Below are 72089 nucleotides of genomic sequence, written 5' to 3'. Positions count from 1 at the left end.
GATCTCCAGTTTTGTCTCTTATCCCATAAAACCGGATCATTTGTAAAATAAGGGGAGGCAGGGTTGGATTTTACGGGGGCTTGTCTGCAGAGACTAAATGACAAGAGTAGGCAGCGTCTCTCTTCCATCCCCTACCTGGTGTGCAACATTTGAAGGACAGTAGATGCCGCTTTTGCAGTGACCTTTAGTGCCTGCGTGTTGCCTGGAGCCCTGTCATCCTTCAGGGTTTGATATATTTTCATGTAACGCAGCATGACTTGAATTTCAAGTCGAGATCGACAGGAGCTTTCCAGAGAATTTTGTCCTCCCCCCCACCTCCCCACTCCCTTCCCTCTCCCTGCCATTCTCTTCCGCTGCAGAGGTTTATGACCCAGTCTCAAGAAGCACCCCCCCCCTCAACCCTCCCTCCCCTGCATAAACATCATGAAAAACAAAATCCCACCAAGTCACTCCCTTCATTGCCGATTTATATAATCAATAGCTGGGATCGGTGCATTTTCAGTAAGTTTATGCGAAACCATCCCCCCCCCACACCCTCCCGCCTGTCTGCCACGCCAAAGGAATTAAATCTCTCCCCAAGTGGCATTTACTCGGAAGCATCTGCTTTCTTTCTCCAGATCAAAATCTCTTTCGACTTGGCTAGACCGGGGAGAAACCATGATCTCCGGTTACTTAGCAACCGGGATGCTCGGTATCCAGTGTGGGTGCAGGGGATGGTGATGATGATGGGCTCGCAAAGGTCAATTGACTGCGCCTGCCTCCTCCTCTTGGTGATTTGTTACTATTGGCGCCCACTGCCAGTGTTATACTGATACACAATGATTAGCTTTTATTTGTGTTTATGTATTGAGGTTTGTTTGAGGGGCTTTTCTTAAAAAAAAAGAAAACACAAGCAAGACTTGAGGGGAAGTCTGAATGAAAAGCAGCCATGGACAAAAAAGCTGAAATCATTGAAATCGTCTGACTACTGACTGTCCTGCTGTGTTGCCTCAGGCGGTTACATATTTCCATTGAGTTATTTTATGATCAGGCCAGTATGTTATTGAAATATTATCCCTTTAGCCGAGCTCATTCTGGTAGAAGATGACAGATTCGCAGCGCAGTGATTTAGTCCACACACCAAACATAAGGGTTTTTTTTTTGTTGCCCAAACATAGTTTGAAAGAGTCAGGTCACTGTGGCAATCCAGCACACTAGAACGGAGACGTCCCACCTGGGGGGTGGCAGGGTGGCACAGCGGTTAGCTCTGCTGCCCTCACAGAGCCAGGGTCCCAGGTTCGATTCCAGCTCGGGTCACTATCTGTCTGGGGTTTGCACATTCTCCCCTGTGTCTGCATGGGTTTCTTCCGGGTGCTCTGGTTTCCTCCCACAGTCCAAAGACACGTGGATTTGGTTGATTGGCCGTGTTAAGTTGACCCTAGTGTCGGGGGATTAGCAGAGTAAATGTGTGGGGTTACGGGAAAAGGGTCTGAGTGGTGTTCTGTTCAGTGCAGACTCGATGGGCCGAATGGCCTCTTCTGCACTGTAGGGATTCTATGATCTCACCATCGTTCTGTCGGGGCTGTAGATGCTGTTAGCTTGCAAAATTACAACAAATAGCAAGTGAACATGGGCAAGTTGATCAAAACTAAAGAAGTTAATTTCACTAATCTGCAATTCAGGATATGATCTCTTACAATGAAGCTGATTAAATCATGAGACTATCAAGCAGTTTAAGGGTCCCAATTGAGATATAATAGAAGAAATAATAAAGCTTATCTGAGAGGCAAAGATTGCATATGAATAAGGTTGTCTCAAAAGGGTCCAGTTGACCTCCTGGCCTTCAAGATCAGGGCTCAAGAATTCTATGGTCATTAGCTAAACAATGAGGTAAGATGAAGTCTCAAAGCCACAGCTAAGAGTCTCAATTATTTGTGGTAATGAGGACAATGAAGATCATTTACTTTTCACATCCTTTAACCAAACTCTGCACTCATCAGCATCCACTCGTAATGGTGCCTGGGCTGGGAGAATTACTTATGTGATACACCATTGATAAGTTGTGAGTGAATGAAAATATTGGTCACTAGAAATTGTACCAGGATATATTATGCTTCACTGACCTTTATGAGAATATGAAAAGTTAGGAATCAAATACAGACAAATCTTAAACCCAGCTCAGAGAACAAAAATGGAACAATCATGTTTATTCTTAATATCTTCTGAGCTCACAAATAGCTATGAATGTCTTTGTCTGTCTACCTATCTATATGTATTTATCTATCCACCTACCTAGCTATCTGTATCTATCTATCTATCTGTCTAATTATATAGGATTCTGCTTGATCATATCGGTAGATCAATCAGCCCCTCAAGCCCGTTCCACCAGTTACTCAGATCATGGTGCTCTGGATCATTGTCCCATTTACCCACCCTGATTCCATAATCCTTCAGCATACCGGGTGCACAAATGTCTGTGGCTGGAATTTTGCCAGCCCGCCTGCCACAGGAATCGAAGTGGGCAATGGAAAGACCTGTTGACCTCGGGCAGGATTTTATGATTTTGTGGTGTAAAATTCTGCCCTGTCAGTCTCAGTTCTGAAGCTTTTGATTGAACCCTCCCTCCCCCACCACACCCCCCCAGCCTCAGCAGCACTTTGGGAGGGAGGGTTCCAGATTTCATTATTGATTGGGTGAAAGGCTAGCCATCTGTGAGAAATGGAAATGACACAGTAAGATCATAAACGAGATACAGGATTTCTGAAAGAAATGTGAAGACATCATTTTAAAAGTGTGTTAAAGGTGATGCAAGCATATAACAACAGCTGACTACCTCGAGGGCATCATTCAGAATCACCCACATTCACAGTAATGTGTGGCATAAAGAATTAAGCAGAGCTACAGTTTTGGTTTGATTTATTATTTGTCATATTTATTGGGATACAGTGAAAATAATTTTCTTGAGTGTTATGTAGACAAAACATACCATTCATAGAGTACATAGGGGAGAAGACAAGAAGAGGATGCAGAATGCAATGTTACAGTCACAGCTACGCTGCAGAGAAAGATCAGCTTAATATGTGGTAGGTCTGATGGCAGCAGGAAAGAAGCTGTTCTCAAGTCAGTTGGTATGTCACCTCAGACCTTTGTATCTTTTTCCCAACGGAAGAAGGTGGAACAGAGAATGTCCGGGGTGCGTGGAGTCCTTGATTATGCCGCCTGCTTTTCTGTGGCAGCGGGACGTGTGGACAGTGTCAATGGATGGGAGGCTGGTTCGCGTGATGGACTGGGCTACGTTGTAGTATTTTGTGATCTTGGTCAGAGCAGGAGGCATACCAAGCTGCAATACACCCAGAAAGGATGGTCCGGTTGCAGGATGCAGTCAAAGATGACTGAACTCTGCACTTCTGATTGCTTTAGGTTCCCACTTGTGTTTTGAATATTCTGGAGGGTATATGTAATAAAATTAGCAATGCCACTTGTCCTGCATTGCACAGCGATGTGGAAATTCAGACCCCAGATGAGGAAGAAAAACAATTTTGCGCAAACATTTGTTATCCTCCAGGTATCATCGATCCAACCAGTGATGGAAAACATCTATTACTTTAGGTTTCCGTTCTTAAAGTTGATATTGCTGTCTGGGAACTTCATTGTATTGTTATGTTGAAAATCCGCTTAATATGTGCTCATTATTCCAATTAACTACTTGAAAGTAAATGGCATTAAAGCTAATTAATATGCTGAAAGTGGTCCAGCATGTTGTGTAGTCAAGTATTTGACTCCGCCATGTAAATGGAAGGATCCACACTTGATTACACTCTAGCGTTAAGAGCCTGTCATTTTGTTTTATTTCAGCCTCTCACTGGGATGGCGGAAGCCATTCAGCCCATCAAAGGGAGGTCTTGGATCTCAGAAGGAGGGAGTGGAGGAGGAGGTAGCTTCGGTAGAGGCATGGCCACCTGTGTGTCTAAACATGAACCTCCCCTCCGACCAGCCATCTGAACTGAAACAAAGGGATATACTGATAACAGTACAGAACAAAATTATTGCCTACACTTGACTATAATTTAACAATCTCGCCTACATGGTTGTCAGAAAGATTCTCTATTTAATGCAAATAGTCAGATTCTATTATTAATGTGAATTTTGAAGTATTGTTACTCCGTTATCTTGCAACACCTCTTCAAATAACCCCTAAGTACTAATGAACTGGATCAGTTCAATTATGGCAGTGGAGTACAGTTTTATCAGATGGCTTTCAATTCTGCTGTAAACCAAAATGCATTTTTAATCATTTCCATTTCACTTTCCCGGTGAAATTTCACAGGCTCAGTCTTCACTGATGTTCTGTTTTTCGCTGAGCTGCTGCAGCCAGACAGATTGATTCGAAACAGTGATTGCTTCAAGTTTTGCTTCAGTTAATTTTTAAAGCATTGTCATGTCCCCGTTAGCTGCACAGTAGTCACTGTGACATGATGAATTTAATTCATTAAAGTTAGATTGTAGGCAGCAGCGTTGGCTGGGCCGATACGTAACGGCCAAACTACAATGGAAACCAATAAGTGCAGTGTTTGGATCAGGTACAGACGCTGAACTTTGCAAGGTCAGGAAGGGTGGGAGGGAGGGAGGCAGGAAGTAAGGGAGGGAAAGGAGGAGGGGAGGCAGGAAGGAGAGAAGGCAGGAAGGAAGGGAGAGAGGGAGGGAAGGAGGACAGGGAGGAAGGAAGACACTGCCAGAGATACCATCTTACCATTGAATAGAATCATAGTAATTCCTACAGTGCAGAAAGAGGCCATTCTGCCCATTGAGTCCGCACTGACTCTCTGAAAGAGCATCTTACCCAGGCCCACCACATCCCCGCAACACCACACATTTACCATGGATAATACGCCACCTACAAATATTTGGACAATAAGGGGCAGTTTAACATGACCACTCCACCTAGCCTGCACACCTTTGGACTATGGGAGGAAACTGGAGGAAACCCACGTAGCATGGGCAGAAGATGTAAACTTCACATAGACCGTAATTGATCCCGGGTTTCTGGTGCTGTGAGGCAGCAGTGCTAGTCACTGTGCCACCATGCCAGGTGAGATGTCAAGCCTAGTCCCTGCCTGTTTTTCAAGTGAGTGTAAAAGGTGACCATAATATGATTGAATTCTTTATCAGGGTGAATAGTGAGCTCATTGGCTCTAATGCTAGGATCCTGAATCTCAATAAAGGTAACTATGATGGTATGCGGCATGAATTGGCCATGATGGGCTGGGAAACATTACTGAAAGGGAGGGCATAGGAACACAGAAACCAAAAGCAGGAGTAGGCCATTCGAGCCTGCTCTGCCATTCATTTTGATCATGGCTGATCATCGAATTCAATATCCTGATTCCCCCTTCCTCCGATATCCCTTTAGCCTCAAAGCTACACCTAATTTCTTCTTGAAATTAAACAATGTTTTGAACTCAACTACATTTGGTGGCAATGAATTCCACACATTCACCACCCTCTGGGTGAATAAATTTCTCATCACCTCAGTTCCAAAAGGTTTGCTCCTTATCCTCAAACAATAGTGCCTAGATTTGGACTCCCCCACCACTGGAAACACTCTTTCTGAATCTACCCTGTCTAACTCTGTTGGAATTTTATAAATACCTATAAGATCCCTTCTCACTCTTCGAAACTCCAATGAATATAATCCTAATTGACTTAGTCCCTCCTCATATGACAGCAGCCAGGTACTGGCAGGCATTCAAGTAATGAATAGTGAACTCTAAACATTATTTATTTCTATTTGGGTGCAAGAGTGGAAAGGGAACTGTGGCCAAACCATGGCTTCATGAAATTAGAGATAGCATCAGATTCAGAGAAGAAACATACAAATTGGCAAAAAAAAGCAATAGAGGATTGGGAGCAGTTTAAAATTCAGCCTAGGAGGACTAAGGGAGTGTTTAAGGAGGGAAAAATAGAGTATGAAAATAAGATAGCAGGGAACATGAAAACTGACTGTAAAAGTTTCTATTGGTATGTAAAGAGAAAAAATTGACAAAAATGAATGTAAAGCCCTTATAGTCAGAAATGGGAGAATTCATAACAGGGAATGAAGAAATGGCCAAGGAGCTAAATTTGTACTTGCTTCTGCCTTCAGAAAGAAAGACATGAATAATGTAGCAGAGGCTCTGGGAGAAACAAGTTTAATTATTGGGATTGAAGGCTGATAAATCCCCAGTGCCCAAAAATCGTCATCCCAGAGTACTCAAGGAACTGGCGTTGAAAATAGATCCATTGATAGTCCCTTTCCAAAAGTCTTTGGACTGTGCAATGGTTCCTGCAGATTGGAAGGTAGCTAATATAAGCCCATAATTCAAAAAGGGAGGTAGAGAGAAAACAAGGAACTATAGACTAGTGAGCCTAACGTCAGTACTGGGGAAGTTGCCAGGATTGATTATCAAGGATTTTATAACTCAGCATTTGGGAAGCACATCTATCAGACTAAAAAGTCTGTCATTTTCCCACCCACCCACAAGCCAACTGCCCCTTTTCACATGGTCACAACCTTACTTGTTTCAGAATGAGCCTTCTGCCATCTGGGGAGGAGCCCCCCCGTCACCCCCTCCCCCCCCCACCACTCCCCCACCACCACTGTCCCCTCCCCCAGAGAGTTGCTGACCAATCCAATCAGCTAGCAGCTCTGTAACCCCAGCACAGCCATGTTTGGATGGTGGCTGTCGCTGGGACCACAGGCAACCCCTGAGGAGAAAGATTGATGGGACCTGCATTCATAGGGTAAGTTTGGGGTTTTGGATGGGCCTGGCTGGCAGACCCAGTGAGGAGAAGGGGTATGAGAGGCTGTAGGTGAGGTTTTAAAGGGTTTAATAGGGGTGATGATTGGTGGGAGGGGGAGTGCAACTGATGGGAAGGTAGGCCGTTCATCCACTCCCATCACAAAGATGGAACACCCCTTCCTGCTCAATGCCAGCGTCATGCAGTGAAAGCTTCCAGGCTACCTGCCTCACCTCCACCTCCCTGCCAAACCTAAAATAGCGGCAGAGGTGGAATGAACATAAGAACATAAGAAATAGGAGCAGGAGTAGGCCATCTAGCCCTTCGAGCCTGCCCCGCCATTCAATAAGATCATGGCTGATCTGTCGCTGCTCAGTTCCACCTTCCCGCCCTCTCCCCATAACCCTTAATCCCCTCTCTTATCAAAAACCCATCAACCCGCGTCTTAAAAATATTTAGCGAGGCAGCCTCCACCACTTCAACGGGCAGAGAATTCCAGAGATTCACCACCCTTTGAGTGAAGAAGTTCCTCCTCAACTCCGTTCTAAACCGCCCCCCCCTTTATCTTGAGGCTGTGCCCCCTAGTCCTACTGTCCTTTCTGAGTGGGAAGAGTCTCTCCACCTCTATCCTATCCATCCCATTCATCATCTTATACGTCTCAGTGAGATCTCCCCTCATTCTTCTAAACTCTAACGAGTACAAGCCTAGTTTCTTCAGCCTCTCCTCATAGCTCAACCCCCTCAACTCCGGCATCAGCCTAGTAAACCTCCTCTGCACTCCCTCCAAGGCCAAAATATCCTTGCGTAAGTACGGCGCCCAAAACTGCACACAGTACTCCAGCTGCGGCCTCACCAATGCCCTATACAGCCGCAGCAAGACCTCCCTACTTTTATATTCAATCCCCCTCGCTATGAAGGCCAGCATCCCATTAGCCTTCCTGACCACCTGCTGCACCTGCAAGCTGGGTTTTTGCGACTCATGCACAAGGACCCTGAGGTCCCTTTGCACCGTCGCCTGCTGCAGTTTTTCGCCACGTAAGTGATAATCCTTCCTACCATTATTCCTACCAAAGTGGACCACCTCGCACTTGCCAACATTAAATTCCATTTGCCATTTCCTAGCCCATTCGCCCAGCCTATCTAGATCCTTCTGTAGACTCTCCACACCCTCCGCACAATTTGCCTTTCCTCCAATCTTGGTGTCATCAGCAAATTTCGACACCCTACACTCAGTTCCCTCCTCCAGATCATCTATATAAATGGTAAATAGCTGAGGCCCCAGCACCGACCCCTGAGGCACTCCACTAGTCACCATCCGCCAATCCGAATAGCACCCATTGACCCCCACTCTCTGCCTCCTATTTGACAACCAATCCTCTATCCACGCTAACACCCTACCCCCAACTCCCTGTCCCCTGACCTTCTGCAATAACCTCCTGTGAGGTACCTTTTCAAACGCCTTCTGAAAATCCAGAAAGACCACATCCACCGGCTCTCCTCTATCCACAGCCCTAGACACATCCTCATAGAACTCCAGTAAATTTGTCAGACACGACTTCCCTTTAACGAAACCGAATGAAGTCTTTAAGTGGTTGTGAATTGGGCCTCAGTTGGCCTAAGAGTAGCTGAGCAGCCTGACACCTCCCCCTCCCACTATAAAGTGGGTGAAACATCGGGCCAGGTGCAGAGATTGCCCGTTTAATTTATGAGCCCCCACATTCATACATGCCAGTGGGGACCGTAAAGTTCGACCCTATGACACTAAGGCTTGGCCACTGATGAGTTATACCACTGTGTCTCTCATGCACATCCAGCCACATTACACTGTTCTCTGTAAATATGCACACCAACACCATGACTGCCTCCATAGCATCGTCAGAATTCACCCATCTCAGTTCATCTCGTGCTGAAACCTTCATTCACGTCTTTGTTAGCTCTAGACATGGTTATTCCAGTGAGCTCCTGGTTTGGCTCCCACATTTTTTTTTATCCTCTTCAAACTCAAAGTCATCCAAAACCCTGCTGCCCTTGTCTTAACTCGTAGCAAGTTTCAATCTATCACCCCAGTGTTTACTAACCGACAGTGGCTTCCAGTCGAGCAATGTCTTGATTTTATAATGTTCATTCTTTACTTTAAGAAATCCCGCCGTACTTTTGCTCCTCCCTATCTTTGTAATCTCTTCCAGCCACCTTGGGAAGTTTTATAGCATTAAAGGCATTATGGAAATATATGTTGCCTTTGAAGACAAATCTTTTGTTTCAAAGGAAAATGGTCCTGAAATACCTCTTTAAGTGGATTCTGGCTAAATGTGCCTTTCTATTGTTTACTAATGAAAGTTGAATGCTATGAGCTTACCATTGTACACTTCCACTACATTGTGAGTAGAAAAATACAGATAAAACAAGTGAAGAAGACATTTGGTAAAACGCATAGCTCTGCCATGCTACATTAACTCATCATTATTACTATTACACAGCTCTTCCTTAAAGCTTTTCCCTGGCTGTTATTCTGTAATTGCAAAGCTGAAAACAACTGTTCCTATTAAGAGCTTCCATCTCCCTAAGGAAGCTTCAAATCAATCCAGATCCAACAACCTGCTCTGAAAACTCTGCTCACAGCTTGTGACAGCTGGGATGAATTGCACCACTTATCTGCTGAGGCAATCCACTAATTGTAAGACAATTATCAGCATTCCCAATAAAATAACCCATATCAATTTGTCTTCCAATGTTAACAGATTTTTTTTAAATTCCTGAATCTTGGATATGCACCTTCATCAAAGATTAATCAGTTCCTCCTCGGGCTATACGCTATCTGTGTATCAAATTTTGTTGAAACCCATCCATTAATTTTTGAATTATATTGTTTGCAGTCAAACAGAATAAGAAACTGTCACACCAATAGGGACCCAAGTTCAATACCGGCCTTGGGTCACTGTCTGTGTGGAACTTGCACATTCTCCCCATATCTGCATGGGTTTCCTCTGCATGCTCTGATTTCCTCACCCACTCTAAAGATATGACATGATTAGCCATGCTAAACTGCCCCTTAGTGTCAGGGGGATGAGCAGGGTAAATACCTGGGGTTTTGGGGATAGGGCCCGGGTGGGATTGTTGTCATTACAGGCTCGATGGGCCGAATATGTTAGGTTGATCAGCCTCACTAAATTGCCCGTTACTGTCCCAAGATGTGTAGGTTAGGGGGAGTTCATAGAATCATAGAATCCCTACAATGCAGAAACAGGCCATTCAGCACATCAAGTATGTACCAACTGCAATCCTACACAGGCCCTACCTTTATATCCCTACATATTTTACCCACTAGTCCCTCTAGCCTATGCATCCCTGGACACTAAGGGACAATTTTAGCATGGCCAATCAACCTAACCCACAAATCTTTGGACTGTGGGAGGAAACCAGAGTACCCAGAGGAAACCCACACAGACACAAGGAGAATGTGCAAACTCCACACAGACAGTGACCTGAGCCAGGATCGAACCCAGTTCCCTGGAACTGTGAAGCAGCAGTGCTAACCACTGTGCTACTAGGGCGCCCAGTATTTACACTGCTAATCTCCCTGGCACTAAGGGACAATTTATCATGGTCAATCAACCTAACCCATACATCTTTGGACTATCAGAGGAAACTGGAGCACCCGGAGAAAACCCACACAGACATGGGGGTGAATGTGCAAACTCTACACGTAGTCAGCCAAGGTTGGAATTGAACCCGGGTCCCTGGTGCTGTGAGGCAGCGGCGCTAACCACTGTGCCACCATGGGGATTAGCGAGGTAAATACTTATGGGAAACAGGTCAAGCGTTACAAGGATAGGGCCTGGGTGGGGTTGTTGTTGGTGCAGATTTGATGGGCTGAATGGCCTCCTTCTGCACTGTCAGGATTCTATGATTAATGAGAGCATTACCTCCATCTATTTTCAGTGGAAAAGAAATAGGTGTACAACAGGGGGAAAGAAATATGGTAAGAATTCTCACAACACCAGGTTAAAGTCCAACAGGTTTATTTGGTAGTAAATGCCGCTAGGTTTCGGAAGACTGTTCCTTTGTCAAGTGAGTGGAGAGTGGAGGACAAAGGAGCAGCACTCCGAAAGCTAGTGGCGTTTACTACCAAATAAACCTGTTGGACTTTAACCTGGTGTTGTGAGAATTCTTAATGTGTTTACCCCAGTCCAACGCCAGCATCTCCACAATAGGAAAGAAATATGCCACTGTAGAAAATCCTATTGATTCTAATTAAAATAAAACAAAAAGAATTGATCTGATTGGGGGAAGAAATCTAGCACAATACACACTATGTGACATTTAATCAGCATAACTGGGCATTATTGGCATTGGTTGGGTCAGCAGGCCTTGCATTTGATTGCAGTTATTTTTCTAGTAGGATTCACCATTTACGTCCTATTATTCTTAATCTTCCGCTGTTTGTGGATGGTTCTGTTAGCCGGAGCTGATGGAATCTTCAGTTGCTAGCGCTACGTGCAATCAGCAGGATTCAGGAGAGCGCATCTGACAAATCTGATGTATTGATGCGTGACCATGTGAAGGGGAAATGGAAAATAATGTACAGAGAAGATACAATGCAAAAGGAGCCAAGGGTTCCAAAGCGATTATCTGAATAATCCAGCTTTTTTTATCTTTTGGGGCCTGTGCATCAGCGCCTGAAATAAGTAAACCCCTCATTTTTTTTTTACAGAAATGGATCTAATTATTTTCTGGACTTTCTCAAGTGGGTTAAAAAATATTATTTATGTCAAACATCCCAGCTTGGTAAAGAGTTTGCAATTAAAATTAAATGCTCATTTTGTAGACGATTTACACTTTCTAATTTGACAGGGATATATGTGAATATTCCTAATCATCTGCCTGAATTATTCTCTGTTGCTTTTCAAGTAAACCTTTCCCTTAATGGGTTGCATCAATATAAAGGTAACCTCCTTATGCTAACCTCTTGTTTAACTTTGATCTCTGGCCCGTTGGCTTATGTTATATTACTTACATTTTTGCCGCAGACACGCTGGTGGGTCACCTTTTCAAACTGCAAAAAAATGTTTGCTATCTCTTTCTCGGCCTCAGGGGGTGAACTCGACCAAGCTTTCTGTCATAGTGACAGCACTCCTATCACTAAGATCACCAATTACACTGGTATGTAGGCACTGACTATCTGCGCAGTGAACCACAAAACGTCCACATGGGATGAGAAACTGTTTGATCAGGGTCGAGCACCTCCAGCAACTCACCGTACAGTGGTTAGCACTGCTGCCTCACAGCGCCAGGGACCTGAGTTCAATTCCCGGCTTGAGTGACTGTCTGGGTGGAGTCTGCATGTTCTCCCCGTGTCTGTGTGGGTTTCCTCTGCATGCTCCGGTTTCCTCCCACAGTCCAAAAGACGTGTTGGTTAGGTGCATTGGCCATGCCAAATTCTCCCTCAGTGTACCTGAACAGACGCCAGAGTGTGGCAACTAGGGCATTTTCAGATTAACTTAATTGCAGTGTTAATGTAAGCCTACTTGTAACACGAATAAATAAACCTTAAAACTTTATACCGGAAGGACACCTCATGATCCCGCAGTGACATTGCCACATCAGGCATCTGCCCGTTCACAGTCTTTGCAACAACTGCATATTCGAGTCTTGCCTGAGGTTTTCTTGCCAGAGTTTGCAACAACAGCACACCCCTGAATCACAATTCAATGCAATGGGTGAAATTTTACCATCCTGCCTGCCACAGGAACACAGACCATGAAGCGATCCGTTGACCTTGGACGGGGATTTTCTGACCTTGGGGTGAGCATGGCCAGAAAATCCCGCCTAGCACTTTTTTTTAAACCATTAATTCACTTTCGACCGCTTGTCTTAATAAAAGCAAAATACATCCTCAGTACCAGTTGGGGCAGTATGGTGGCACAGTGGTTAGCACTGCTGCCTCACGACGCCAGAGAACTGAGTTTGATTCCCGGGCTTGGGTCACTGTCTGTGTGGAGTCTGCACATTCTCCCCGTGTCTGCGTAAATTTCCCCTGGGTGCTCCAGTTTCCTCCCACAGTCCAAAGATGTGTAAATTAAGTGAATTGGCCATGATTGATGCAGGATAGGGCAGGGAAGTCACCACAGGTAGAGTGCTCTTTCAGGGGGTCAGTGCAGGCTTGATGGGCTGAATAGTCTTCTTCTGCACTGTAGGGATTCTCTGGCACATAGACGTGATGCCAGCTCAATTTTGGTTGGGCACCTGAGATGGCTAGATTTCTGTTAGCTGCCTCTATCAAGGGATGTTTTTGCTTTGATTTATTATTGTCACGTGTATTGGTATACAATGAAAAATATTGTATCTTGTGTACGATAGAGACAAAGCACAACATTCATTGAGAAGGAAAGGAGAGAGTGCAGAATGTAGTGTTACAGCTATAGCTAGGGTGTCGAGAAATATCAGTTTAATGCGAGGTAGGTCCATTCAGAAGTCTGATGGCAGCAGGGAAGAATCTGCTCTTGAGTCAGTTGGTACATGTCCTCAAATTTTTTAATCTTTTTCCCGATGGAAAAAGGTGGAAGAAAGTATGTCTGGTGTGTGTGCAGTCCTTAATTATACTGGCTGCTTTTCTGAGGCAATGGGAAGTGTCATTGGGTGTGGGCCTGCTTTGAGTGATGGACTGAGCATCGTTCACTTTGTAGTTTCTTGCGGTCTTGGGCAGAGCAGGAGTCATCCAAGCTGTGATACAGCCAGAAAGAATGCTCTACAGTGCATCTGTAAAAATTGGAGAGAGTCATAGCGGACATGCCAAATACCAACTGGAGCAAACTGAATTGTCATGCAGATTAGCCATAACTGGAATGTGTCCAATCACAGGCTCAAGGAGCTAGGTGGTTGATTCTTTTTCCTCAAGTTTCTACAAATCAGAGAAACTCCTCTGCTAGCAAGTCAGCATCAAATCCAATACGTTCATTGAAAAAAATGGGTTCAATGAGAAAACTCATTCTTATATGGAGTACATTAGCAAAAATATATATCAGTATCTGGAGAAAAAGGAATCTCTTAGGGTAATACAACACGAAGCAGCTACAAGGCTTAATCTGATTGGGGAATTCCTTTGACATCAGAAGCAATTAACATGACATGATGGGCCAAATGGCCTCCCGTGCTGTCATTTTCTATGATTTTATGATTCTTTTTTTCAAAGCACTCTCCAGCAGTTAATTCTGCTGCTTCACCGTGCCAGGGAACCAGGTTCAATTCCGGCCTCGAGCCATTGTGTGGAGTTTGCATATTCTCCCTATGTCTGTGTGAGTTTCCCCCAGGTGCTCCGGTTTCCTCCCACTGTCCAAAGACGTGCTGGTTAGGTGCATTGGCCATGCTAAATTCTCCCTCAGCATACCCGAACAGGCACCGGAGTGTGGCGACTAGGGGATCTTCACAGTAACTTCATTGCACTATTAATGTAAGTCTACTTGTGGTAATAATAAATGAGCTTTAAACTTTAAACAGGGCACATTATGACTGCAGAGAGGGGGTTGTATGGAGCAAGTTGGTACCGTGCCAACTCTGTTTCCAAAGGCGGGAAGGATGACGAACCATCTATAGCCCTCTCCCCTTCCCCAGCCCTGTAATCTTCTGACCTTCGGGTCAAAGGGCACAAGCTCATTATATTTTCAGGGCCTGCGTTACACAGCATTTTAAAGCCATGATGGAACTTACAAACTCTCATGTTTTTAAATTTCAGCCCAATGAATAAACCAAGATGGATTTGCGCAAAATCATTGCACTATAGAAATGGTGGGTGTCATTTATAAATTGAATGCACCATTCAAAGGAATAAGCATTCATGTCTGTTATTTTGTTCTGCCATAATTCTGTTCACTTTGGATTCTGGTATATGTGTGTAAAATATTGTGCGTTCAGAATGAGTAAAAATCCCCCTCCCCACACAGCTTAGCTCCCCTGTGCATACCCAAACTTGTTAAACAAAGTGTCCAGGGAATTAGAAAGGTTATAAACTGTCAAAAAAGTCACACCTTCCTGGGCAGGCAGATCAAAATGAGTTTAGCAAACAGCTGAAAGCTGTTCAGCAAAGACCCCTCTGTAACCTTGCTGATACTGTACAGGTCAGCAGGACTGCAGACAGGATTACCATCTACTGATGCACACATTACCCCATCAGACTCATGCACGCCTCTGAACTTCAGGATTAGTCATGTAAGCAGCGAGGTGGATGGGCAAACATGATTACAAGCTGTCAGCCTTTATTATACCAACCTCAGCCTATCTTTCTGAAGTGAAATCTCCAGGTGCAGAAGGTTAGGACATGTTCCTAAAAGTAATAACCTGTTTATTTTTTTCACTGGGGAACATGGCAGCAGAGAGCAAGGTCACCAACACAACTGGGCTGGCAGCAGGGGAGGACCAGATCAGTTACTAGGCTCCGGGCTTTCATAGCAGCAGGCAATTCGGCCCATCATCTCATACCACCGCTTTGAATCAGCTTTGAACCAATTAGTCCACCACCCTCTACTGTTTCCCAATTGCCCTGCAATCTTACCCCTTTCAAGTACTAATTCAAATGAACCATTTGAAACACTTTCGGGAAGTGCAGTTTTTAGATTCATTCATGGGACATTGGTGTCGCTGGCTGGCCACTATTTATTGCCCATCCTTAGCTACCCGAGGGTAGTTGAGCGTTAATCACATTGCTGTGGCTCTGGAGTCACATGTAAGCCAGACCAGGTAAGGACAGCAGATTTCCCTCCCTAAAGGATAATAGTGAACCTGATGGGCTTTTCCAACAATCAACAATAGTTTCATGGTCATCAGTAGATTCTTAATTCTAGGTATTTTTTATTGAATTCAAATTCCACCATCTGCTTTGGTGGGATTTGGACCCAAGTTCCCACAACATTAGCTGAGTTTCTGGATTAATAGTCTAGTAATAATACTACTAGGGCACCACCTCCCCTAATCCAATCATAATAACTCACCGCATAAAAATCCTCCCCATCCCATTCACAAAAGGACTTAAATATTAAATTTATTTACTTCTGTTGCAGGTGAAAAGTTGTTTTTTCATTCATTTGTGGGACACAGGCATCACTTGTTGGCCAGGCATTTATTGCCCATCCCTAGTTGCCCTTAAGAAGATGGTGGTGAGCTGCCTTCTTGAATCGCTGCAGTTCCATGTGCTGTGGGTTGATCCATAATGCCATTTGAATTCCAGGATTTTGACCCAGTGACTGTGAAGGAATGGTGATACATTTCCAAGTCAAGATGGTGAATGGCTTGGAGGGGAACTTGCAGGTGGTGGTGTTACCATGTATCTGCTGCCCTTGTCCTTCTAGATTTTATTTATTATTCATCACAAGTAAGTTTTACATTAACACTACAATGAAGTTACTGCGAAATTCCCTTCGTCACCACACTCTGGCGCCTGTTCGGGTCAATGCACCTAACCAGCATGTCTTTCAGACTGTGGGAGAAACCAGAGCACCCGGAGGAAACCCAGCAGACACAGGGAGAATGTGCAAGCTCCACATAGACTGTGACCCGAGCCAGGAATTGAACCCAGGTCCCTGGCGCTGTGAGGCAGCAGTGCTAACCACTGTGCCACCGTGCCACCCTTATTGATGTACAACGTCTCTACTTTTGCAATCAATTCCTTCCCCAGTAACTGATAAGATTCTATTAGCTTTCCGAATTACTCACTGTACCTGCATACGAGCCTTTTGCGATTCATGCACGATGACACCCAGAATCCTGTACACCTTGGAGCTCAGCAACCTCTCACCGTTCAGATAATAAGCTTAATTTTTGTCCTTCGTGCCAAACTAAGATTTTTTTAAAATTTGAATAGAGACATGGGGTCACGGGCAGGACAATGGCACAAAGCCATCATGATAACTTGATGAGACAGTGCAGACGCAATGGGCTGAAAGGCCTCCTTCTGCAGTGTAACATTTCTGTGATTTAGATGAATGACATTTCATCGTTATTTTATTGATAATAAAAAGCACACCTTGTAACACCTTCCCAAATGCTAAATGGTCATTTGAAATACCAACAGATCAGTATTTCCCTATCCTGCCCACTACTGGAATGCAAAGTTCCACTGACCTCAAGCAGGATTTTCCGGTTTTGGGGTGTGTGCACCCAGAAAATCCTGCCGGTGTCCTGTTTGCTTGTATCCTTTAATAGAAAATCCGTGTTTTTGTTTAGTATTTTATTGATACGGTAAGCAAATATTCTCAATGACTATTTTGCACTCAGGTCTCTTTCAGTTAATTAGTAACTAACTAGAATGGGAATTGCCGTGACCACAAAAATCAAAAGGTGATGATAAATGTCCAAGAATCTACCTGGAGATTAGTTCCTAATGAGGGCACATAACGGGTCTAGAAACTGCATTTAATGATTGTAAGAAATGCAAAGTGTATAAGGTGAATGTTTGTAACCTCGGAGCAATGGAAATGTCAGAGAATGAGGCACTAAATGCTGCACCTTCGATAATGACCATCTCTGCTGAACAGGAGGAGGGAGGATTAGGCTAAATGTTTGTTCTTGGCACCAAAGTTGCAGGCTGCTCAGCAAGTCTCCATCACTTGTTAAAATGAAACTTTGGAGCAAAGTACAATTTGAGAGGCTGAGCTGATTGCCAGTTTCACATTCAGCAGCTTTTACTTCACTCGCAGGATGTGAGTCTTGTTGACAAGGGTAATACTCATTGCCCATTTCCCAGTACAGTTACCCCGAGAGGCTGGGGGCAGACATGTCTCTTGGACCCCGAATTGCTATTGGTTTAGCGATGCCTCACAGAGTCATACAGCATAGAACTTACAAATTATGGGCAGCACAGTGGTTAGCACTGTTGCCTCCCTGCACCAGGGACCTGGGTTCAATTCCAGCTTCGGGTCACAGTGTGTGGAATTTGCATGTTCTCCCCCGTGTCTGTGTGGGTTTCCTTTTGATGCTTCTGTTTCCTCCCACAGGCCAAAGGTGTGCAAGTTAGGTGGATTGGCCATGCTAAATTGACCCTTCATGTCAAGGGGATCAAATAGGGTGAATATGTGGCGTTATGGGGATAGGACCTAGGTGAGTATGCTGTCAGTGCAGGCTTGATGGGCTGAATGGTCTCCTTCTGCATTCTACTATAGCCTTGATCTCACTCAATTTTCTTGTTCTTGAAGATTTCTAGCCTATAATTTTTTCACGCTGTCATTAGGGGAACCCTGTGCACCATGGAGAGAGGGACAGGAAGAATAAAGGAGATTGTGATGGACATGTGGAATGGACAGCACAGTTACAAGAGCAATGAAATCACCGAATCATAACAGCACAGAGGGATGGCATTCAGCCCATCAAATTCAGTCTGGCTCTCTGTCATCTAAATCCATTTCTCCCACTCTATCCATGGAGCCAGTTTATTTCTCTCATATTTCTAACCAATTTCCTTTACCATTCATTGATTGTCTCTGTTTCCAGCTCCCTCATAAATTCATTACCACTCACTGTGTAAAAAACATCTTCCTCAAGACCCCTCAGCTTCATATCATAACACAAACATTCATCTTCATTATTCCCAGCTAGTGTTTTGTTTTGTCAGTAAATTTGCTCTCTGTTCTATAATAGTCTGGATTTTATCTTTCAGTGAGCTTTGTAAAAAGTTAAGTGTGAAAAACCGCCATGTAATGGCCCAGACCTTTTGAGGAGTGGCAGTAAGTGGTTAAGTGTATGGAGTGGTAACCTGGCAGATTGGTGAGGTAGTGGGTGGGTGAGGTGGTTGGTGGGTGAGATGGTAGGTGGGTGAGGTGGTGGGTGGGCTTTGTAGTAGGTGGGTGAGATGGTAGGTGGGTGGGGTGATAGGTGGGTGGGGTGATAGGTGGGTGAGATGGTTGGTGGGTGAGGTGGTTGGTGGGTGAGGTGGTGGGTGGGCTTTGTAGTAGGTGGATGAGATGGTAGGTGGGTGAGGTGGTGGGTGAGATGGTTGGTGGGTGAGATGGTTGGTGGGTGAGGTGGTGGGTGAGATGGTTGGTGGGTGAGATGGTTGGTGGGTGAGGTGGTGGGTGGGCTTTGTAGTAGGTGGATGAGATGGTAGGTGGATGAGATGGTAGGTGGATGAGATGGTAGGTGGGTGAGATGGTAGGTGGGTGAGATGGTAGGTGGGTGAGATGGTAGGTGGGTTGGCTTTGTGGTAGGTGAGTGGGCATTGTGGTGGGTGGGTGAGGTGGTGGGTGGGCGAGGTGGTGGGTGGGCGAGGTGGTGGGTGGGCAAGGTGGTGGGTGGGCAAGGTGGTGGGTGGGCAAGGTGGTAGGTGGGTGAGATGGTAGGTGGATGAGATGGTAGGTGGGTGAGATGGTAGGTGGGTTGGCTTTGTGGTAGGTGAGTGGGCATTGTGGTGGGTGGGTGAGGTGGTGGGTGGATGAGGTGGTGGGTGGGCGAGGTGGTGGGTGGGCGAGGTGGTAGGTGGGTGAGATGGTAGGTGGGTGAGTGAGATGGCAGGTAGATTGGGGTGGTTGGGTCATGAGAGTTAATCAGTTCAAATCCGGGGGTAGGGGTATAGCCGAGGGTCAGAGGATAATCAAGGGTCAGGAGCAGTTGAGTTGGATCAAGGGATAATTGGTTGGTCGATGGGGATAGTTAGGGGTGAAGGGGGTTTTGATGGGGGAAGACAAGAGGCAGAGTATCGCAGTCTCCACATTGCTGTTTGGTCTGTGTCCAGTAAGATTAAAGTAAAAGTGAAACGTGGGATATTTGAGACACATTAGTCCAGGGAAACAAATGTCCCGGGACTACTGCTTCGCAACTTGTGTTCATTTTTAAGATCCAGGAAGAAGCCATGGCTGTAATTCACCACTAGGTGGCACAGCTTGAGGCGAGTTTTGAGTTATTGCAATTATCCAGTGCCTTAGATTCTGTGGGAAATGCTGAGAGTTTTAGTTACTTATTTGTTTCATAAGTAGGCTTACATTAACACCGCAATGAAGTTACTGTGAAAATTTCCTAATCGCCATACTCCAGCGCCTGTTCGGGTACACTGAGGGAGAATTTAGCATGGTCAATCCACCTAACAAGGACATCTTTCAGGCTATGTGAGGAAACCGGAGCACCCGGAGGAAACTCATGCAGACATAGAGAGAACATGACAGTGGCTCAAGCTGGGAATTGAACCCGGATCCCTGGCGCTGTGGGGCAATAGTACTAACCGCTGTGCCACCGTGAGAAAGGCAGCTACAGCTCCAGCTACATTTGCAGTCCGCGTCTCTTCCCATCCCTCTGCTCCTTTGTCCAGCCACCCCACATGCCGGACAGTGCAGTGATACAGTGGTTAGCACTACTGCCTCAATTCCGGCCTCGGGTCACTGTCTGTGTGGAGTTTGCACATTTTCCCCATGTCTGAGTAAGTTTCCCCCGGGTGCTCCAGTTTGCTCCCACAGTCCAAAGATGTGTAGGTTACGGCGATTAATGGGGTAAGTGTGAGGAGTAATGGGTATTGGATGGGGGGGTGGGTTGTGGGTAAGATGCTCTTTCAGAGAATCAGTGCAGATTCGATGGGCTGTATGGTCACCTTCTTGCATTGTAGTGACTCTATGATTGTATGACCAGTGTCAATGCTGGGAAAAAGCAAATGTTTTATTCATTCATAGGACATGGGCATCGCTGGCTGGCCAGCATTTATTGCCCATTCCTAGTTGCCTGAGGGCAGTTGAGAGTCCACCACGTTGTTGTGGCTCTGAAGTCATATGTAGGCCACACCAGTTAAGGGCATTAGATTTCCTTCCCTAAAGGGCATTAGTGAACCAGATAGGTTTTCCGACAATGGTTTTATGATCATCAGCAGATCCTTAATTCCAGATATTTGGATTCAAATTCTACCATCTGCCGTGGTGGGATTCGAAGCCGGGTCCCCAGAACATTGGCTGAGTTTCTGGATTAAGGATCTAGCGATTATACCACTAGGCCATCATCTTCCCAATTGCCTCCTATAGAAAAAGATTGTGGAAGTTCTTTGCTTCCTTGTTAAATTCCCCTCCTGACTTGTGCTGGGTTGTTCCAGACTCTGAACAGACAGACCTAAACATTGTAAAATGCACCTCCTCATCCTTTAAGCTCTTCTGATGGGGATTGTGTTCGGTAGCTTGGTGGATTGCAAAACAAAAAAAACAGAAAGTTGTTCAGGAAGGAACTGAGAGCATAATTTTGAGTGAGGCAAAACACTTGACTGGTGAATCTTTCCTGCCTCCTCAAGAAAGGCGATCGGAGGTCAGCTAACAACACCGGTCATGCTTAAAAGAAAATCTCCCCGTTTGCTGGATCTCAGCAGTTGCAGGGTTGTGAGGCCGACATTCCCCCGCTCAGGCCAGAATCTGTTATTGAAACCTCACTGTCCTTCTGTTTCGAACAGTCTTGCACACAAGTATCTTGTTCAGCTTAGTTCTGTCCTCTCAGGAGCACGGTGGAATGTGAAAGGGCTCGCATTCATAATCTGCCATTCTTTCCCCACCCCTCTCCCAGTCTCAGGTGGGATAATCCAGTACAAATTGTACTTTGCATCATAGCATCCCTGCAGTTTCCTTCATTAAATGAGAATTAGTGAGAATTATTCTAGTTTCAGGGCAAGGACCTGTTGACATAATGGCCGGTAGACTGATCTGTCTCACTACACATTGCCCACCTCAAGTCTGACTGACTTAAAATTTAAAAATCCTGAATGTTTATTTATTAAGGCCACAAGTAGGCTTACATTAAGACTACAATGAAGCTACTGTGAAAATCCCCTAGTCGCCACACCCTGGTGCCTGCTCGGATACACTGAGGGAGAATTTAGCACGGTCAATGCACCTAACCAGCACTGCTTTCAGACTGTGGGTGGAAACCGGAGGAAACCCATGCAGACACAGGGAGAATGGCTGCAGAAAATTGCACAATCCACCTAACCTGCACATCTTTGGATTGTGGGTGGAAACCGGAGGAAACCCACACAGACATGGGGAGAATGTGCAAACTTACACAGACAGTGACCCAAGCCAGGAATCAAACACAGATCTCTGGCACAGTGAGGCAGCAGTGCTAACCACTATGCTGCCCTGCCGTTCAAATGGCATATTCAGACATAACAAACTGTGATGGTAAGGCTTTCGAGTAAGTCCTTAGTCAATTGGCGACAAGTGTTGTAAATTGTAACAAAATATAGTTAGATTTCTGCTTATGTTTAAGGTGATTATGGCAGGAATTCTCTGGCCTCATATGCCCAGCAAGAATGGAGAATTTGACACTCAGCCTGATCCCCATTCAACAGGGCAGGAGAATCCCAGCCGGGGGGCGAGGTAGGAGAATTCCGGCTAATGTGTTTATGAATATAGTGGGTTGGATGAGGTTGGTCTTTCTAGTTTTTGCAAAACAGAGAGTGGGATTTTCACTCTCTGGAAAGATTGGCAGAGGAAGACAAGGGGAGGCAATTGAATATCACCCAGTAACAACCCAAAGTGAATGACTCCTAACAGAAGTCCACTGAAATGACAAACAGGGGGAAGTTTTTCACATTCCCAAATGAACAACATAAACCTGATAATCGACATCCTGAGCTAAATTGTGGGACAACCCCCAAATCTGAGGTTGTGAGTGGAGACACTGCAAATACCAGTGCAGCCCTCGTCAGTCCTGGGACCCCATGTTTCTTGAGAAAGAACTCTTCAAAATGCAGCTAATGAAAATACAACAAAACTTACCCCAATTATAAATCAAAGAAAGGGTTTAATAAAGAAACATCATTACTCCAAACTTGGGACCTTGCCCTGGGCCACTCCAAGCTCCCCACAATTCTACAAAGTTCCTTATTTATAATAAATCAGCTGGTTAGCTGACGATTACATCATTCGATAATTGGTTTTATAGTTTACTGGGTCAGCTGACACTTACATCTTGTTCCCATTGGTCACATTGCAGCCAATCAAAGTTGTCACCGGTTACATTCTAACATCCCATTCTTGTACTGCCCTTGCCAGTATCAGGTTGACAAGGCGGAGTTGTACAGCGAGACAATACCCTGTAATTTTGACAATTCTTACAAAGGGCCAGCTCCGGAATACTGGGCTGAATGGCCACCTGCCATGCTGTACGATTTCCTGCAAATACATTATTTGTAAACTGAGTTTGCAGTAAATCATGAGAAAGTTACCGCAACAGATAAGCAGGCTGATCTTATAACACTGGCTGAAATCCTCCAGTCTCGCACGTCCCCGCCACCAGCAAGAATGGAGAATGTGGCACTCAGCTAAATCTCCACTCACAGCAGCAGGACTGGAAAATCCCAGCCACAGGAGAGGTTGGAGAATTCCAGCCGTTATCATGTCACCCGGAAAGTAATTTCACGCCAACCCAGGCAATGGCATTGGTGGATACTTCACTGGGATATTGGCGCCACTTTATTGACTGCTCAGAGGGATACTTTCAGCTATGCCTCCATTGGTAGCATTCTCCCAATCAGATGGCTGCGAGTTTCCCCTTCCCACTAGAAATCCAGTGCCCTGCTGTGGGAGTGCAGCAGTGCCTGAGGTTCCACCTTTCAAATGAGACGTTAAACAAAGTGTGCCCTCTTGAGTGGGCAGCAAAGATCTCATGGCACTATCTTTGAATAGGAGCGGCAAAGGCCTAGTGGGGGGGATGGGGGTTAGCGGGCTTGAGGTGTTGGGGAGGAATGGGGGGATTGTGGAAGTTGGGAGGCAGCAAGGTGGCATGGTGGTTAGCACTGCTGCCTCACAGCGCCAGGAACCAGGATTCAGTTCCTGGTTTAGGTTACTGTTTGTGCAGAGTTCTCCCAGTGTCTGTGTGGGTTTCCTCTGGGTACTCCAGTTTCCTCCCACAGTCCAAAAGACGTGCTAGTTAGGTGGATTGGCCATGCTAAATTGCCCCTTAGTGTCAGGGGCACTAGCTAGGCTAAATACATGGAGTTATGGATATAGATATGGGTGGGAATGTGGTCAGGTCAGATGTAATGGGCCAAGTGGCCTCTTCTGCACTGTAAGGATTCTATGATCCTCTGAATTCACCTGGGTGTGAGATTTACTGCAGCTCGGAACATGGCATATCCTGCCTCTTCTTCAACCAAAAAACAACGATTCATTAATATGAAATTCAGGCAGAAGTTTTAACGCTGTGCCCTGGATAATTAATCCTCTGGGTGTTGAATGTCCTTGGAAGCTTGTGCAAGTTCATGGGCAACCTTATACCTGAAGCGCCCAGGAATAAAAACTGCACGCTAGGCTCGGTGCACTGAAAAAAAACACCAGGCAAGTCTCAAGTCACAGCCGTTGTTGACTGAACGCTGTGTTTGTCCCTTTCCCGAGATAAGGGGACAGAGAGAAAGAGCAGGCGTCTGACTCTACAGGCTGCTGACGAGGAAAGAAACCGAAGCAGTGTTCATTATGTGAATAACCTTAACCACCAGCTGAAGAAAGGAGGGGGGTGGGGGGGCACAGCGGAGAACTGGCAGAATAATAATAAAACAAAAATGAAAATCGAATTGCAGCTCTGACTGCTGTTCCCGTGTGCAGTGATGTATGATCGGTAAGACATGCTGAGGGGGTTAGCGCACTCTCAGAGGTCACAAAGTTGCTGATTGCCAGGTAGCTTTTTCATGTCCCCGTGTTGTCAGGCAATCTGTGCCTTCATAAAATTACCCATAAAACATTCATAGAGGTAGATTAGGTTTTAAAATCTACCTAATGTAGCATGAAATTCTGACTCCATGCTCCGACGAACAGACTCGCGAGTGGGTGACCTATTTTTTTTGTTTCTTTCACTCCGCAATCACGATATTCCATCTTTACCCTTTTCAACTGTTTCTTTCGGAAGATTAAGAGCGGGAGAGATTATAATTTCCTCAGCCTTTCATTACGCAGCGTGGTCAGACTAGGCTGTTCCATTACTCATGTAATTTAGTTTGTTCACTAGTGCCTTGACATTTGACAAAATTGAAATTTCAATAAATATTCAACTGTGCAGACATTTATTGAATTAAAAAAAACAGCTGCTTTTCGGTCATGAAAAATGCAATTAAAATAAATTTCAGGATGCAACCCTTACAGATATTTTGCTCCCCTGCTTTATATATTTAAATATACATATACATGTGTGTGCACGCGCGTAAAGGTTAAGGGGGTGATAAATGCAAATTATACTGCGGATGCTGGAATCTGAAACGAAAACAGAAAAATGCTGGAAAATCTCAGCAGGTCTGACAGCATCTGTGGAGAGAGAATAGCGCCAACATTTCGAGTCTGGATGACCTGTTGTCAGAGCTGGCAAAGGGTCGCCCAGACTCGAAATGTTGGCTCTCAGGTTAAGGGACCATTTGATCGACATTTTCAAGTTATTAAGAGAAACTGACAGGGTACATTGGGGGGGGAGGGGGGGTGCGGAAATAGTATTTCTGCTGGTTGGGGAATCTAGAACCTGTGGAGGGGAGGGGCACAGTCTAAAAAGTAGAGCTTTCAAGAGCAAAATTACTCCAAGTGTGATAGAATTTTGGACCTTAATCCGACAAAAAGCAATTAAAACTAGATTTATTGTTCATTTTAAAATTGAAGTTGATCACTTTTTTGTTCACTAAATGTTTTACAGAGTCCTAGATGTGTTCAGCACGGAAAAGGCCTTTTGGCCCATCATGCCTGTGCTGGATTACCTAACTATTCGAATCCCATCTTCCAGCACATTTTGGCCCATAGCTTTGTACATCTTGACATCATAAGCACATACCTAAACACTTCTTAAATATTATGAGGATTTCTGTCTCCACCACTTCTTCAGGCAGTGAGTTCCAGACTCCCAACACCCTCTGGATGAAAAAGATTTTCCTCACATCCTCTCTAAATCCCCAGCCCCCTTCCCTTAAGTCTATGCCCCTTGGTGATTGAACCCTCCACTAAGGGGAAAGTTTTCTTCCTGTTAACTTCTGTCTTTTGGCCTCATAACATTCTACATCTCAATCACGATCCCTCCTCAGTCTCCTCTGCTCCAAGGAAAACAAGCCCAGTCGATCCAATCACTCTTCAAAACTAAAACTCTCCAGCCCAGGCAACATCCTGGTAAATCTGCCCTGCAGTCTTTCCAGTGTTATCACATTGAGGGATATGAGGCACAAAGTTGAGTATTTGGAGTTAAGTTGCACATCAATCATAGAGTCATAGAAGTTTACAGCATGGAAACAGGCCCTTCAGCCCATCTTGTCCTTGCAGCCCAGTTTTTACCATTAAGCTAGTCCCAATTGCCCGCATTTGGCCCATATCTCACTATACCAACTTTAACCATGTGACTGTCAAAATGCTTTTTAAAAGACAAAATTGTAAAGACAAAATTGTATTAAAAGACAAAATTGTAAAGACAAAATTGCATTAAAAGACAAAATTGTGTGACATTAAATGGCAGAATAGATGCTAGGGGCTGAATGGCCTCCTCTTGTTCCTTTATTCCTTTGCAGCATTAAAATTGAATTTTATAGATGGGTAAATGAATAGTTGAAATCATATCTTGTTGTATCTATTACCGGGGGAATTTTATTCTACATTTTATTGCTGTGCAAAGGGAAAAGGAGTGGATCCTATAATTCCCACAAGTTAATTTACTCATGTCACAAGAAGGCTTACATTAACACTGCAGTAAAGTTACTGTGAAAGTCCCCTAACTCCAGCACCTGTTCGGGTACACTGAGGGAGAATTTAACATGGCCAATGCACCTAACCAGCACATCTTTCAGACTATGGGCAGAAACCGAAGCACTCAAAGGAAGCCCACACAGACACGGGGAGACCATGCAAACTCCACACTGACAGTGACCCAAGCCAGGAATCGAACCAGGGTCCCCAGCACTGTGAGGTAGCAGCGCTAATCACTGTGCCACTGTGCTGTTAATTGTGTAGCTGAATAATTATAGTCAAGTAGGAAGTACGATTAGCCTAACAAACAGAAATCGGAAAACTTGATCTCCACACAATGACTGTTCATAATTCTTGGAAGAGATTTTGGTTTAAGGGTGTGAGGGTCACTACAACATCCTACATGTTAAAATGATAATAAAGCATGGCTTAATCCCACATTGCCGTTGCCTTTCCTGACATCTGAAGTGTTGAAGTAACAATATATCTGGGTTTGTTCAAAATAAAAACAGCTGACTGCAATAATCCGTATAAATTCAATGCTTCAAATACACTTTTGCATTACAAGTCTGGCATCAGCTAAAACTGCTACCTAAACACTTTTAGCAAATTTACTGCTGAGCGCAAATTTTAATCCTGAGTATTTAACAGTTGCTCCAATATTTTTGATATTGTGTGAAGAAGCTTGATGTCTAATTCATTTTTGTTTTGTCTAGTGGATTTGAGGGGAGTGTGGCCTGGTGGCACAGTGGTTAACATTGCTGCCTCACAGCACCAGGGACCCAGATTCAATTCAAGCCTTGGGTATCTCTCTGTGTGGAGTTTGCATGTTCTTCCCATGTCTGCATGGCTTTCCTCCCACACTTTAAGATGTGCAAGTTAGGTGGATTGGCCATGCTAAATTCTTCCTCAGTGTATCTGAACAGGCGCCAGAGTGTGACAACTAGGGATTTTCACAGTAATTTCACTGCAGTGTTAATGTAAGCTATTTGTGACACTAATGAATGAACTTTAAAAACAGCATCTAATATCATGCAGTATTAGTACTGCCTAGGTCTCACAGACATGTATGTAATTTCAAACAATTAGCAAGGCACTTGCTGGCGACTGGGGGGTTTTCACAGTAACTTAATTTCATTGTTAATATAAGCCTGCTAATGACACCAATAAATAAACTTAAACTGTGCTTTGCCCAGTGTGCATTAAGGATGGCAGGCAGTTTTCAACTTTGATATTCATACTTAGGGAAAGAATAGGCAGTGTGAGTTCAACGTTCCTGGGGCCCCCAATTTTGTTCTCTGTCACAGATGCTTGCACTCATTTCAATAGTTCATCATTTGCTAATGCAATTGGCAGGGACTGTAGAACTGACGTTGGCAGGGTGGGCCTTCTAAATCCTACTTTTTAATCTTTAATTCCAAGCTCTTGACTTTTAAAGGATCACTCAAAAGAAATTTGACTTTATTTTCGGTACTGCACGTGGTTGAAAGGGTGACCCCTGCAGTTTATGATTTAGAAAATGGACTTTGTACATGAAAGCTGAACTGAGGCCTTAGCTGGGAGTTCCTTCTCAATGTAGCTAATGGTTAAGCAGGGCGACATGTGGGACTGAAGGTTCCCTCTCCAGGAGTTGGGGGTAGGGTGAGAGGAAGGGGAAGAAGGGAAGTCGAGTCTAGAAATGATCTGTGTGTCAAGCTCCTGGGTCAAAAGCCCAGGCCCAGGTTCTCCGTGAAATTTCCACACAAACTGTTCTGAGTATGGTCACATACGGCATGGTGGCACAGTAGTTAGCATTGCTGCCTCAAAGCACCAGGAACCTGGGTTTGATTCCCTACCTGGATAATTGACTGTGTGGAGTTTGCATGTTCTCCCTTTGTCTGTGTGGGTTTCCTCTGAGTGCTCCGGTTTCCTTCCACAGTTCAAAGATGTGCAGGTTAGGTGGATTTACCGTGCTAAATTGTCCAAAAATGTGAACTGGCCATGTTAAATTGCCCAAGGTGTGTAGATTAAAGGGATTAGTGGGGTAAATATGTGGGGTTACTAGGATAGGGCCTGAGTGGGTTGCTCTGTCAGAGAGTCGGTGCAGACCTGATGGGCTGAATGACCTCCTGCACTGCAGGGATTCTATGAAAACACTGATACAAATGGAAAAGGCAATATAGTCACACCTTTGGCTTCTTGATCACTCTACAATCCAGGCCCCCTCAGCGAAAAAAATTGCTTGTCTTTTAATGTAACAGGCAGAAAAAAAGGATCATTTCATTCCTTTGGTTCTCCCTTCAGTGAGAAAGAAAAAAAATGACCAAATCCATGATGAGTTTCAGTAGACTGAAAATCGTGATATAGGAAAGCCACCGTCGCCATGGTTATGATTACTGAAGATAAATGTTCCAACCTTGCCCGCGGTTGGGATTATCCAGTCCTGCTGCAGTGAACGGAGTTATGGCTGAGTGCCAAATTCTCCATTCTCACTGGCAGCGGTGGTGGCGGGGCGTGCGAGACTGGACAACTCTGACAAAGGTCAACCACCCAAAAATTTAACCCTGTTCCTCTCGCTTTACAGATGCTGCCAGGCTTCCTGGGTATTTGGGGCATTTTTCTGCTCTCATTTGTGATTTCCAGAGTTTAGTTTTTGTCCGTGGTTTTGTCGCAGTGACTGAAGCTCCGTTTAAACGGAGTGGGGTGCGTGACGTGACAGTTTCCCTTCTATTTGAGTTCCCGGCTTTGTAGGATCTCAAACTCACATCATCATCTGTTCCTTTATTAAATTGAAATCAATAATGTTGTGGCATTGGGCTGTTTGAATAGTCCATCAAAACAACATTCCCAAAGGAAATGTTCTCCCTGCATACCAGGCATACACGGACTTGAGTTTTGGCTGGGACTCGCCACTTACATCTGGCCCTCTCGAACATGCAGATATAACCTTACAATGTCTTAACAAACATGCACATTCATGGACCCCAGTGTTTACACTAATCCTATTCAGGTATCAGATTAAATCATTACAAGGAAGAAATACTCGTTGAATCATTGCAGCAACTGAGAAGCTGAACTTAAAGAAATCTGGATAATGAGCAATTTAGATGGGAGATTTATCATCGGTAGGTCAGAGTTAAGCCTTTTTCTTTCCACTGCTCTGTGGCATGAAAAAAAATCCTTGAGTAGCAACAGGCTTTCCCTATTTACAGAAACTAAAACACTTCAGAACTCCTCAATTTAAAGGTCCGGATTTCTTTGGGATTATACTACTGCTGCCAGCGAGAACGGAAAATTTTGTGTTCAGCCGAAACTCCTTTCACTCTAGCAGGACTGGAGAATCCCAGCCACGAGTGAGAAAAACTCATTTGTAGGACCTGGGTGTCACTGGCTGGCCAACATTCATTGCCCATCCCTAGTTGCCCTTGAGAAGGTGGTGATGAACTGCCTTCTTGAATCGCTGCAGTCCATGTTCTGTGGGTTGACCCACAATGCTGTTAGGGAGGGAATTTCAGGATTTTGACCCAGCAACTGCGAAGGAACAGCAATATATTTCCAAGTCAGGATGGTGAGTGGCTTGGAGGGGAACTTGCAGGTGATGGTGTTACCATGTATCTGCTGCCCTTGTCCTTCTAGAAGGAAGTGGTCATGGATTTGGAAGTTGCCGTCTAAGGATCTTTGGTGAATTGCTGCAGTGCATCTTGTAGTTAGTACACACAGATGCGACTGAGCGTTGGTAGTGGGGGGAGTGGATGTTTGTAGATGTGGTACCAATCAATCTGGCTGCTTGGCCCTGGATGGTGTCAAGCTTCTTGAGTGTTGTTGGAGCTGCACCTATCCAGGCAAGAGGGGAATATTCCATCACACTGCTGACTTGTGTCTTATAGATGGTGGACAGGCTTTGGGGAGTCAGGAGATGATTTACTGACCTTAGTTTGTAGGTTGTGAGGTTTTACAGAAGAATAAAGGTCATTTTTTGTTTAATTGGTCTAATCGGTGGGCTGGACATTCAGTGCAGTTGATCTCTATAACTGGTGGGGAGTTTCGATTTGCTTGTGTGGCCTGCATCTTGCACATTGAATCCAGCTTCCTGTGCAAAGCACTGCCCTCAAGGCAGTTCCAATTACGTGGAGGGGATAACAGAGTGAAAAGTAAAACTGTTCCTGGTAGCAATAATAAATCAAATCAAATTAAACTTCACATTGGCTGGAATGATTTGAAAGTAAAGCTTTCAGATTTAGGGGAGGCGATGGCATTATCGCCAAACTATCAATCCAGAAACTCAGCCAACGTTCTTGGGACCCGGGTTCAGACCCCCAGAAATATCTGGGGATTAATAATCTGGAATTAATAATCCACTGATGACCATGGAACCATTGTCAATTGTCGGATAACCCATCTGGTTCACTAATGTCCTTTAGGGAAGGGAATCTGCTGTCCTTACCTGGTCTGGCCTACGTGTAGCTCCAGAGACACAGCAACGTGGTTAACTCTCAACTGCCCCTCTGAAATGGCCTGGCAAACCCACTCAGTTCAAGGGCAATTAGGGATGGGCAACAAATGCTGGCCCTGCCAGTGACACCCATGTCTAACGAATGAATTTTTTAAAAACCCTCTGTGCAGCATTGCCAAAACGACCACATTCATTTAGCCAAATCCAAGCTCATGGACCAACAAAGTGGGGGGGAGTTAAATGAGGAAAAGTGAAGCAAAATGAAATCTCTGTCAGGACCATCTGCACCTGATCTTGTCTTCTTCCTCACTGACTGAAGGTTGAAAGACATGTCACGGAGTGAGCAGTGCACAGTGAATAGTGGCTGCCTTGTCACATTGTTGGCAGGCTGCTATCAGCCTCATTGAGCAAGCCATTGTTACATTAAACATCATTACTGGTTTCAAGGAAGCATGACCATTTTTTTTTCCCCTCTTCTGGAACAGAGGGCCGACTGCTGTAGGCAGAGTTGGCTAATGATTATTCCCGCTTTAGCTGCAACCAGTAGCTTATATCTTATGATTTATGGAAAGGGAAACATTAGACTTCAGTGTAATGGCTTTAAAGTTGAGCAAAGACTAATGTGCCTCTGTAACCAGGCAAAGCAAATGAGTGGGCAGGTGCTTGAGATGTTTAAGTGCGTGTCAAAGATGGCAAATGACTTCATTTTGATAATGATGATAAACTTTATTTTTTAACAATGTCACTTGACATAATGATCTTTTTGTAGCGTAAGTGACTGAGGCCGGCTCCAGAATAAATTATATCAGTGTGTCTTAAATGTGAATCTCTCTAGCTAAGAAATATCATCGGAATTGTAAATGTATTTCTCTGTTGCCATTTATTCCGCATTAACTTTTCCGAAGGTGACTGGAATGATAAGCAATTGGCTTGTAGACCACAGTTAGTGGTGGGATATAATCTGCTTCCCCAGTTTGTCTTTTAGTCTTGTCTTTGACACTGCCCCTGTACCTGGTTGGCAGGATACTGGGAAATTGGTGTGGGGCATTTGTCTTTTATAGTGCTGTTGGTTACTGGAGTTGGATCTTTTGAAGAGATATATTTCATTCTGATTCTGAAAATAATATTATACAATTCCATCAACATGGCCATTTGGAAATTGTTATCATTCCAGATATTCCTCTTGTCCTTCCACAGAAGGTGCCTTTTTCTACAGAACAATTCCAAAACAAAACTGACTCAACTGTCAGACAGGGTGGCACAGTGGCACATTGATTAGCACTGCTGCCTCGCAGTGCCAGGGACCTGGGTTCGTTTACTGGCTTGGGGTGACTGCCAGTGAGGAGTCTGCAAGTTCTCCCTGTGTCTGCATGGGCTTTCTCCAGGTGTTCAGGTTTCCTCCCACACTCCAAAGATATGCAGGTTAGGTTGATTGACCATGCTAAATTGCTTCTTAGTGTTAGGGAGATTAACAGGGTAAATATGCGGGGTAAGGGAGTGTGGTCTTGATGGGCCTTGATGTGACTTGATGGGCCAAATGGCCTTCTTCTGCACTGTAGGGATTCTAAAAAAAAATCCAACAAAATTCCAGCAATGAAGTGGCCACTGGACTTTGGAGCAGCTTCAACCAATACCGTTTAATTACATATTTTGTGTTCTTGTCACAATCCCAGTGGAGTACAATCACCTTTTATCTTTAAGCAGTATTGTATCAGGGCGGCTGGAGAATTATCTGGCTATGCAGCAAGGGACAAAAAAAGGAATGTGCATTCATATAGCATGGCTTCAAGAAATCTCAAAGCACTTTACAATCAATAAAACATTTTGGAAGTGTAGTCCGTGCTGTAATAGAAACACAGAAACTAGAAGCAGCAGTAGGCCATTTGGCACTTTGAACCTTTTTCGCTATTCATCTTGATCATGGCTGATCACCAAATTCAATATTGTGATTTCGCCCCCCTTCCTCCCATAAGCCCGAATGGTTACATGTATGCTAATAGCAACGAGTGCATTAACACATCAATGCAACATACTAATGTCCACTATCTTAACAAGCGCTCTAAGCAAGTTTGTGTTAATAACTTCATCAAAATATCAGATAGAAGAGCATCACGTGAATGAGACAATGTTTATTTACTGCACCCCTAGCTTATTATGCTAATTACCACAGTGAAAAGAAGTCTCATAGAATGGTGAGTGCCCTCTGAATATGAAGAATTGAGTTAATGGATACTGACTAACAACGGGTTGAAAAAGGTTCCACACACATGCAGAGGTATCAAGTGAGGATCAGGGTAAGGAATCAATGAAGGTTAAACCAGTCATGTGGGTGGGGACAAATATCTATCCTAGACAGTGGCCAGGATTCTCCCAAAAAAAATCTAACTTCCCAATTTGCGGCAAAACGGGAGTAATTCTCGTTAGTTCTTTTAGCGTATTTACCAGAGCGAATCTCCAACACTCTGAACACTGTGGAGTGCCTCAGCAGGTTTCACTCTGGAAAGTGGTGGAAAGGGCCTGTTCCCACCCGCGAAACTGGCAGCACAGCGCTGAGAGAGCCACTGCACATGCACCAATATGTCAGTGGGTAGATCGGCACATGCACACTGGCACCCCCATCACTGGTCTCCGATCACTGGCTTGTCCCACAACCCTCCAGATCACTGGCCTCCCAGACCACCCCCAGCCAGCCCAGGTCTGTACCACCCCGACGACCGCCCCTCCCAATAGGACTCACCCCCAGTAGACCCTCGCCCCCTGGCTTGCTATGGGGGTGCTGGCTATTGGCGTTGGCCTGGATTGGGCGTTGGTAGGCCAGCAATCAAGAGGAAGGGGCTGTGTAGGCTGGTGATCGGGAGGGGGGAGGGGGGCGCCGAGAGGGGGCGGGGGGGTGGTTGGTGGTGGTGGTGGTGGTAGGGAAGCTGGCAATCAGGAGAAGGAGGCCAACAATGGAGGGGCCAGTACACATGTGCTGATTTCCCCACTGACAGATCATCACTCAGCGCTGTGCTGCCAGCCCCACCACTAAGTACACCCAAAAACAGGTGGGAAAATCTGCTGTATCCCTGCTTGTTGGGAAATTTGATTTTTTTGGCAGAATTGTCCCCATCAGTTTTTGCTTCCGTTTTAATCACCCAATTATCTTATCTATATTCTCCCATATATCACCCAGGAGAAATATGGCACTGGACTCAATATACCCCACTTATATTGCCCCATCTGCCCACTCTGTCAATTAGTGGCTTCCTGTTGTCACTCAGTCTCTTAAACAAGCTCTGACCCATTCATACACGCTTTCTGAATGTTGGCATTTTTCCTTTTACATATATTTAAATTTAACCTAGGCAATCCTCTCCAAATACAATCATTTATATAATCTTCACACAAATATTCTTGCTTACAAGGTACTTTATGTTGTTGTTCCTAATGTACGCACAATTCACTTGTAACAATTCACAGTAAATTTGTTCCTGTATTCATATGTCTGGCATCATTTGTCTCTCTTTACACTGGTAATAAGGTCAAATGCCAAGTCAAGTCGATAGAATTCAAATGAACGTTCTGGATTATTCCATTCTGTGGTAGGCAATGGAACTGGCTGAAGGGCATTGCACAGTCAAATGTTTTAATTCCATGAAGGCCCCTCATTACAGAATATAAAACATTGAAACATTCACTGCAACAAGTGACTGATAGAAAGAAACTGAAAGATTTGAATTCCTATTCAAGAAGATCTGGCATCTTTCTCAACATGCTTGGTGAGGTTCAACTGTTCAAATGTCTCTTCATCCAAATCCTCCACCTCAATCAACCACCAAGACCTCTTGATTTCCTACGTTCTTTAAGAAAAATGTCCTCAAGTCTACAGACAAGGCATACTGTTCATGGAGTGCATAGGGGAGAAGGAAAGGAGAGGATTCGGAATGTAGTGTTACAGACATAACTAGGTGTAGAGAAAGATCAGCTTTATATGGTAGACCCATTCAAAAGTCTGATGGCAGACTGTTCTTGAGTCATTTGGTATGTGATCTCAGATTTTTGTACCTTTTTCCCAATGGAAGAAGGTGAAAGAGAGAATGCCTGGGGTGCGTGTTTATGCTGGCTGCTTTTCTGAGGTAGCAGAAGGTGTAGACAAAGTCAATGGATGGGAGGTTGGTTTGTGTAATGGATTGGGCTACATTCACGTCCCTTTGTAGTTTCTTGTGGTATTGATCAGAGCAGGAGCCATACTAAGCTGTGATATATCCAGAAAGGATGTTTTCTATGGTGCATGTGTAAAAGTTGGTGAGGGTCATAACAGACATGCCAAATTTCCTTAGCCTCCTGAGAAAGTAGAGGCATAGTGAGCTTTCTAAACTATAGTGTCAGCACTGAGAGACCAGGTCAGATTGTTAGTGATCTGAACACCTAGAAACTTGAAGCTCTTGACCATTTCCACTTCATCACTGTTGATGTAGACAGGGGCACTCCACTATACTTCCTGAAGCCGATGACTATATGACTGGGATTAACTGGGAATTCAAGGCTGAGAATAGTGAATCAAAGTGGCAGCAATGTGCCAATGGGCATTTGGAGGGTAGTCTGAGGAGAAGCCACCTTGAAAAAATTGTACTTTACACAAAATTCATAGGTTGTGAGTACTCATCGTGACACCAAATTAAATTGCCCCATCCCTTGTTAAAGTGGGGACAAATATGTTGTCTTGTCATTCATTTGTGCTCCGAAAAAGCTGTAATCTCAACAAATGCTAACCAAGATGGTCAAATAATTGCCCAGCAAGACAGTCAATTATATATCAACTTGAGTTCAGAGCAAATCAATTTCTTTCTAATAGTTTGAACCATGTTAATTCTTCTGGCTTTTGGGGTTAAAGGGATCAGGGATATGGGAGGAAGGGGGGGAATCAGGATATTGAATTTGATGACCAACCATGATCAAAATGAATCGAGGAGCAGGCTCGAAGGGCCGAATGGCCTGTGCCTACTTCTAGTTTCTATGAGTGATGAAACATTTGCAGGTGAGTAAATCAGCTCTTGACTCCCCAAAGCCATCATCTTCAAGGCACAAGTCAGAAGTGACTCTCCACCTGCCTGGATGAGTGCAATTCCAATAATGCTCAGGAAGCCATCCAGAACAAAGCAGCCCATTTGATTGCCACCCCATCCACCACCTTAACCTTCCATCCCCTTCACCGCAAGGTTGGCAGTGCTTACCATCTACAAGATGCACTGCAACAACTCACCAAGTCTCCCTTCACAGCACCTTCCAAACCCACAATCTCCACCCACATGAAGGACAAAGACAGCAGGACATGAGAACACCACCACCTGCAAGTTCCCCTACAAGTCACACAGCACCCTGACTTGTAACTATAGCCAGAATTTTACCAGTCCACCCTCCATGGGAATCGGAGTGAGCGAGGGGCAGACCATGGAAAGGTCTGTTGATCTCAGGCGGGATTTTGCATTTTCCGAATAACTGAGGCTGTAAAATCCTGTCCTATAATCACCATTTCTTTACTGTCGCTGGATTACAATCCTGGAACTCCATACCAATCTCAATCCACAGTAACAGTTCAAGAATGAGGGCTCACCACCACCTTCTCCAGGGCTAGTAAAGATGGGTAATAAAGGGATCGAGGGATATGGGAGGACAGGGGGAAATCACTCACACCACAAGAATGAATAATCTAAAATGATTCAACCTTGTTGCCTGAACTTGTCAGGGTGAAACAGGGGCAGGTTCTGGAATGGGTGGACTCATCATTCCCCTAGGCCATTTCAGAGGGCAGTTAGCCACAATGTAGTGTGGTCTAGACTTAGATATAGGCCAGACCAGGCAAGGATGATTGAATTCCTTCCCTAAAGGGACATCAGTGAAAACATGTGTGACCTTGAAAGTTTCATGGTCATTGTTACATTAACAAGACTTGCTTTCAATTGCATGCCCATTAATTGAATATAAATTCCACCAACTCATGTGCCCAGAGCTTTGTAGGAAGTATCCAGTCACCATGCAAAACACTTCAAGGGAATTTTCAAAAATCCACTTCTGGGACATGGGTGTCCCATATTTATTGCCCTTGAGAAGTGGTGGTAAGCTGCCTTCTTGAACCACCATAGTCCGCAAAGAGAATTTAGCGTAGTAAAGTGCAGAAAGTTAAAAAGTAAAAGCACACACATATGGGTGGCAGAGTGGTTAGCACTGCTGCCCATTAGCGCCAGGGACCCAGGTTCGATTCCTGGCTTGGGTCTCCATTTGTGCAGAGCCTGCATGTTCTGCTGCTGTCTGCGTGGGTTTCCTCTGGGTGCTCCAGTTTTCCTCTCACAGTCCGAATGATGTGCTGATTAGGTGCATTGGCCATGCTAAATTCTCCCTCAGTGTACCCGAACAGGTGTCGGAGTGTGATGACTAGCAGATTTTCACAGTAACTTCATTGCAGTGTTAATGTAAACCTACTTGTGACACTAATAAATAAACTAAAGATTAAGAAAATTAATGCCTTTTGTCACAACAAGGGGAAAGGTGGGCTCTATGCTATGTGCTAAATGGGGACTAGAGTTTACACTGCATTCACCTGCATCATAATTAGATTGGTATCAAATGAGCAAAACACACTTAAGCTCAGGGTGAAAGAAGATTGGAATTTGCTTTCGGTTTGGTTTGGGGTCAAATGCATGGTCTAATTTTGCCATTAGTATTCCTGACCTCTTGATCCCAAACCTTTCTTGCAACAGATAGGTGTCTTGGCAGATCTCCATACTTCAAGTTGTTACAAACACAGCCACTCACGCACATTTGCTTGCAGTAAATTTGATGCGCACTGCTAACAGCATTGTTTCGGAACTAAACACTAAGGCATTTGAAGCATCAAACATCACCTTCAGATGCCAATTCATTGGCATTCCCTGACTGTTAAAATGCAAGTTAAAGAAGGTCAGTTAATGAGGTGTTGACACAAAAGAACATTTGCAGAAAATTACCATCAACACTATCTTCCTTTGTGTAGTCGAGAGGGGGTCTGTGGAAATTTTGTGAGATCCAAATATTTTTGGAAATGTATGCTGCTCTGAAGAAATGTTTAGAATTCCATTTTTCTCTCAAATGTATCTCCCCTTAAGAGAACAAGCTGAGGATTTTCACAAGAAGCATCAACATTTAACATTTAAAAGCCATTCCAGAGACCTCCTACAAGTTGCCAACAAACTCCTAAAGGATACACGCACCTGCCTCAAGATAGAAGGGAAGGGCCTGGCTGGGATGCCCTTTCAGAGAGTCATTGCAGGTTTGATGGACCGAATGGCCTCTTCTTGCTCTGTAGGCAATTTATATCCTCAAATCCATTGATTCCCTTAGTGTTAATTGTAGGAGCGGACTGAAATTGTGGCTGTTAGATTTGAGGGCCTTGATAGAACAAGTGTCTTTGTAAAGAAAGGCTTGTGAGTGTTTAAGGAGAGGAGGTCTTGTGGCACAGTGGGTAGAGACCCTGTCTCTCAACCAGGAGCTCCGGGTTCAAGTTCTGACCAAAGGAAGTGCTTTCAAATAATGGCGTCAAACAAATTGATTATTGGCAAATTCTTCTAACAAACAGGAACGGCAGACGGCAAGAGCAGGAGAGATTCCTGGTCTGCCAGGATGGAAAGAAAGTTGGAGCTTCTACCATTACCATCTATAGCTCCAGCCTCCAACTTGCATGTAAAAAAAAACACATGTCACAGCAACTCAGACTCGCTGAGTGAACATAGGAACTAGGAGCAGAAGTAGACAAATTCAGCCCCTCAATCCTGCTCTGCCATTCAATCAGATCATGGCAGATCTCTCCCTGGTCTCATATCCCCCTATCCCTTTTTTTAAATAGGAAATATATCTGTCTCCTTCTTGAAAGTATCCAGTGATTCAGACTCCACTGCGCTATAGGGCAGCAAGTTCCACAAGAACACCACCCTCTGCGAGAAATAGTCCTCCTGATTTCAGTTTTAAATCTACCACCTCTCATCCTATTCCTGTGACCTCTTGTTCAGGATTGTCATTTGGATTATATTTACTCTATCAATTCCTTTTAAAATTTTATATACTTCGATCGGATCCCCTCTCTGCCTTCTAAACTCCAGCAAGAATCAACATAAACTGTTTAATCTCCCCTCATACATCAACCCTTCCATCCCTGAAATCAATCTGGTGAACCTCCTTTGAACTGCCTCCAATGCCACCATCACATCCTTCCTCAAATAAAGAGACCAAAACTGGACACAGTACTCCAGACGTGGTCTCACCAACACCCTATACAATTGCAATAACACTTCCCTACTTTTATACTCTAGTCCCTTTGCAATAAATGCTAACATACCAATTTCTTTTTTTTAGAACAGTAACACAGCACCACCACCAAGTGTATAGTAAGGGAAGTTTTATTTCAGAATTCAAATACCAATACCTACAGTGGTGAGATTCGAACCGGAAACCCCAAAGAAATGTTGCGGGCTTCTGGTTTACTAGTTCAGTGACCTGTCAACAGATACTGCTGTTGCCAGCAACACCCCACATACCATGAAATAATAAAGAAAAAATACAAGTCACACAAAATAAATACAAGGATTTTCTTTGTTTGAAATTTTCTTCTTATAGGAGAGCAAAATTTCAGTCCAAAAATCGAATCCTTAAAATAATGATAAGGGTAATTGTGGTTGAAATAAACAAGAAATGTAAACTGAGCAATGAGTGTTGAAGTTAGGGATACATTCATAAAATGCATATATTTTAAGAAGTTTAACGATGGCACAGTGGTTAGCACTGCTGCCTCACAGCACCAGAGACCCAGGTTTAGTTCCTGCCTGTGCAGTTTGCATGTTCTCCCTGTGTTTGTGTCGGTTTCCTCCCGGTGCTCTGATTTCCTCCCACAGTCTGAAAAATGTGCTGGTTAGGTACATTGGCTATGCTAAATTCTCCTGCAGTGCACCCGAACAGGCACTGGAGTGCGGCAACTAGGGGATTTTCTCAGTAACTTCATTGCAGTTTTAATGTAAGCCTATTTGTGACACGAATAAATAAATTTTAAGTTTAGGAATTAGAAATTATTTTCCTCACATGTTAATTTCCTGTTCTTGAAAATCCCAAGAGTCTTGAAACCCGTCAGTTACTTATTGAAGAGTAATCAGTGTGGCCACAGAGGCAACTGTGGTAGCCAATGTGCACACAGGAAGATCCCAGAAAGTTTATTTATTAGTATCACATTAACACTGCAATGGAGAATCCCCCCATCGCCACACTCTGGCGCCTGTTTAGGTACACTGGGGGAGAACTTATCATGGCCAATGTACCCAACCTGCACATCTTTGGACTGTGGGAGGAAACCGGAGTAGCTGGAGAAAACTCACGCAGATATGGGAAGAACGTGCAGACTCCACACAGGCAGTAACCCAAGCCGGGAATCAAACCAGGGTTACTGGTGCTGTGAGGCAGCAGTACTAACCACTATGCCACCGTGCCTCCCCTAGCAGATGATATGAATAAATAGTTGATATAATTTTGATGGACATAGGGTCATCCAGACTCGAGACATTGGCTCTATTCTCTGTTCACTGATGCTGTCAGACCCGCTGAGATTTTCCAGCATTTTCTGTTTTAGCTCTTTTCATGAGTATTGTGATGATATATACCACATCCACTTAAGAAGACAGACAGAACTTTGTGTTAATACCTAATCCAAAATATACCATGATAACACCAGGAGTCACTGTAATGGATCAGTGCTTTATTGCACAAGACAAAGTAAAGCCAAACCACAATACAATCATGGACCCACTCAGGGGCCTGCTTTATACAGTGCTCGATATAATTCTGCTGAGTTAATTACCAATCGCCAGGGAGCTCGTTTTCAATGAGTTCTACAGGGAGGTAAATCACTGTGGCACCACGGTTAGCACTGCTGCCTTACAGCACCCACGGACCCATGTTCAATTCCAACCTTAGGTGACTGTCTGTATGGGATTTGCACATTCTCCCCGTGTCTGCGTGGGTTTCCTCTGGGTATTCCAGTTTCCTCCCATAGTCCAACGCTGTGCGGGTAAGGTGGATTGGCCATGCTAAATCCCCTCAGGGGGACTAACAGGGTAAAGATGTGGGGTTATGGGGAAAGGGCCTCAATGAGATTGTTGTTGGTGCAGGCTCAATGGTCCAAATAGCCTCCTTCTGCACTTTAGGGATTCTATGACTCTAAAATGTGATTCGCCATGCAAGTCCTAAATGTTAGCACATACACCATCCCCAACAATTTATGACCAATCAAAGAGCCTTTGTGCATTTTTGTTTCAAACCTTAATCAAGACCAGCCATGTTCGATTCAGCAGCCAATCCTCCATTGACTTAATGTTTTGCTAAGCTCTCAAACAATATTTGTTGATGCCCCCCTCTGCACAGTGGTTAGCACCAAGGACACAAGTTCGATTCCCAGCCAGGGTGACTGTGCAAAGTCTGCACATTCCCCCCGTGTCTGCGTGGGCTTGCTCTGGGTGCTCTGGTTTCTTCCCACACTCCAAAGATGTGCAGGTTTGGTGGATTGGCAATACTAAATTGTCTCTGAATGTTAGAGGGTCTAGCTAGGGTAAATACATTGGATTACGGTGATAGGGCCAGGGTGGGATTGGTGCAGCCTTGATGGAACAAGTGGAGAGGCTCCTGGTCAGCACGCCTGATGTGGGGTGGCAGTCCTCAAGCTATTAACCTCTGGTGATAGACTAGCAATCTGTTATAGGAATAATTTACTCTGGAAGTGAACAAAATTCTGCCTTAGTGCACCATTAGGTCCAGGAAGAGAATTAGAGATTTTTTAATAATCAAAGTGCTTATAAGAGGAGTAGTTATACTAATTAGTAATATTAATCTTAGCAATTGTATTTATAGTAGTAGAAGCTATAGTTCTAGGAGTATTATTATTTATAATAGAGGGAGTTATAGTAGTGGTGGTTAAAGTAGTTATACTAATTATAATCAGGAGTAAAGGTGAAGTCACCATACTCCCAGGTGGCCATAGGTTGGTGATAATTTAACCTGAGGGTCATCACACCTCAGGCAGGGCTGAGATAGCAAGGCTTTCACGAATGACCTCAGCTGGTAGGGGAATTGAACCTGAGCTGCATGGTGTTGCTCTGTATCACAAACCAGCCATCCAGCCAACAGAGCGAAACTAACCCCCATGGCTTAGTACTACCCTGTCAGGTATGTTGAACTGGACAATAAATCCAACCTAAGCAAAGTGTTCCCCACTTCAGAAACAAGTAAAGATGAGTTGATTGTGCCACACAACTGCCATGTATCAATATATTTCATCGTTCATATAATCCTTTGCTAACTAAGTTGAAAAAAAGACTAAATTAAGCATGCAAAATTCTCCGCAGTTATAGATTGGTTCTTATTAATAATACATTACTGTTGCTTTTTCTGACAATCAACTCCTGCAGCCATTTGCAGAAGAAATGTAACATTAATTTGGATGCGATAAATATTTTATCAAAGGGATTTTCCATAATTTCTTTCCTCTATTCTTTTGCAACAGATTCGGAAGCTTAGAATAATGATCGACTAAATGATCCATGGAAATGATCCTTTTGACCCAGAGTTGAAAAGTTACAACCTGGTTATTAAGGCATCTTTTCCCACCTTGTCAGCAACTACTTATTGGAGGGAGGTTCTGGATACGCGAGCTATTAAAAATCTTGCCGGAGTTGATTTCAATCATTTTCACAATTTTTCTCAAACTGCTGAAACGTGAAACTTCCATTTGCAATAATTCGCAAAGTTAATTTTATGGCCATGTTGTTTTTTTTTGCTTCATGGCAAATGACTGAATCACGCAGTCAGGGTGAAAAACAAACTCATTGAGCTATCAAACAATAAAATGCAACCTGAGAATTTCTCTGATCTGCAATTTTTATACAGCCACCTATCTGATTGTTTTAAATAAGTGAATGCCTCGGTTAAAATATTGGGGAAATACGTGAATCCATTTACGCGTTCATATTCTAATGTCACCTGGTATAACCTCTTAGTCATTTTTCCTGGCCCCACGGAGGCCACTGGGCTGTTACCACAACTGAACTGACTGTTATTTCTGATGCTGGTTAAGGTAAGAACTAATTCTGTGGTCCACACAGCAACCAACGCTCCCAGCTCAATGGTAATTTTTTTTAATGCAAAACCAAAGTGTGCCCATGCTTTGATGTCTGTCATTTACTTGGCCTGTTCGACCTCCGAAAATCACAACAAATCTCGCAACACCTAATAAGAGTGTAACACCGTAAGATATAGAAGCAGAATTAGGCCATTCAGCCCATTGAGTCTGTAATTCAATCATTCAATCTCAACTGCATTCTCCCGCCTTTTCCCCATAAACTTTGACCCCCTTAACAATCGAGAGCCTATCTATCTCTGCTTTATATACGCTCAATGACCTGGCCTCCACAACCTTCTGTGGTGACTCCATAGATTCACCATCCTCTGGCTGAAGAAATTCTTCCTCAGGAGGGACGATCTCTGGAGAGTCGTCTCTTTACTCTGTGCCTGTGCCCTTAGATCCTAGTCTCTCCTACCAATGGAAACATCTTCCCCATGTCCACTCCATCCAGCTCTTTCAGTATTCTGTAAAGACTTAATGAGATCCCCCTCTCATCCTTCTAAACTCCATCGAGTACAGACCCAGAATCTTCAAACGTCAAGCATTCATTCCTGGAGTCACTCTCATTGAACTTCCTCTGAGCCCTCTCTAGACCCACCATATCCTTCCTTAGGTATAGACCCAAAATTGTTCACAATACTCCAAGTGTGGTCTGACCAGAGTCTTAAAAAGCCTCAGCAGTACATCCCTACTTTTGTATTCTAGTCCTCTCAAAATGAATGCTAACATTGCATTTGCATTCTGATAAGGAGGTTGAGGACACAATGACAGCTGCGGTTAAAGTCTTTTACCACATCATGCCCAAAATGGGAGGAAGGGTTACAAGAGATGCTTTCAGATTAGTAACAAAAAATTGCAGCAAGCATTGTATGCTTGCTGAAGATAAGTGTTATTTGCAAGTGTGCGCAGGAGATCATATCACATAAATTACTATGGTAAATCTTAAGCAGTTTCTAGCATCAGATTTCTCAGAGTTTTATGAAATGAAATCTTGGAGATCACTCTTATGCTTCCAGTTTGTTGAGGAGGGTACTTTAACAAGGAGATGATGGTGTATATTAACTGGGATATTAATAGGAGCGAGGGGAACATTGGTCCAAAACCAACCTCAGTAGCTGACGGAGTTTAAATTCATTTAAATCCCCACAGTACAGAAGGAGACATTTGGCCCATCGAGTCTGCACCGACAACAATTCCACCCTATCCCCGTAATCCCATGCATTTATCCTGCTAATCCCCCTGACACTAAAGGCCAATCAACCCAACCTACACATTTTTGGAGTGTGGGAGGAAAACAGAGGAAACCCACACAAACATAAGGAGAATGTGCAAACTCCACACAGACAATGGCTCAAGGCCAGGATTGAACCCAGGTCCCTGGCGCTGTGAAGCAGCAGTGCTAACCACTGTGCCACCCTGCAACCTATTAAGTTCAATTCATTGGTAAAAAAATTTAGCATTAAAAAAAGCTGGTCTCTGCGATGGCAGTTGTAAACACTTCACCTGCTTCCTGAATTTTCTAGAGTCTGGTCTACGTATGACTCCAGACACACAAAAACATGTTTGACATCTTAGCTGGCCTCTGAATTAGCTTTCCAAGCTGTTCAGTCGTACCAAACTTTTATAGGAAAGTTAAGGGATGGGATTTTCCAGACCCCTCCTACCCCTCCATCCCTCAACCCCCAACCACAGTATATTTTCCAGCGATGAAGACAGCCTGCCATCAGCTGGCGGTGTGATCTTCCAGACCCACCAATGTTATGTTATTATTATGTTATGTTAATGTACCGTTATGGTACAAGTCAGAAATTCCAAAGTGTTTTATGAAGCCCACCTGGAGTGTAAATTTTGCATCTTGCAATTGAGTGGGAAAGTCATAAAATGGTCCACTTCAGGTGTAATTCAAAAAACCCACTAGGGAGCATTTAACATACGAAATTTATTTAAGAATATGGTGAACACGTATAATAAGAAAATTAGCAAAAATTTTTATGACTTACAAACAAGAAACAAACCAACCACCATAATATATAATTCTTAATGAATATCTCTAATGCGTTCCAATTAAAACCAAAACCCATAGACTATAAAACCCCTTTTCACAGGTTTAACACAGCACAGACTAATGCTCACTTGATATTGGGTTAAAGTTCCCTGGGTTGAATGCTGATTTTATATGATCTTGAAACTTCAGTGCAGTTTGTATTGATACCAGCTCCCCAAAACCCCAAAGCTTTCCCACTCAATTGCAAGATGCAAAATTCTTTATTGCAGGATGGAAATAAGCTGGACTTTCAGCTAACTGGTAAAACTTCCAAAATAAAAACAGACAGGGAAAGAGACTTCTTTTCCAGCTTGCTCCTAAGACTACCTCTAACACTGCAGCCAAAATGAAACTGAAACACGATCTCTTGTCATCTGGCCTGCCCACAGTTTTTCTCTACTCCCACAATGACACTACCTAAGGCTGTGATCATGACTTAAAAAACCTTTAAAGGTGCACTAACATCAGACAACAATGGATTTGATTTGATTTGAATTGAGTTATTATCATCACATGAATTAGAATACAGTCAAAAGTATTATTTCTTGCACACTACATACCGTTCATAGAGTACATAGGAGAGAAGGAAAGTAGACGGTGCAGAATATAGTGTTACAGTCATAGCTACTGTGTAGAGAAAGATCAACTTTATATATGATAGGTCCATTCAAAAGTCTGATGGCAGCAGGGAAGAAGCTGTTCTTGAGTCGGTTGGTAAATGACCTCAGACTTATATATCTTTTTCCCAGTGGAAGAAGGTGGAAGAGAGAATGTCCATGGTATGTAGGGTTCTTAATTATGCTGGCTGCTTTTCTGAGGCAGTAGCAAGTCAATGGGTGGGAGGCTGGTTAGTGTGATGACTGGGCTTCGTTCACGACCCTATGCGGATTCTTGCGGCCCCGGGCAGAGCAGGAGTCATACCAAGCTGTGCTACAACCAAAAAGAAGCTCTCTATGGTGCATCTATAAAACTGTTTACATCCCCCAACTTCCGCTATGGGGAAGGTGCCACGGCAGTGAGTGGGGGAGGCGTGTATCATTATCGGCAGGACTGAAAGATCCCGGTAGCAGGAAGGGCCAGAAAATTTCAGCCAAGGTCTGTGACAGTTACCAGAAGATGCCTCGCCACCAACTTCTCAAGAGCAATTAGGATTTGGGCAATAAATGCTAAACGTTGGCAGAATGAAAAGGTAAAGCATTGAGCTTATTCCTTTTCATTTTGGGCTTCATCTTTTTTCACTGGGTGCAGATATGATGGAGAATAACATCCCCTCCAGGGATAATGACACCCCAACTTACATTTACTGTGTGACAATCAGCAACTGGCCAGAGAGAGATAATCAGTTAAGCTGCGGACCTGGAACTGCCCAATCCCTGGTGTTTAAATGGCCAGCAATCAGTTACAATTATAGAATCATAGAATCCCTACAGTACAGAAGGAGGCCATTCAGCCACACTGACAATAATCCCCATAACCCCATGAATTTGCCATGTTAATTCCCCTGACATTAAGGTGCAATTTAGCATGGCCAATCCACCTACCCCGCACATCTTAGGAGTACTGGGGGAGAATCTGGAACACCCAGAGGAAACCCATTCAGACATAGGGAGAATGTGCAAACTCCACCCAGACAGACACCCAAGGTTGGAATCAAGCCCAGGTCCCTGGCACTGTGAGTCTGCAGTGCAAACAACTGTGCCATCGTGCCACCCTTTTTTTTTATTCATTTGTGGGAATTGGGCTTTGCTGGCTGACTAGCATTTATTGCCCATTCCTGGTTGCCCTTGTTCAGAGGGCAGTTGAGAATCAATCTCATTACTGTGGCCAGGCCAGGTAAGCATGGTAGACTTCCTTCTCAAAAGAACATTAGTGAACCAGATTGGTTTTTCCAACAATCATTTCATGGTTATTCTTAATTCCAAATTTTTTTTAATGAATTCAAAAAACCCACTAGCATTTAGCATACAAAGTTTACTTAAGGATAAAGTTAACATGTATAGTAAGAAAATTAGCAAGACTGTTACTAATAAGCAAGAAACAAACCAACCACTACAGTGTATCACCCTTAATAAATATCTCCAATGTGTTCCAATTAAAACCAAAACCTACAAAAACAAAACCCCTTTTCACAGGTTTAACACAGCACAGACTAATGCTCACTTGATACTGGAATTGAGTTCCCTGCGTTGAATGCTGATTTCAAATGATCTTGAAAACTCCGTGCATTTTGTAGTGGCACCAACTCCCCAAAACCCTGAAGCATAGTGGCAGGATTTGAGCCCATTTTTGCTCCCCCCCCACACCCCCCCCAACTGTTTGCTATGGGAAACCCAAACCTCATACATCCCCCAGACATCCGCTGAATTTCTGGATTAATAGTCCGGTGGTAATACCACTTGGGCATTGCTTCCCCTAAACTATTTGCAAGTAGACATCACACTGTTCCACGAACATTTCAGCATTTGTCCTGTTGAGCCTTACAGCCGGCCAAAGCTGAATTTTATTTGTCATTTGCTTGTCGATTTCTGGTCAGACTTCTTACTGATTCAGAACTGAGCAGAAAAAGAGCAACACTTGTCTGAGTTTAAGTCTATGAAATGATTCTGGAGTCTTCAGCCTGCCCATTGGAAACAGGGTACCAGCTTTTAGTAATACTGGGGGCCATTCTCCCAAAAAGATTCAAAGTGTCGAATTTGGGGTTTTTCTCAATGGCTTCATTGCAGTGTTAATGTAAGCCTTCTTGTGACTAATAAATAAACTTTACTTTATATGCGTGAAAACTACAGTAAATCCCCATGGTTTTTTCAGCAGGAGTTTCAAAGTAAATTTCCCATACTAGGTGCATTGCAGAGTGCACTAACGTGACTCACATTAAAAAGCTGTGGGCCGATTCCCACTGGAGAGGCGGGCACCATAGCGCAGAGCGGGCAACTGCACATGCACCGATCTGTCAGCGCCAAAATCAGCCAACAAGCAGTAGCCCCAACCTCCCCATCGCTGGCCAGCTCCTCGACCCCCACATCGCCGCCCCCAGCAGGCTGATCCACCCCTCATCCCAATAGCCAGCCCTAATCATTAGCTTCCCTCCCTCTGTCACTCAGCTTGAGTACAGATCACCCCACTGATCGCCCCCCCCCCCCCAAGAAGCCCCGCCACATCAGTCACTGTCCAATGCACAGTGGGCAGTGCCAGAGGTCCCAGGCTGGCACTGCCCACTGGTGGGAGAGGCTAGTGGGCCTAGAGATTTCAGTCCTGGGCCTGCTAATGCTATTTAAAATATATTTAAATCAGAAGCTGGCATACATCATGGAGCTCTACACTGACAGTTCCAGAAATCCAGCACTGGGAGACCGCCAGAGGCCCCCACTAGAGTTTTGCAGCCCACTGCGCTAAAAGAGCAGCACAGCAGGGACGGGAGAATCGCCACCACTGTCTTTGAAATATTCAATTGGTTTTCTTGCTCATTCCAAATCAGTGGCCTAAAAACCAGAAGAGTAATCCATTAGTAAACTAACACTGTGAAATGAAGGGGGATAATGCAAAGGGGGATGCAGTTGGAGTCATATTCATGTGGGCAAATTATGAGCATGTCACTCAGTTGCAGGAACAACATCGCATTCCACTCAAGCCAAGCGACCGTATTGCCTCGGGATAGAAGGAAAACAAAGGCTCGCTCAGCCATGAAATAGAGCAGTATCACAGGAATCTCCGCAGGATTGAGGGAAGCTCTCTAGGGAGATCTTAGGTGGCCTTCCAGCTTCCTAGTGTCCTGTAACCTGAAACTCGGTCATAATGCCAAGCTTTCTATGAAAGTGAGGGGTGAGGAAAGGTTCGGGTGGGTGGGGGTGGTGGACAGGCAAAGCGGTGGGGGAGGGGAAAGGGGGGGGCATAGGCATTGAAAAACAGAGAAGAAAGCTGAAAGAAGACCCTAAACAATAGAGGTCAGAGAAGCTGCTGCTAGTAGAATATTCTGATCGTATCACAAACTGGAGCAATCTTTGAACGGAGGGTAACTAACTGCTGTATTTAGTCCTCATACCAGTCCATGGTGAAACATCATTAACTAAAAGTGGTAATGCCACAACACATCAAGGATAAGAACACACAGCAGCAACAATCTTCCTCTTTTCTATTCTTCTCACATAAAAGTTGGCATTTGAAAAGAGCTAATATCAAGACTTATGCAACTGTCCCTTCAGCAACTTGATAGCTTGGAGAAGGAAAATGCTGGATGCAGACTGCCCACCCTCATCTGCGTTCGTTTAAAGATAGGGTCTGCATCGGATTGTTTCTTAAAAAAAGGGAAATTGTAATTAGGTAGCAACCAAGGAGAGCATTTCACCAACAATGACAGCCATTATGGAACACAAATACACACACACACACACACACACACAGATACAAACACACACACACATAGAGACACACACACAGACACACACACACATGGACACACACAGACACACAAACACACACACATAGAGACACACACATACACACAGACACACACACAAACACACACAGGCACACACAAACATAGAGACACACACAAACATACACAGACACACACACACATAGAGACACACACATGCACACACACATAGAGACACACAAACACACACACACAAACACACACAGACACACACACATACCCCACACACACATACACATAGAGACACACACAGAGACACTGATAAAGACACACACTTATACACATACAGACACAAACACATAGAGACACACAGACACACACACACACATAGAGATACACACCACAAAGACAGAGACAGACACACTCACCACAGACACACACACAGACACACACATAACAAACACACACTGACACCGACATCAAAGAAACAAACACACAGAGACACACACATGGAGGCACAGCCATCAGAGCAACACACACGCAAATTATGGAAAAACTCACACACCTCAGAGGTACACACAGATACACAGACACACGCCATAGAGGCAAAGAGAGACACACACACACACACACACACACACACACTTACCATAGAGACACACACACACACACACACACACACACACACACACACACACACACACACACACACCATAGACATACACACACACACACACATCTGATATCCACCTGTCAGGATAGTGTGATGCCACCACAGATTTTCAAAACAATTATCAACTTCTATCCCAAGCACTGGCAAAGATGAATCAAGGTGGTTGTTGGGTTTGAGCCTCACAGGGTGCATTTGTCCAAGCTCTGGTACATATTCAGCAAACACAAGTCCGCTACCATTTGTTCAACATTGCTAAATATTTTCTATTGGACATTAAACAGTGGTACAACAATAAAATAATGGGTAAAGGAGTCATGGTAGAGTGTAGTAAGATATTTATGGTAGAAACTACTGTAGAAGATATCATAAGATCCATGTAAGCCACTTTATGAATAATAATTGTTACTTTGCAAGATTCCCAAATGTTGGGCTAAGCTGTAATTTACAATTTGGTTTTGATATGAAGTCGGCTGGTTTAATTCCCAAGACCAAACATCACTTCCTCATTAACAGAGGAAAGACCAGAGCAGCTGAAACAAGGGGAGTTTGGGCTCCCATTTTAATGCTGTATAAATGGATGGGTTTTGAGGGAGTTAAAATCGGTGCTGAAATGTGATTTTCCAGCTCTTCCTGCCAGCGAGGTCTTCTGACCCCGTCAATGGTGACTCCCCACCATGGGTTTCCCATTGACAGCAGCAGGACCAGATGATCCCACTGCCAGGCAATAGCAGGCCATCTCCCACCTCTGACAAACACACCGCGGGGTGGGGGAGGAGGGGGGAGGGCAAGTAACCCCCCCCTCCCACTCTTTGGAAAGATAGGGGCTTGGAATAGCCTGCTTATCTATGTCCAGAAATAGCCAATAATTAGGGCACAAAAGGGGAGGTGATGGTGTAATGGTAGTGTCTAATAATCAGAGACTTAGAGTAATGCGCTGGAGACCTGACTTCGAATCCCACCATGGCAGATGGTGAAATTTGAATTCAATCAAAATCTGGAATTAAAAGTTTAATTCTTGATTGTCATAAAAACACATCTGGTTCACTTTAGGGAAGGAAATCTACTGCCCTTACCTGATCTGACCTATCTGAACTGGCTAATCAGTTGAATATCAATCAGGATTGGGCAATAAATGCTGGCCCAGCCAATGACATTCACGTCCCATGAATTAATTAAAAAAAGACTCCATGGCTATTCCACTTGATTTTCCTTGCAAAGAGCGAGAGCATTCCATTTACTTTCCTAATCACTTGTTGCACGTAGCCACCAACTTTTGTATTTCACCTACCGGTACATCCAGATCCCACTGTATGTATAAGTCCTCAGAGGCAGAAGTCCCTTCACCAAAATCCCTTTATTTACAAGTCTGACACTAGCACACAGAGTTCTACTAGTTAACATCTACACTAGGAGTCCCAGAGGAACTGACTCACCTGGTTAAGTACAAAGCAAGAGGTTTCCCTGGTTGGCCCATCAATTTGGCCCTTAATCAGGGAGTTCATTTTCTAACAAGCTCACCTCAATTGCCTGATTAAAGTCATTACAGTACAATAGAGATCTGCAGTCTTTCTCCATCTAAATAATATTCTGTTTTTCTATTCTTCCTGCCAAAGCGCTCAAGTTCACATTTTCCCCACATTATATTCCACCTCCCAAATTTTCACCCGCTCATTTATTCTGTCTATGTCCATCGGTCGACTCATAGCCAGAATCTTACCACCATTCTCGCCAAAAGGATTTTCCCATCCCAACACAACAAACAGTGACTTGGCTGGCCACCAAATTCTCCGACTTTGCTGCAATGGGAACAAAGCATAAAATCATGCCCTTTATGCCTTTTTGAAGCAGGGATGATTCTGAGCAAATTCGCAGTTGGGGGCTGGAGGAGGTGAGGGGAGAATTCTCCGGTCTCGTCCATGGCAGAATCCATTGCAAGCGAGAACGGAAAATTTGCTCCCCGGTCAAAAATCAGCTTTCATTTTCAGCAGCATTGGAAAGTCTCAGCCACTAGCGAGGAAGGAGGATTTTGGCCAAGGTATTAATTTTCGTCCCAAGCTGTTACATTTGCAATATAAATGGTAATTATTACATAACCCTTCAATGCCTGTTTTAACCAATATTCTAGCAGTCGGTTGCAATAAAATGAACACCCTCATATTATTTAAAGGGAAAATTTAATCAGGCCAATTATCACTTGTGAAGAACTTTCACTTCCACCCATTTGAAAATCCCTGTTTTTTTCACTGTCGAGTTGGCTTTTAACTGGGACTTGATGGCACCAAGTTAACAGAAGAAATGATAAAGATTTGTTAAGTGGAACAGTAAACGTCACATTGACGAAAGTCAGTGTGTGCATAAAGCTTGTTAATTGTCCATCATCATCCCAGCGTTCCCCGCATGCCATAACACATTTAATTTCAGGAAAAGTTGTCCAACCTTGCAAGGACAAATCATTACCCTGAATTAAACTGCACAGATGAATTCCCCACTTCGTCCTTCTGACATTATCTTTAAAAGAGATTTGAAGCAATTAGTCATACACAAAGGCAGGAGAAGAAAAAAATAAAATTTTAAAAAGCTTCCCAAGACATACCAGGCTGTAAAATGAGGTGCAGTCTGACACTAAGGATAAGCGCGGTCATTTTGATTTTTATGGAAGAGTAGCCAATTGAGTCTACTGTTGAACTTGTTGTACAGTGACACTTGTTTAGAATCTTGGCCAAACTTAATGAGACGTTACCACCAGAAAGCTGAAGCAACTGAGGTAAAATTATACTCCAAAAATCACATCCAATCTCTAGAAAGAGACACAATTCTATTTCATACTAAATATATCCAATTCGTTTTTTTTTACTGAGGAATTGTATTTTAAAGCGTAGCTTGGACAATTTGTTGTATATAGTGGCTGAGATGTTCCAAATCACTTTACATATAACTGGGTGCTCTTTGACATGCAGGCACTGTTGTAATACAAGACACTTAAATGGATAATTAAAAACAAAAAAAGACTTGCATTTATATAGGTCAAAATTTTCCAGCTGTTCCCACCGGTCCCATGTATAGTGACCCCCTCCCCCACCCACCATAAGATCCCCGTGTGACAGTGGCAGGACCGAAAGATTCCGCCACTGGCCACTGGCATCACAAAACGAAATGTTGCATTCCTTCCTGTAATAGGCCACATTTGCAGAGTTAGGTTTGGGTCCTTGACACTTCCAAAGGAGCAGTCATCCACATCCGTGCACTCTTCCTAGTTTCCAATGTCCTGTGCCCATCCTAAGGCAAACGAGAAATGGCATGTGTCCCTGCATCTAGACTTGCAGACCCTCATTTGGAGGTTATCTTGGCATCCTTGTTTACATTGAGTCTCCAATTCTCTCCAACAAAGGCAAGTTACTTCATCTTCTGTACTAAATAAAGCATTTCTCCTCCAAGCCTCAGTTCATCTGCTGCCTGAAACCATCCTCCATAATCTTGTTAGCTCAAGACTTAGTTACTCCAATTCTTACCAGGCACCATCTGTAAATTTGAGTTCATTCAAAACTTTGCTTCCCTGCACCCTAACTCCTGTTTTTCCATTAACCTTGTGCTTGCTGACTCCCATGGGCTTCTAGCCCAATAATTTTATTGTTTTATCTCAGTTTTCAAATCAATCCATGCCTTATCCCCTATTTATGCCTTTTAGCTCCTACGCTCCAAAATATCTGCATTCCTCCCATTCCGGCATCTTGCAAATTCCCCATTTTAATTACCCCACCTGTAGTGTTTGGTTGTTCTGTGTTTGATTATATGAATCTATTACTATTGATGATCACTGTGCTCGATTAGTTAAGCCTGGCTGTGGACTCAGGGAAAAGCTCAAGCTGGAAGCATGGAGCAGATATTCCAAAGCATTATGAGTTGAACTACCAGTGCTGCCTAAGCTGTAAGGTCTGGAATTCCATCCACAAGCCTATCCACCTCTCTGGCTTGGGCCACTGCCTGCGCAGAGTCTGCACATTCTTCCTGTGTCTACACAGGTTTCCTCTGGGTACACTGGTTTCCTTCCACAGTCTGAAAGACATGTTGGTTAGGTGCATTGACCATGTTAAATTCTCCCTCAGTGTACCCAAACAAGCGCTGGAATGTGGCAGCTAGGGGATTTTCATAATAACTTCATTGCAGTGTTAATGTAAGCATACTTGTCACATTTAGGGTGACAGGGTGGCACAGTTGTTAGCACTGCCGCCTCACAGCACGAGGGACCCGGGTTTGATTCTTTGTTTGGGTCACTGTCTGTGTGGAATTTTCACGTTCTCCGCACGTCTGTGTGGGTTTCCTCCGGGTGCTCCAGTTTCCTTCTACAGACGAAAGGTGTGCAGGTTTAGATGGGTTGGCAATTTTAAATTGCCCCTGCGTGTCAGGGGGACTAGCTAGGGTGAATGCATGGGGTGATTGGGATAGGGCCTGGGTGGGACTGTGGTCAGTGCAGACTCAATGGGCCAAATGGCTTCCTTCTGCAATGTAGGTTTCTCTGGGTCTATGAGAAGTAAATAAATAAATTCTAGACTCCTCTCTGCCTCTGAGTGTGATGGCGCTTAAAATGTTTCTCTTTGACCAAATTTTCGCCCAGATATCCTAATATTTTCTTCCATGGCTTGATGCCAAATTTTGTTTGATAACACTGCTGTGAAGTGCTTTACAATGCTTTCCTACATTAAAGGTGCTGTATAAATGCGAGTTGTTACTGTACTTATTCAAAAGTGGAATATTGTGAGCAATTTTGGGCCCCGTATCTAAGGAAGGGTGTGCTGGCCTTTGAGAGGGTTCAGGGGAGGTTCACAAGAATGAAAAGCTTGATCGATGAGAAGCGTTTGAGGACTCTGGGTCTGTACTCGATGGAGTTTAGAAGGATGAGGGAGGATCTCATTTAATCTTACAGAACACTGAAAGGCCTGGATGGAGTGGACGTGGGGAAGATGTTTCCATTAGCAGGATCCGAGGTCACAGCCTCAGAGGAAAGGGCCAACCCTTTAGAACCAAGATGAGGAGGAATTTCTTCAGCCAGAGGGTGATGAACCTGTGGAACCATTGCCACCGAAGGCTGTGGAGGCCAGATCATTCATTTTATTTAAGACAGAAATAGATAGGTTCTTGATTGGGGAAAAGACAGGAGAATGGTATTAAGAAACATATCAACCATTATCGAATGGTGGAGCAGATCTGATGGGCCGAAAGGCCTAATTCTGCTCCTATACCTTATCAACCTAAGCCTAAAATAGGTTTAGGACTATAAAAATTGGTAAATTTGGCACCGTCAGTCTGAAAACCAGCTCCCTTATGGCATGTTTGTTTTTAAAGTTTCTTGCAAACACATGCGGATACTTTTAATTACATAGAGTGGTGGGGGTGCTCATAGCTTCCACAAGAACACTTAAGAATAAAGCCTTTGTGGGTCCAGATCCTGGGATTTTCCCTAAACCCTTTTGCAATGTGTGCTGCTGCTGAGGGAAACTCACAGAATAAAACAGGCTTTTGTTTCAAGTTATGTTTATTCCAACCTTCTTTGTAGTTGAATTCAATCTCGCCGAACATTATCAAAATATATTTTAATAAACTACTCTTTTATAAAAATTCGTTCAGAAATATTCTACTGTCACACAGAATTGATAATTATAGAGAGTGCAAAGACCGCATCTACAAACAGGTGCAAAAAAGTGGTTTGAAATGTACTAAACTGTATGGCACAGTCAGAAAGTTTAATTCGGAATCATTAAAACTCCTGCTGCAGTTCTACTCAGAGAAGTTTCTGAACTTTTCTTGGGCAAACTTTCCCTCAGTGGGACTTTTGTTAATGTAATATTTTGTAATATAACTTGGCTTTTTGTTCATAGCAACATGGCTCAGCTGGTAAAACATAGAAGATAGGAGCAGGAGGAAACCACTTGACCCTTTGAGTCTGCCCTGCCATTCATTACAATCATGGCTAATCATCCAATTCAGTAACCTTATTCTGCTTTCTCCCCATAACCTTTGATCCCATTTGCCCCAAGTGCTATATCCAGCCACCTCTTGAATACATTCAAAGTTGTAGCATCAATTACTTCCTGTGGTAATGAATTCCACAGACTCAGCACTCTTTGGGTGAAGAAATATCTCCTCACCTCCGTCTTAAACGGTCTACCCTGAATCCTTAAATTGTGACCCCTTGTTCTGGACTCCCCCATCATTGAAAACACCCTCCCTGCATCTACCCTGTCTAGTCCTGTTAGAATGTTCTTAGTCTCTACAAGAGTTCCCTCTCATTTGTCTGAACTCCAGTGAAAACAATCCTAACCAAGTCAATCTTTCCTCATATATCAGTCCCACCATTCCTGGAATCAGACTGGTAAACCTGGTAGCACAATCCACAAGATTTCATAGAATCATAGAATCCCTACAGTGCAGAAGAGGCCATTTGGCCCATTGAGTAGGCACTGACTCTCTGACAGAGTATCTTACGTAGGCCCTCTCCCAGGCCCATCCCTGTTAAATTTCCCATGGCTAATCTACTTAATATCTTTGGACATAAAAACCGAGGCTGACATTCCAGTGCAACGCTAAGAGAGGGCAGCACTGTTGAAGGTGCCATCTTTCAGCTGGGGGATTTTCAACCAGGGTGGTCACAGAAGGATGGAACAGATTCCTATGGCTCTATATCAAGGAAGAACAGAGGAGGTGTCCTGGCCAGTATTGATCCCTGAGTCAACAACACAAAAATAGATTATCTGATGATTATCACAATACTGTTGTGAGAAAGTGGACCAAGGTATTAAGGATCCTGCTCCTCACCATTAGGGACAATGGGATCTATTGCATATGCCCAAAGAGGAGTGGTAGTTTATAAAATCCCCACAGTGCAGACCATTCGGCTCATCAAGGCTGCACTGACCTCATTACCACCCAAGACCTATCCCCGTAATCCCACATATTTACCCTGCCAGTCCCCCGACACTAAGGGGGCAATTTAGCATGGCCAACCCATGCTACCCGCACATCTTTGGAGTGTGGAAGGAAACCTGAGCACCCAGAGGAAACCCATGCAGACATGGGGAGAACATGCAAACTCCACACGGACAGTGATCCGAGGCTGGAAATGAACTCAGGTCCCTGGCGCTATGAGGCAGCAGTGCTAACTACTGTGCCGCCCATTCTTCCAAGAGTTTGCCTTTGAGAGAATAGCACAATGCTCCCTCAGTGAGATGCTGGCTTTGATTGGGTTTTTTTTTGCTTTAGGTCCTGGAGGGGGACTTAAATCCAGGGACAACATAGAATTAAGACTGCGACTAACTGAGTCATAGCTGGCATGTCAAAAAGTGCTGAGGCTGTGAAAGGTGCTACATAAATGCAAATGTTTTTCTTTCTGCCTGGTTTAACAGCACCTCTGCCAAATCCACGTAGTGCACACCACATTTTCTTTTTTACCGAATGCCACATTCGTACAAATGGCCGCCTGACTGTTTTCTAAGATTCAGATCTGACATTTCATTATCACGACCACTTTACTGCACAACTCCAAATGTATTTTTAATTTAGTTTATAGCAGATATATTTCACACATGAGGTGGAACAAAATCATATAGGCACGCAGAAGATGCATACTTAATAGAAAGAAACATTACAAGTTTACCAAAGATTTATATGTGAGCTTTTTTTCTCTTCATTTTTCCATCAGGGCTGTTAAATCAACCAGTAAGTTGTGCTTTTCCTCAATACATTTATCTGAAGAATACTTATATCAAAATGGTTCTATAATTACTGATCAGTCGTCCTATACCAACCAGCTATTCCTTTATACATAAAGAACCTGCTATGAATGGATTCGCATCCACACTGAATGCTAAAATATCTTTTTGCAATGACTCATCACTTAGAAATAAAAGTTGTGCTTTCCATATTTGTTTTTCCAGATCATCCCGCATCTCTTTTTCCCTTTATCCTCGCCTACCGTGCTGATAGCGAGTCCTGTACAAAGTTCGAACATTTCTCACAGTTTTAGGGTCCTTGTTGCTCCCTGGAATAATTTGATGGAGAGGTCTGCAAACCAGGTGACCATTCAGATCCTCACAATAAGTGCCAGGGATCCGGGTTCGATTCTTGGATTGGGTCACTGTCTGTGTGGAGTCTGTATGTTCTCCCCATGTCTGTGTGGATTTCCTCCGAGTTCTCCAGTTTCCTCCCACAGCCTGACAGGCGTGCTGGTTAAATGCATTGGCCATGCTAAGTTCTGCCTCAGTGTGCCTGAACAAGTGCTGGAGTGTGGTGACTAGGGGATTTTCACAGTAACTTCATTGCAGTGTTAAAGTAAGTTTGTGGCACTATTAATTAAATTTTAACTTTAATTTCTAAGGGTTGAAGAAAAAAATGACCTTGCATTAATATTTAAAGTGCCAATGCACATCACAGGGAAAATTATCAAGCGAGATTTGACAGCCACTCACAGAAAAAGGGGTTAAGAACATCTTGGTGGCACAGAACTTGAATATTGCTGAAAGGGCAGATAAGTTGCCAAAACCTTTTGCCTTGCACTTATGAGGACAAACACATGAATGCCAAATTTCAAACAGTTTATACTAGAGGAGGAAAGGAGCGCTGGTTGGTTGGCAAGCTAACTCTGATTGGTGAAGATATTAGATGTTGCCACAGCGACAGGAAGAGTGGCATGGCAGCACAATGGTTAGCACTGCTGCCTCACAGCACCAGGGATTCTGGGTTTGATCCCAGCTTGGGTCGCTGTCTGTGGATTCTGCATGTTCTCCCCATGTCTGCATGTGTTTCCTCCGGTTGCTCCAGTTTCCTCCCACTGTCCAAAGATGTGTTTTGGTGCATTGGCCATGCTAAATTGCCCCACAGCATATCCAAACAGGTGCCAGAGTGTGGTGACAGTAACCTCATTGCAGTGTTAATGTAAGCCTACTTGTGACATGAATAAATAAACTGGAAATTATAGACTCCCGGGTACTCTTGCATTTGTCCTGATGAGTGCATGATGAAAAGCTTCGGCAATATGTCTCCACTCAAGAAATATTAGGAAAGGTGATCAAACGTTTGGTCAGAAAGGCTGTATGTTACTGGTGTATTTATGGAGAAAAAAGTGATAGAGAGGCTTTGGGCAGGCAGTGACGGGGGTCAATGGAAGTTCTAGTGTCAGGGGTTTAGGCAGCTGAGAGTTTGGCTTTCAATGGAGGGACAAAAAACTGGAGATGTACAAAAAGTCAAAATTGGAAGAACAGGGTGCTTTCAGAGGGTTGAAGGACTGGCATCTCTTCCAGATTAGAGACATAGGAAAAGGTGAAGTTGTGACAAGATTTGCAATCAAGGATGAGAGTTTTACAGCTGAGATTTTGTCTGACCAGGAGCCAAAGTGGATCAACAATGTTGGACTCAGGGGAAGATAAATAAATGTAATAACTATATTGTGATGAGACTGTGCCTATGAGAAATGTATTTATAGCATTGTCCTTGTAAAGAGTATGTTTAAGAGCTCAGTCTGTTCAAACAGTGCCAATCTGTCTACTCCAGGCAGCCCACATGCTGAGAACATAAAAGAATAGCTGATCCTAGATAATGGGTGCTTGCTTTATCTAAGCTAGTGCACTTTTTTATTTTTGGTTCTTCCCCTGGGGTTTCAGCATAGGGTTTAATTAAGCTGTTTGACAAAAGACAATCATGTACTATTCGAAGCAGTTAAGCTTACATGGACAAGCAGGCAGTTTCTAAGGGTTTGTAAGGAACAGGAGGCCTTTCTCTCTCTCTCTCTGTGGAGTCTGCTGTTTGTGATCTGCTAGACAATATCTCTCTCTCTCTCCTCTCTCTCTCTCTCTCTCACTCCAGAGGTATTCTAAGAGGCTTGAGGACTAGCAACCCAAGTCAGCCTATATTGTTTTCTGACTGATTTTTTGATGGGGAGTTTACGTCTATCAGGAATATTACTTAAATTGGAACTAATAGAGCTAGATTAGCAGTTAAGAATTGTATCTTGTCATGATTAAGTATTTCAGTTTGTGAAAGTTAAGCTAAGTCATTTATTGTATTTAAACTGTAATTTAGTTTAAATACATTCATTACTGCAGTATCACATTCATTACTGCAGTATCACATTCATTTCTGCAGCAACACATTCATTACTGCAGTATCACATTCATTTCTGCAGCAACACATTCATTACTGCAGTATCACATTCATTCCTGCAGCATCACATTCATTACTGCAGTATCACATTCATTGCCGAAGTATCACATTCATTACTGCAGCAACACATTCATTACTGCAGTATCACATTCATTACTGCAGTATCATATTCATTGCCGAAGTATCACATTCATTACTGCAGCAACACATTCATTACTGCAGTATCACATTCATTGCCGAATTATCACATTCATTACTGCAGCAACACAATCGTTACTGCAATATCAAATTCATCACTACACTATCACATTCATTACCACAGCAACACATTCATTACTGCAGTATCACATTTATTACTGTAATATCACATTCATCACTGTAGCAACACAATCATTACTGCAACACCAAATTCATCACTACGCTATCACATTCATTACCACAGCATGACATTCATTACTGCAGTAAGACATTCATTACTGCAGTAACATTTTCACTATTGCAGTAACACATTCAATACTGCAGTATCCCATTCATTACTGCAGTATCACATTCATTACAGAAGTGTCATATTCATTACTGCAGTTGTACATTCATTACTGCAGTAATACATGCATTGCTGCACCAGCACAATCATTAAAGCAGGCACACATCCATTACTGCAGTATTACATTCATTACAGCAGTATCACATTCATTACTACAGCAACACATTCATTACTGCAGTAGCATATTCATCACTGCAGTAAAGCTTTCACTACTGCAGTGACACATTCAATGCTGCAGTATCCTGTTCATTATTGCAGTATCACATTCACTACAGAAATATCACATCCCTTACTGCAGCAACACATTCATCACTGCAGTATTACATTCATTACTGTAGTATCACATTAATTACTGCAGTATCACATTAATTACTGCAGTATCACATCATTTACTGCAGTATCACATTAATTACTGCAGTATCACATAAATTACTGCAGGCACACGTGTGTTACTGCAGTATCACATTCATTAGTGCAGCATCACATTCATTAATGTAGTGTCACATTCATTACTGCAGTATCACATTCATTACTGGAGAAACACAACCATTACAGCAGTATTACGTTCATTATTGCAGTGTCACATTAATTATCGCAATAATATATTCATTGCTGAACTGTCACATTCGTTACTGCAAGATCACATTCAGTATTGCAGTATCACATTCATTACTGCAGCAAAACATTCATTCCTGCAGTATCACATTCATTGCTGCAGTAACTCATCTATTACTGCAGCAACACATTCATTTTTGCGGTAGCACATTTTTTACTCCAGTGACAGATTCAGTACTGCAGCATCACATTCTTTACAGCAATATCACATTCATTGCTGCAGTTCCACATTCATTACTGCAGTAAAACATTCATTTCTGCGGTAACACAATCATTACTGCAGTATCACATTCATTACTGCAATATCATATTCATTATGGCAGCAACAAACTCATGACTGCATTATCACATTGATTGCTGCAGTATCATATTCATTACTTAAGTAACTCATTCATTACTACTGTATCACATTCATTTTGACAATAATCATCACTTTCATCATCAAATTCATGATTGCAGCATCACACTTGTTACTGCAGTATCACTTTTATTAAAATTCATGACTGCAGAATCACTTTCATTACTACTGTATCACATTCATTACTGCAGTAACACAGTCATTACTGCAATAACACATTCATAACTGTAGTATCACATTCAATAGTGCAGCAACCCTTTCGTTTGTCAAGAATAATATTCATTACTGCAGCATCACAATCATTACTATAGTATCACATTCATTACTGCAGCAACACAATAATTACAGCAGCATCACATGTATTACTGCAGCATTACAGTCATTATTGCAGGAACATATTTGTAACTGCAGCAGCACATTTATTACTGCAGTAAGACATGCATTGCTGCAGTATCAAATTCACACTTGCACTATCAAATTCATGACTGCAGTAACAAAATCATTACTGCAGAAATAAAATCACTAGTGCAGCATTACATTAATTACTGCAGCAACACATTCATTATAGCAGGAACACATTCATTAGTACAGTTTCTTATTCATTATTGCAGTAACACATTCATTGCTGCAGTATCACATTCATCACTGCAGTTACAAATTGATTTCTGCAGCAATACATTCATTACTGCAGCATTACATTCATTATTGCAGTAACACGTTCATTACTGCAGGCACACATTCATTTCGGCAGTGACACATTCATTTCTGCAGCATCACATTCATTACTGCATTTAAAAATTCATTTCTGCAGTAACATATTCATTATTGCAGCATCACAGTCACTACTGCAGAAACACAGTCATTACTGTCATTACTGCAGTTAAAAATTAATTTCTGCAGACACATATTCATTTCAGCAACATCACATTCATCACTGCAGCATCACATTCATTATTGCAACAACACATTCATTACTGCAGTATCACATTCATTACTGCAACAACTCATTCATACTGCAGCAACACATTCAATGTTGCAGTATCCCGTTCATTGCAGAAGTATTACATTCGTTCCTGAGCAATACATTCATTACTGCAGTTTCTTATACATTATTGCAGCAACACATTCAATACTTCAGCATGACATTCATTACTGAAGCAACACATTCATTACTGCAGTATCACATTCATTACTGCAGTATCACATTCATTACTGCAGTACCACATTTGTTGTTGCAGTATCACATTCAATATTGCAGCATGACAGTCATTACTGAAGTAACACATTCATTACTGCAGTATCACATTCATTACTGCAGTACCACATTCGTTACTGCAGTATCACATTCGTTACTGCAGTACCACATTCGTTGCTGCAGTATCACATTCATTACTGAAGTAACACATTCATTACTCCAGTATTACATTCATTACCGCAGTATCACATTCATTACTGCAGTATCACATTCATCACTGCAGTATCACATTCATCACTGCAGTATCACACTCGTTACTGCAGTATCACATTCATTACTGCAGCAACACATTCATTGCTGCAGCAACACATTCATTACTGCAGTATCACATTCGTTACTGCAGTATCACATTCGTTACTGCAGTAACACATTCATTACTGCAGCAACACATTCATTACTGCAGTATCACATTCGTTACTGCAGTATCACATTCATTACTGCAGTATCACATTCATTGCTGCAGTATCACATTCATTACTGCCATAACAGAATAATTAATGCATTAGCACATTGCTCAATGCAGTATCATATTATTCACTGTAGCATCACATTCATTACTGCCATTTCTCACCCATTACTGCAGTATCACATTCTTCACTGCAGCAACACATTGATTCCTGCAGTATCACATTCATCACTGCAGCAACACATTCATTACTGCAGTAAAATGATCAATCAGTAACACATTCTTTACTGCAGTAATACGTTCATTACTTCAATGTCACTTTCATTACTGCAGTATCTCATTCATTACTCCAGTGTCACATTTTTTACTGCAGTATCACATTCATTACTGCAGTATCACATTCATTACTGCAGTATCACATTCATTGCTGCAGTATCACATTCATTACTGCAGCAACACATTCATTCCTGCAGTAACACATTCATTACTGCAGTATCACATTCATTACTGCAGCAACTCATTTATTACTGCAGTATCACATTCATTACTGCAGTATCACATTCGTTACTGCAGCAACTCATTTATTACTGCAGTATCACATTCATTACTGCAGTATCACATTCGTTACTGCAGTATCAGATTTGTTACTGCAGTATCACATTCATTGCTGCAGCAATACATTCATTACTGCAGTATCACATTTGTTACTGCAGTATCACATTTGTTACTGCAGTATCACACTTGTTACTGCAGTATCACACTCGTTACTGCAGTATCACATTCGTTACTGCAGTAATATGTTCATTACTGCAGTGTCACTTTCATTACGGCAGTATCTCATTCATTATTCCAGTGTCACATTTTTTACTGCAGTATCGCATTAATTACTGCAGTATCACATTCATTATTGCAGCATCACATTCATTACTGCAGTATCACATTCATTACTGCAGCATCGCATTCATTACTGCAGTATCACATTCATTACTGCAGTATCACATTCATTACTGCAGCAATACATTCATTACTGCAGTATCACATTCGTTACTGCAGTATCACATTCATTGCTGCAGTATCACATTCATTACTGTCATAACAGAATAATTAATGCATTAGCACATTGCTCAATGCAGTGTCACATTATTCACTGTAGCATTACATTCATTACTGCCATTTCTCACCCATTACTGCAGTATCTCATTCATCACTGCAGCAGCACATTGATTCCTGCAGCATCACATTCATCACTGCAGCAACACATTCATTACTGCAGTAAAATGATCAATCAGTAACACATTCTTTACTGCAGTAATACGTTCGTTACTGCAATGTCACTTTCATTACGGCAGTATCTCATTCATTACTCCAGTGTCACATTTTTTACTACAGTATCGCATTCATTACTGCAGTATCACATTCATTATTGCAGCATCACATTCATTACTGCAGTATCACATTCATTACTGTAGTATCGCATTCATTACTGCAGTATCACATTCATTATTGCAGCATCACATTCATTACTGCAGTATCACATTCATTACTGCAGTATCGCATTCATTACTGCAGTATCACATTCATTATTGCAGCATCACATTCATTACTGCAGTATCACATTCATTACTGCAGTATCGCATTCATTACTGCAGTATCACATTCATTACTGCAGTATCACATTCATTACTGCAGTATCACATTCATTACTGCAGTATCACATTCATTACTGCAGTATCACATTCATTATTGCAGCATCACATTCATTACTGCAGTATCACATTCATTACTGCAGTATCACATTCATTACTGCAGTATCACATTCATTATTGCAGCATCACATTCATTACTGCAGTATCACATTCATTATTGCAGCATCACATTCAATACTGCAGCAATACATTCAAAGCTGTATGGAAAATGTGGTTTGTTGCTTTGCAGTGAAGGACAGAACCCATTAATATATCAATTGTCAGTCTGGATACTACTAGAAGGCAAAGCCTGAGGATCAGTAACTGGTTCTCATCACAAATGATGAAAGGATAGTGCACAGTTAAGAATAAAACTTGATCTGATGGACATTGGGAAAACTTGACTTCAGGATGACAAGTGTTGCACCCTGTATATTTAGATTAAGTGACCTTATCGAACGAATGTGAAACGGGAAAATGGTAGTGTTGTAAAACTGTTAATTCAGGATAACATTAGTCTGGTAGTTAAATATAACTTTGGTTCAGGAGATCAGGATTTGGATCAGTTTAGGTGGAGATGTGTGATAGTCAGGGATATCTTCAGTGGGATTAGTCTAAGAATAACTCTAACAGTAATCACAATGTAGGATAAAGTACACAAGAAACAATATTATGATAAAATAACAGCAATAATCATGGAAGATTAATCAGCATAAAAACTGGAAAAATTAGATTGGCAGCAGGAGCCAGGATGAGGAGTTGACAGAATGCTTGGAAATTGGGTTTCTCAGAGGAACACATTCAGGAACCATCCAGAGCACAGATTATATTAAACTTCGCAATGTGTAATGTGACAAGATTAATTAATGATCCCAGAGTAGAGGCTTCCAGGTAGCAGCAACCACAATATAATTGAATTTTACATTCAGGGTTGGGGGAGAATGTGTCTGATGCCTGTACTGACTGTTTGCTGGTAGCAGCGGGGAGGGGGGGTGGGTTTTGGGTGGATGGTGGGGGTGCAGCATGCAAGAAGCGGTCCAATGCTGTTGATAGCTGTTTGCAACTGAAGGAGTGGTCCAATAAAGACATTGACTGGTGAGATGGTGGTAGAAGAGATGCTGGCTTTGATCATAGGTCGGGGCGAGCCCCTGAGAGCCCAATGACTGATGTGCCACAGAGATCAGAGCTGGGATCTCAACTATTTACAATTTATATAATTGAGTTGGAAGAAGGGATGTTTGCCAAATTTGCTGATGACTCAAAGATAGGTAGGAAAGTGAAATGTGAAGAGGAGGCAGAAAGAAAATGATATAAATAGGTTAAGTGAGTGGGCAAAGATCTGGAAATAGTGTGTAATACGGGAAAAAGGTGGGAAGAATAAAAAATAAGCCTATTATTTAAAATATGAGAATTTGCAAAGATCTGAGGTGCAAAGGGGTCTGGGTATCTTGGTGCATGAATCAAAGTTTAAAGTTTATTTATTTATTAGTCACAAGTAGGCTTAGGTTAACACTGCAATTAAGTTACTATGAAAATCCCTGCCATTGTAACAAGTAATTACGAAAGCTAATAGAATGCTGTCACTTATTGAAGAGGGATTTGAATACCAAAGTAAAGAGATTATGTTTCAATTGTACAGAGTACTAGTGAGACCAGATCTGGAGTACTGTGTGTAGTATTGGTCATCTTATTTAAGGAAGGATGTAAATGCATTGGAACCAATTCAGAGAAGTTTGACCAGACTAATACCTGGAAAGGGAAGGTTGTCTTATGAGTTAAGGTTGGCCAGGCTAGGCATGTATTCACTGGAGATTAGAAGTGTAATGGGCAACTTGATTGAAACATGAGATTCTGTGTGGTTTTTGCATTGTGGATGTGGAAAGGATGTTGTGTAAAAATAAGAGATCACACATTTAAAACGGAGATGAGACTAAACTATTTCTCCCGGAGGGTTGTAAGTCTTTGGAATTCTCTTCCTGAATAGGTAGTGGAAGCAGAGTCCTTGAATATTTTTAAGGTAGAGGTGAATAAATTCTTGGTAAATAAGGGGGTGAAAGGTTATCAGGTTAAATGGGATGCAGATTTAAGGAGATTATGAAGTCAGCCATGACCTTATTAAATGGTAGAACAGGCTCAAGGGGCTGAATAGCCCACTCTTGATCCTTGTTCACATGTCCAATCCAAGTGTTCATGCACGAGTAACAAAAGATTAATATATAGGTACGGCAAGTAATTAAGAAGGCTAATGAAATGTTGTCCTTTATTACGAGAGGAACCATGCATAAAAGCAAAGATGTTTTCTTCATTTAACTATGATATTGGTGAGACTGTATCTTGGATACTGTGAGCAGTTTTGGTCTCCTTATTTAAGGAAGGATTTAAATGCATTGGAGACAGTTCAAAGAAGGTTTGTTCGATTGATACCTGGAAAGAATGGGTTGTCTGATGAAAATAAGTTGGGTAAATTGGGCTTGTTGCCACTGGAGTTTAGAAGAGTGAGGGGTGGCTTGATTAAAGTATGCAGAATGCTGAATGGTCTTAACAAGGTGGAAATGGAAATGATGTTCCCTCTGATGATTGAGTCCAGGAATAGGGGCACTGTTTTGAAATGATAGATTTCCCATTTATGACACAGTTGAGAGGAATTTCTTTTCTCTCAGAGAGTTGTGTAACTTTGGAATTCTGCCTCAGAAAGCGGTGGGGGGGGGGGGTGGCGGGGTCGGGGTTATTGCATATTTAAAAGGTAGAGGTAGATAGATTCTTGCTAGGCAAGGGAGTCAAAGGTTATCAGAAGTAGGTGGAGTTGTGCAATTCGAAACACAGCCATGACCTTATTGAATGGCAGAACAGGCTCGAGGAGCTGAAGGGGCTACTTGTGTTCTGATATCATATGTTCACATGTATGTGTATTAGAATGACATTGATTACTGCAATGTCACATGCATTACTGCAGTGTCAGACTCATTACTTCAGTGTGACTTGCATTACTGCAGTGCCATACCCACTACTGCAGTTTGCATGCATTACTGCAGTGACACACTCGTCACTGCAATGTTGTGTGCTTTACTGCAGTGTTGCATGCATTACTGCAGCATCCTGTGTGTTACTTCAGTGTCACACCCATTACTACAGTTATCTTTCTGACCTCTTGCTTTTCACACTGTCTGCTCACAACAAAATCCCTCAATGGGGGGGAGTTTCTGCCCTGCCCTCTCCCCCCATAGAACCCCCTATTGCGTACCCCTCCCACCCCCACCACAGTAGCTATTTTGTGGTGGCACAGCAGCCTGCCATTGACTGGGGATGGGATCTTCCAGTCCTGCTGCAGGTTTTCCTGTTGTTTGCACCCTCCACTGCCAAGGCACCATGACGCGGGAAGCAGCAGGCGAGTGCTTGGCATCACACGTGGAGATCTTGCCAGTGGGAGTAACTGGAAAATTTTGGCCAACGTATTTGGTGCCTTGCTGGAATAAACCTTCTCCATTTTGTTCAGTCACAAGCTTGGAGCCTGCCACTCATGGTGAGGATCCCCTGCCCCAGGCTTTCCACCTCGGAAGCCACACTTGCAGTGTTGGTCTGGAACCACACAAGACAGGCAAAAGCTGGTCCGTATGAAAGCTTTGGGACTCCTCCCAACAGCCTCACAGTTGGTCCGGTGTGGCCGTCAGCCCCTCCTGCGTTCCCTGGCTCTGTTACAGCATCTCCAGCAGCTGAAGGAGAAGTGATCTCAGAGGCCCAGCATGTAGCCTCGGGCCAGCTGAGTTCTCGCCTCCGGCAGGCTCCCACATTGCAGAAACCTCGGACATTCCCTCCTCCACCCGATGTACATCAGCAGAAGTGTCGTGCTCACCAGAGAGTGACCCAGAAGCCTCACCACTCACTGGACCCACCGACGTGTCAGTATCTGGGATAGTGAGTTGTGAGGTGGAAGCTGACGCCAAAACGGTGCCACCCTCAGAGGTCCCTTCACCCACGTCCGCCAAGGACTCGTCTGAATTGTCTGGAGAAGGATGGACGGGAGCCGCAATGGGGGCCATGATGCCAGAAGGCCCCAGGATGTCCAGGTCGATCCCTGTAATACAGGACACAATGGTAGAGGAATCCAGAATGCCAAACATGTGATTTACATTTCTCCATCGAACATAGAACAAAGCATAAAACAGATTACATCACAGGAATATACCCTTCGGCCCTCCAAGCCTGCAGCAACCAGGCTGCTCATCTAAACCGGAACCCTTTACCCTTCTGGGGACCAGATGCCTCTATTCCCATCCCATTCACGTAGTTGTAAAAACACCCCTTAAAAGTCACCTCTTAAAAGTATCTGCCTCTGCCAAGTCCGCCGACAACAAGTTCCAGACACCCACCATCTTCTCTGCACAAATAAAAATGCCTTGTGCATCTCCTTTAAACCTTGCCCCTTGCACCAAAAACCCATGCCCCCTAGAACTTGCCTCAAATTGAGTAGAAGGTTGACACATGACCACTTCTTGACTCCAGCCCAATGATTGCTGTCGCTGACAGCCTGCATCTCCCCTTCCCTGGACAGCTCCAGTGCCCACTCCTCAAAGTGGGTGAGAACCCAGAGGTCTGGCTCAGCACCCCCTGTCTTTACCCTCTCTTAGATGATGTGGTCGGTCTTCTCCTGTGGGGACAGAAGGAGTCATGAAAGAAATGATGGTGTGACTCCTGCGGAGTATCAGGTGGTGAACTTTAGAGGGCAGGCGCAGTGGGGCTCTTGGGGAGTGGTAGGGGGGTAGGAAGAAAGTGTTTGGGGGTCAGGAGCTGGAAGCATGCAGGGTGCAAGGGGTGGGATGATCTGGAGACGATTTAGGGGAAGGTGCTAGATGGGGTCATGAACTCACCCTTGCTGCCCAGATGAGGTAATTAACTTTCTTGTGGTACCGCTTCTCCATTCTGGGAGGCAGTGCCATGGCACTAACAGTAGCGGCAACTGCCTTCCAGGCTGCATTGCCATCAGCCCTCCTGAGTCTACATACTGTTGGGAGGAAGAGGGTGTCCCGCCTTGTCTCTGCTGCATCCAGCAGCCTGCCGAGTTCACCTTCAGTAAATCTGGGGGCTGGTCACGTGGTCATTTTTTTCCTGAACTGCCTGCTTCCCTGTCCATCCATTTTTATGGAGCTGTCCCTCGTCAGAGCAGATCAGCTGCAAGCAGTTTGGCAGAGCATTCCGAAAAGGTGCATGTAATTTGCTTGTTAGCATTGAGGAGAAGGCGAGTGTACTGATGGGGAGGGTGCGGGGTAGCGGGGGAGGCGGGTGGTGGATCACTGCCTCACTGATTGGGGACAGGGGAGAGGGAGGGAGGTGTCACACAGCCATCGGACTCCAGAGGAGATGGGAGCCTTGTCCGGGGAGGGAGGGGGGGGGCGGGGGGCTGAGGGCGTTGGGGGGGGGGGGTCGTTCTGGGATGTGGGGGAGGGGTGAGAGTGGGGATCACTCTGCCTGAGATCAGTGGGGAGGGGTGGGGAGGAGCCACTCTGCCTGAGATCAATGGGGGAAAAGGGGGTCTGTTGCCACTCCGCCTGAGATCAATGGGGGAAAGGGGAAGAGAGAGACGCGATCAGTCTGGGTAGTGACAGGGTGGGTGGATAAGGTGCAATAGTATTGGGGGGATGGGACAATGTCTGTGGGGGCCGGGGGGAGGCATTATCCAACCCAGGAAGGGTATGGCAGGGGAGCAACATTCTATCATTGTTTCTGCGCATGCGCAGTTGGAGGCGCTGATCAGAGCTGCACAGTGTCGGGCACATTTAGCCTCACCCACAGACTTATGCAGCACAATTCGGAATTGCTGATATTTTTGCAGTCACAGTGCGTTTGGGAGTACCTTAGAATGGGTCTAAAAGTCAGATCTGAAACACTCCCAGTTTCAAGTCCACCCAGCACATAGAATCAAAATGGTAAAATATGGCCCAGGGAGTTCAGAACATCTACCTGCACTTTTCTACCTCTAAGGTCAGAAAAGGCAGCTCGTGCAAGCAGCCGCTGAGGCGATCCCTTGTACGCACTTTCGAAAAGATACAAAGAAGTTTTTACTTTTGATTGCATTGCTAAGTTCAATCGAACGCTAACAATCAACAAAATCAGGAGGAATCAAGGAGACGTAATTATTCAAATCATGTCACATGTCTTACCTGCTTTATCTCATGTGAAACTGCTCTGCCACCTATTCTCCCCTGACCCAAACCCAGACTGAATACTCTGATGCAGCATTATTATTGTTGCTAAGTCTCAGTTGAAGTTGTTTTTGTATTCTTTTAACCCATGTTGTGAGATAGTCATTCAAGCCTTTGGTGAATCGATTTCATTACATGAAACATGCAGATGCCTGGTCTGGCAAGAATCATGTGATAATGAGGTTGGCACAAGTATAGTAAGGAAAAATCAATAAAACTTGGAAATGTCTGATCGTGGTCCAAACTGGAGTTCCAGTTTGTTTTATTCAATCGTGGGACATGGACGACTCTGGCTGGGAAGAATTTATTGCCCATCCCTACTTGCCCTTACCCGGGTTGAGATGCTCTGTCAGAGAGTCAATGCAGACTCAATGGGCCAAGTGGCCTCTTCTTCACTATGGCTACTCTATTCTATATTCCATAATTCGCTCTTTCCAGTTTGATTATGACTGGAGGTTATCAAGAACTTAGCTGCCAAAACAACATAATTGTGCTGCATACAATTCTGGGGTGTACAATATTTATCCCTCATTTAACTTCCTCCCTCCCTTCCTTATTCTTTCCCTTCTTTCCTTCCTCTTTCCTTCCTTCCTTTCTGCCTTATACCTTTCATCCAATAAGCCACATTTATCATAGAATCATAGAATCCCTACAGTGCAGAAAGAGGCCATCTGGCCCATCAAGTCTGCACCAATTTCTTGACAGATCATCCCACCCAGGGCTTCATCCCCCAACCCCAATCCCCATAACCTCACACATTTACCATGACCAATCCACCTAAGTTACACATC

Source organism: Carcharhinus amblyrhynchos, chromosome 8 (assembly GCF_965287045.1).
Source record: "Carcharhinus amblyrhynchos chromosome 8, sCarAmb.v2.hapA, whole genome shotgun sequence".
Classification (NCBI taxonomy): Eukaryota; Metazoa; Chordata; class Chondrichthyes; order Carcharhiniformes; family Carcharhinidae; genus Carcharhinus; species Carcharhinus amblyrhynchos.
The sequence above is the reverse complement of the archived record's forward strand: the minus strand, read 5'-3'. Positions refer to the sequence as shown.